This window comes from Cricetulus griseus, chromosome 4, assembly GCF_003668045.3.
Source record: "Cricetulus griseus strain 17A/GY chromosome 4, alternate assembly CriGri-PICRH-1.0, whole genome shotgun sequence".
In the NCBI taxonomy this organism is placed as follows: Eukaryota; Metazoa; Chordata; class Mammalia; order Rodentia; family Cricetidae; genus Cricetulus; species Cricetulus griseus.
In genome coordinates, this window is record NC_048597.1 from 54932058 (window position 1) to 55004146 (window position 72089).

The following is a 72089-nucleotide window of genomic DNA, read 5'->3' on the forward strand; positions in this document are numbered from 1 at the left end:
AATGCATGCAGAGGTCAGAAGAGGGCACTGGATCCTGTTGGGGGCACGGAGGTCCTTGTACTCACAGAGAAGTAATAGGAGAAACAGGAATGTTTATCATGCCGCAATGTCTTCTCAATGGAGGAGATAAAGATCAAATACCTGCATTTCCATCCAGAAAGCTGAGAATGGAATTTGTTAATGACCTGGTGACCTTTTGCTATGGAGGCAGATCTCACCCAAATCGCCCAGAATGATGGTCTCAGACTCTTCCCTCCCTAGACCATTACCCATTCTTAGGAGAGATGTCACAAGTACTTTATGGCCTGCTGACCTCTATGCTGTGGTCAGAGACCACACTAGATTCTAGGTCTCTTAGCTAAAGAACCCACCTCACGGTCATATGGACTTTGTACAGGAGTCCCCATGTAGTCACACCTTGAGCTTCACTGTGCACCTAGAATTGGACTTTTCCCAAATTGTACTGTGTTTTAAGTATGCTGACAATGAACCACCTGGCATTAGACTCCCCGAAGTCTGATCTAGGTCCACAAAGTCAATCTGCACCAGATTTTCAGTCTCATCTCCCATATGACATCTGCAGGGAACCCCTCAGGATCCCCTGGAGCTGGATGTTCAGGTGTTTGTGCACCTCTAGATGTCGGTGTTGGTTACTGAACTCAGTTCTTCTGAAAGAGCAGGAAATGATCTTAATCACTATGGCATCTCTCCAGATTTTTTTAATTTGATTTTTTAAAATCATTGTTTTCCTAATTTGTACATACTTACTTTTTAAATATATGTAAGAAGAGAAAAGAAAGAAAGGTCACCTATAGTCCATGCCACTCTTGTGGTACATTTCTTTCCAGACTTTTTCTACTTGAATATTTATCTATAAATACACTTTGGATATGTATTAGCATTTTCTCTTAGTAGCTCATGTGCTACTAAGAGAATTTCCTATTCCATTTTCCTATTCATATACAATTACAAAATGGCTGTGTGGGATTCCATTATCCTTTCCTTTTGCTTTTTCTATTTTGGGTTTGTTACTTGATATGTTTTTTTAAAGCAGTAGGGGAGATGTCAAAGTGAATTTGGAGAGAGGAGAGGAATATTGTTTTTCTTTCAGGTTTCACGTTTGGATTTAAATTTTTTATTCCTCAAGAATTTCAAAGCTGTGTACAATGTATTTGATCACATCTATCTGCCACTTCTCCTTCATCTCTCCCAGGACTCCCTCCAAACACATCCCAACTTCATGTCATATACTGATATAGATATGTAGATATCCCAGAATCCATTAGTGCTGTCTCCATGCACATAGAAGTAGAGGCATCCATCAGAGCACAGGCAACCTCCCAGTGACCACATCCCCCCAAAGAAGAGTCTCCCTCCCCAGCAGCCATCAACTCTTAATTCCTCCTCAGCTAGAGGTGGGGCCTTTGTGAGCCCATCTTTTATCAAAAGTGGAATTTTGACTGGTTGGTCTTGTTCAGCTGTTGTGAGTTCCTGTCATGTCCAATATACATTCTTTATTCCTCCTTTTCCTTGATATTTCCTGGGCCTGGGGAGTACTGGAGAGGGGCTGATATAGATGCCCCATTTAGGGCATACTGTGCCCATCTCAGTGTCCATCTATGAGCAAAGTCATTTATTCCAAACACTTGGAGCAGTTCTGCCCACTGTGGAAAGAAGCTTCTCTGATCAAGGTTGAGAACATCACAGATCTACAGGGATAAACATAAACATTCAGAAGGATTTAACAATATAATCATTTAGCAAAATAGCAATAGTAGATCCACACCCCACCCCACCCTACCCCATGCCACGCCATGGTCTATGAGCTTCCGGGCCATAGGCTTTTCCACCGGTTTACAGTACCAAGCTTTAGTACTGTACCTGTGCAGCAGGCCTCAAATCCAGTTAGGAAGTGGTTGGCTATCCGCATTACAGTCATGACACTATTTTGCCATCAAAAGAGAGAGGTATTCAATTCGTACAGATAGCATAATGTTGAGTGGGACTAGACAAGGCCCTGGATATATACATGGAGAATGAAGATGTGTTTAAGGGTCAGACTGATGGGGGAAGTGTTTCTGTGTATGTGTTTGTCTTATTGAATGATAAATAAAGTAGTAGTGTTTGGCCAATGAGGCAGCAAGTTAGGTGGGACCAGGAGTCAAGGAGGATCCTGGGAAATGTAGTAGAGATCCAGGCAGGAAGTGACATAGCAGGCAGACTCATATATAAGCAAGGACAAGAAGGAAGTTCGTTCCTTTTCTCTTGCTCTTCCTCCTGGTCTCTGCTCTGGAGTTGCCTTGTGATCCGGCTGCAAGAAAGGGCGCCAGCAGAAGGCGTCCTTGATAAGATAAGTCTTATAAAATATATAGATTTATGATATAGTAGTATATAGCTAGTAGATGAGAAATCCTAGTCATTGGCCAAGCAGCATTTGTACCTAATATAAGTGTGTGTGTGTTACTTGGGACCTTAACATGGTGGCGGGTGGAACTTGGGCGGCTTGGTGGAAAGACTTATTGTTACAACAGACTGAAGTCCTCATAGGTTAAGGATTCAGTTTACTATTCCAAAGGCAAAGATGACGTTTAAAGATTTCTGCAGGGTACTGTGAATTGGATGAAGTTCACCTAGATGGCAGTTGCAATGTTATACAGGAGTTTTCAGGGCACCCAGCCAAATCCTGTCACTTGCTGGGTTTTTGCTTGTTTGTTGTTTGTTTGTTTATTTTGGGGGTGAGGTTGAAAGGCACAATCCCAAAGATCAAAATACTGAGTGTTAAAATTCTGAAATCCCAAGTGGGAATTCCAACTGGGAGAGGGGGAAAGGCTATTTTAAAAGAGGGATGCAAATTTGGGGAAGTGGATGAGTCTGTGGTTGTTTGTGGGATAATGACATCATTTCGGGTGAAATAAGTAATGGGAAACTTGCAAAGCCTCACTTTGGGTATCAGTGAGGAGGTCCCAGAGCAGCTCAGTGTGTGTGTCTGAGTGGAGAGGGCAGGAAAGGCCCCCTCTCAATGCTGTGAGCATCACTCAGCATGGAACGGTCAAGATCAACCTTCTGATCACCCACAGTAGATAAAGTGAGTACTGAGACCCCATGTCCTTCAAAGCTTAAACGATTCCCTGCTGCAGTCTTTATGTGTACGAGTGTTTCCAGGGAAGGGCAAACAGCTGTTAGTTCTTCCCCCGACCCCATTTCTGCCCTACCTGTCTCAGGGACTGACCTGTGAGGATGATGTCTCTCAGGCTTGTCTTCCAGCTTCAGGCCTTGTTTAGTCCACAGGAATAACCAGGCGAAGACAGGACAGGAGGAGTGAAATTGAGGTGTTTCTCCACTCAGTACCATCTGGCTGGTGCACTGGATTTCCACACGAGCAGATCCTTCTGAGCTCATGGGCTCCAGGTCTCTCCAGCCTTCAATAAATACTGTCTCCCTTTGTCTCTTCAGCTTTAAGGGTGATGGTGGTGTGTCAGTCCCTGAGATCCTTAACATTCCTTTACGGTCCCATTGTCCATGGCTCTATAAAGCTTCTTTTATTTAAAAACTGGGCTGTCTTCTATTCCTATCTGGACCAGACTGATAGAAAGTCTGTGTTCAATGTGAGGGCATTGAGAGGATGGGGAAAGTACGGAAGGATGAAAAGGACACATTTGAAAGCACATGGAGATAAAATGGACAGACTCAGGGATAGATTTGGGAAAGCAAGAAGTATGTTCCTTGCCCCTGTTTTGAATGTTTTTATGCTGGGACAATCGGCAATGAAGGGGAAAGCATATGGATTAATTTGCCCCCTGACATTGTGTTGTGGGAAATGCCAAATTGGATGTCTCTGGGAGCATGCTGAATTATGGAGAGCCTTGAATCATTCCACAGAGGACTGAGTCAGAGACTTATTGAAGGCTGGTAGGTATCTGAATCTGGAACTTGGTGAAGAAGGTGTGGCCTAAGACACATCTCTTTCATCTGGAAGCTTCTGTGTTGGCTCCCAGATTAGCTCAAAGAAAGCTTTCCTTCCATCTCCAGCCTGCTCCTTAATACTAGATTGTGTGCTCTAGGCTGAGATGGAATATCTTCAATTCTCATCATTAAAATCTTATGGCTAGCTCTGTGTCTGTGTTCTCAAGTAGAATTGAGTATCTGTGAATGCAAAGACTTTACCTTATTCAGTGCAAATCTCTGTTGCCTTAGCACAATGCCTTGCATGTGGTAGGAATTTAAAAATTATTCAAGTAAATAAATTAGCCAATTACCTTTGGGACTGCTGTGGTAAACCAGGGTTGCCAGATACTTGAATGCCCAAGATTCAGGGCCACCCAGTGCTAGTCCTGTGGGCCAGGCTTGGAGTTTTATTTCCTCTGCTAATTTGAGTGCATGGCTCTACTTTCTCTAGTCAGTCTTTTTATAACTCAGCTCATTGGACCAATGACTTTCCAGATGACTCATCTCTGAAGGATGTAAGTCTGTTCATGTTTGACCATATTCCAAGACAACCAAAGTTGCATGCATATGAAGGTCTGAATTTATACCACAGGGTTAAAGCCAGATGTAAGAACCAAAAGCAAGACACTGTGGATAACGACACATGTTGGGTGCATTGTGAGCTCAGTTGGCCTTGGAAAGACTTAAAACTTTTCTGTTGCCTTTCTCTGAGGCATTTGGTACTTTCTGGAACAATTTCCAACCCAAAGGTTTTTGACCTTTACAACTTTGAGACTCACTAAAAGCTTTGTAAGTTTTTTTTTTCTCCTCAGGAAAAAAAAATGCTAATGTGTACATTTCTGCAACACATTTGCAAGGAATATCATCAGAGCTATTCAGGAACTGCTCCAATAATTTCAAGTTAAGATTCTTCTAAACTAATTCAAATTCAAAACCAGCCGTCCAGAGTCAAGAGTCCAGCTCCTCTTGCTTAGCAAGGTGACCCTGTAGGTTGTTGGCTAAATAGGGATGGTAGGGGGAGAATCCCCCGATTGAACATCATCAAGGCGAAGGCAGGGCATGAAATACAGTGAAACGGAATTAAACCATGTTTTTGCATTTTCCACTGAGGCTTTAAATGTATCTGCAGCTTTCACTTTAATCAAAATGGCTTAATTTAGGGGGAAAAGAGCCCACTTCTTTTTTCTTTATAAAATCCTGAGTTTATTGCTTCCTGAATTTTTTTTTTTAAAGGGAGAAACACAGACCATCTGCTCTGAGGAGCTCCGTTTGACAGCTTAACCAGGGTCATGCTAGGATTCAGAAATTGCTGAGTGTGAAAGGGAGGCCCTAGGTGTGGGTCTGACGAGGGCGTGGGCAGCCAGGATCAAGCGTCTCCTCGGAATAATCTCAACATAAGCAGTTTGGGCATAGGGTGGGGTGTCAGCTTTTGGGTTGTCTGTGAATTTTAATGCATCTCCTTGTCAGTCACACCTTGCCCTACAGCCTCCAGGGACTTGCATCAGAGCCATGGAGAAGCAGCAACAGTGATTAAATATTCAACTTCATTTAAGTCTCTGTAAATCCTGGTGTAGATCCTGGTGGCTGCTTATTGCAAATACCTGTGACTTCCTGCCTGAGAACTGTTTTCTGCTGGACAAACAACATGGGAGAGTGAAGCTTTTAGACAATTACAGAGAGGGGTTTGGTGAGGAAGTGCCCTCAACAATGGTGGGCAAAGAGCTTATTCCAGCTCTGGAATGGGACAACAGCATATGTTCTATACTGTCTCCTAAAGGTCCTCAGCAGAGCTGGGATCCAAGGCTAGTAGGCTAGATAATGAATGCACCCTTTATTACTGGCTTTCTTTCCACAATTTTCTTACTCTGTCCTCACCTCATACTTCCTAAGATTGTCTCCCTTATGTAGGGAGCCGTCCCTGCATTCTCCATTACAATGATGGCGCCTGCAGGCACTGAATGTAAATTATTGCGCAGGCGCTGGGTAATTTTCCATTTCCTTGATCTCTGCCTATTCCGTGGCGTCATATGGCCTGAGGAGCTGAAGCCAATCATAGGGTGACACGTCCCAGGCGGCGGCTGCCAGCCTTTATTAGGGGACGGGATTCTTGGCTCGGGGTCTCCGCTCTGGTAAGCTTATGCTCTCCTCTCAAGACGCATTAAAGCTTTCCTGCAGAAGGATCTGAATGTCCTGTGTGGTTCTTGCTGGCGAGGCCATAGCGCGGGACACCCTTATAAATTATCTGCCCTTAAATGCAGGTGTATCTTGGAATCCTTTCTCGAGTCCTGTATGCAGTCAGGCCCTGAGCACTTACGCAAAGCAGCACAGGTTAAGAGTCACAGAGTGACACTGAAAAACCTACTTATCCCAGGAGGTCTCTTCATCTATCAAATGGGATAATGACCCAGATCTCATACTGTTTGATTCAACGAAAACTTTGAGAATGTTCTTACTTAAACGTGTTTCCTATAGCCTTTTGCAAGTGGTAAATACTGAATAAATATTATGGTTGTTGTATTCAAATTTTTATGTCACTGTAACCAGATACTTGAGTAAAGCAACTTGGAGGAGTAAAGATGTATCTTGGCTCCAAGTTTGTCTGTGGTGGAGAGGGTGTGGCAGGGCAGAGCAGCTCCATTATAGAAGACAGGAAGCAGATGAGAGTGCAAGAACGAGAAGAGGCTACACCAAGTTATGCCCACCCATGCCCACCCTCCGTGGTCCACTCCTTCCATCCCTGCCCCGCCTCCCACTTCTTACAATCTCCCAATGATGTTATGTAATGAATCCATCAGGGGATTATTTAAATGCCCCCAGGATCCAATCACTTCCTAAAAACCTGTTAACTGGTAACCAAGGCCCCAGTTATATGAGCTGAGCCTGTGGTTACCATTTCATAGTCAACCCATACCAGTCATTAACATAGCACTTAGTTGATATGGTATGAGAGTTTGAACAAGAAATGTTCCCCCATGGGTTGAGATATTTGAAAGTTGGTCCATAGTTGATGGTGGTGTTTGGGGAAGTTTGGGGGGAGGGGTACAACCTTCCTAGAGGGACATCAGTTGGGACCAGCTTTCTAAAGTTGCTTTTTTTTTTTTTTTTTTTGGTTTTTAGAGACAGGGTCTCTCTGTGGCTTTGAGCCTATCCTGGAACTAGCTCTTGTAGACCAGGCCTCAAACTCACAGAGATACGCCTGCTGGGATTAAAGGCGTGCACCACCAACGCCCGGCCTAAAGTTGCTTTTGGTTGTGGCATTTTATTACAGCATCAGAAAAGTGACTAATACACATGGCATAGCACTGGAGGCCATGAGTGATTCGGCACATTTGCTGGAGGACATGATTCTGGTACGTACTGTTGATTTAGCAAAATCAATAGCATAGAGAATAGGAGGAAAATGGTAGACACCACATGTTATCTCAGAAATTGAACAACAGCGTGGGGTTAAGGAGATGGCTCAGTGGGTAAACCATCTGCCACACAAGGGTGAGGACTTGGATATGGATATCCAGAATCCATGTACAGCTAGATGCGGCTGCCGAGTCTGTGTGCTTGTTTGCAAGGGTTTGAGATTTCTCTGCTGTTACCCATTGCGCTTAAGATTTTTCCTGTCTTTTAATGAACTGGCAGAGAAAGCAAACAGATCAAGACCCTAGTCTGTAACAAAAGCAAATGGAAGGCAGAACTGACACAGTATTTTCCCCTAACTTCCCACATTCAAAAACCTGAGTACACACACACACACACACACACACACACACACACACACACCAACGAATTTTTTTTTTTAAAGATCAACAATGCAACAATGGTGTTGCCAATTGCTTTGTCTCAACTGATGACTACAGTGTTACCATCAGTAACTTCTTATCTTTATGCTAATATACACACACACACACACACACACACACACACACACACACACACACACACACACACACTTCCCCCCCCTCCCATCCCAGAGATAGGGTTTCTATGTGTAACATGTGCCTTAGCAGTCCTGGAAAACTCTGGAGACCAGGCTGGCCTTGAACTTGAGTGTTGGGATTAAAGTTTTAAACCACTACCCTGCCTTAGTCCACACACTTGAGTGGGTGAAATCCCAGTCTTATCCTAGCGTCACAGCCACACTCTCTTGCCTCTTACTCCTCTCTTGCTTCTCTGTCTTTCTTGTCTCTTGCCTCTTCCCTGTTTGTCTGTCTGCCTGGTGCTCTCATGTCCCCACTTCTACATGACTTTTTGCTCTTTTTCTCCTCCTCCCCCAATAAGCCTCTTGCACTAACTCTGTTGCATGTGGCTTGTTTGCTTAGTGGTATACCTTGGCAGAGCCCTCAAAAGGTACCCACTTTGCCTTCCTATTTTTAAATCCTTACACTCCTTGCAGGTATACAAAGCAATTCTGCTCTGGAAGAAACTATGGATCCGTAATGATTTTGCACCACAATCTCTGTTCCCTTAGACACTAACAGATACATTTCTCCCTAGTTTATGTAGAGACATAAAAGGGTGTAAGTTGATGTGGCTCACTTGACCTTGAGAAAAATAATCAAAAGGCAAAGGAACTGAGTGGGTGACATGCCTGCCATGTGAGCACGAGAATCTGAGTTCAGATCCTCAGAATCCCAGCAGCAGCTGCACAATTTGTACTCTGGTTTATTAAAGCAAGCAAACAAAGGACACAAAATGGGGGTGGGTAAGGAGATTGGAGGTGAATCTGAAAGGAACAGAGGTAAATATGATCAAAACACACTGTATGAAGTTCTCTAATAAAAATATTCTATTTTTTAAAAGCTGGTCAAGGTTGCTGCAAAAGAGGGAATGGGGGTTGGGCAAAAACAGGTGGGAACAGGCAAAAGCACCTTGTCCCAAATGCTGCCATTTTGACTTCAGACTTCATTTTACCTGTCTGGGGAAACCAAGTCCAGGTTCCCAAGCCCTAGGAGAGCTGGGAACCTTCCAATAGCTGATGTGCCTCCTCCTTACACTATACAAATAGTCGTTATGCATCTTTGGTTCTCTAGAAACATAATGGCTGTTTTTTGTTGTTTGTTTGTTTGTTTGTTTGTTTGTTTTCCCGAGACAGGGTTTCTCTGTGTAGCTTTGGAGCCTATCCTGGCACCAGGCTGGCCTCGAACTCACAGAGATCCTACTGCCTCTGCCTCTGCCTCCCTAGTGCTGGGATTAAAGGCGTGTGCCACCAACGCCCAGCCATAATGGCTGTTCTTAACAGAAAGAACAAATGAATCTGTTTGGACTGAAAAGCTTGCGTTGTATGTCAAGAGATAAAGATTAAATATTCAAGTAAAGACCCTAATCTCTAAATCCTGTTTGGTGAAAATTGTAATTGTAACTTGGCAACAAATGTTTGAGATTTTTGTGCTAAAATACTTGCTTCAACTGACACTCAGGGTTGCAGTCTGTTCTGTGGCCCTAATCGATTGGCCCCCTCCTCTTTTTCCCTTCTTTTTCTGCCCTGCATTAAATCTTGCCTTATGGTAGCTTCTTGTGTCTTCTTGGGTTGATTTGGAGCCTAGGACCACAACACAGATGCTTGGACCTCATTGGCCATAAACGGATGCTTGAAACTCACTGGCCACCCAGTCTAGCCAATCAGTGAGTCCTGCCTTCCAGTGAGAGACCCTGTCTCAGAAAAAAATGCCAGGTGAGGTGGGACCCACCTTTAATCTGTAAAGTAAAGCTGGGTGCTTTGCTTGCCAGCCTAATACCTCAATAAAAATTGATAATAAATGAATGGATGTATGACCAGCATAGAATGAATGGAGCTGTGGATGAGAAAAGCTGATGACCAGTATCCTTGCACAAATGACACCCAGCAATCACAAAGCATCATAATTGTGTCCATCAGCCTTCTGCCTTTAAAAATCCATGCTGCTGTTGTCCTGAGATGTGTTCTGTAACCAAGCTTTGGCAGCCACCTTTACACCATATGCAAGAGTCTTGTCCCAACAACTTTACATCTGAATTCCACACGTTTCTGGCTAATTGTTTATTAGTTGTGCCAGCTTTAAAAGAAAATTGACTTTGGGTGGTGTATGAAGTACACCTTTGTATGTTCCTTTAAAACCACCAGAATTGTGATTTTATTCCAGGCGAACCCTAGGGTTTTGAGTAAAGTCATTCACCTTGATTAAGCCATCAGGACCAATTCTGTTTGGAAAAAACAGATATCCAGAATTAGTTTTAGCAATCAATTTTAAAAGCATATTATATATATATTTATATATGTATACATCACCCCAAATTAATTTCACTGGGGCTGCCTGTAGCAGGAAAAATAAAAGACCCAGAGACTGATATTGGAGTTCAAGCTTCAAGCTGAAGGTCAGAAAAGCAAAGCAGCCGGTCACTAGCTCCCACTCTACTTCAGACGGAAAGGTGATCCTGGCTCCACCAAACCTCAGACTGAAGCCTCTCCTCAGCATGGCTGGAGAATCCTGAGACTTCAATGTCTTCCTATCAATGTGGCTGGAGAATGAATGCCTGATTCTGACTACTAAAGACCCTGCTCCTATCTTTTATACCCCTCTAGTGCTGGGATTAAAGGCATGTGATCCCAGGTGCTGAGCTCATCTTTGTGTGAGCTGTTTCTCATTAGGACAGGATTTTTTTTTTTTTTTTTTTTTTTTTTTTTTACATTCCAATCTCAGTCCCCCCTCCCTCCTCTCCTCCCTCTTCTTCCACTCCATGCCCCCCATCACATCCCATTTGCTCCTTGGAGAGGGCAAGGTCTCCCCTAGGAGGTCTACTAATACTAAGTCTGTCCCATCATCTCTTTGAGGCAGAACCAAGGCACCTCCTCACCCCCACACTCCTGTGTCTAGGCTGAGCAAGGTATCTCTCCATGTAGAATGGGCTCCACTAACTCAGTTTGTGAATTCAAGTTAGATCTTGGACCCACTGCCAGTAGCCTAATATATTGTCCCATTCACACCATTGTCACCTATATTAAGGGAGTCTTGTTCCGTCTTATGCAGGTTCTATTTGTCAGACCTGAGTCAGTGATCTCTCACTAGCTCGGGTCAGCTGATTCTGTGGGTTTCCCCATCATGGTCTTGACTCCTTTGTTCATATCATTGCTCATCCCTCACTTCTATTGTACTCCAGGAGCTTGGCTCATTGGTTAGTTGTGGATTTCTGCATCTGCTTTCATCTGTTTCTGGAAGAGGGTTCTAGCTTCTCTAGGATTGTGGATTGTAGGCTGGGTATCTTTTGCTTTATGTCTGGGATCCACTTATGAGTGAGTACATGCTTTATTTGTCTTTCTGGCTTTGGTTTACCTCACTCAGGATTGCGATCTTGTGTAGATCTTGATGGCCTTGGACACAGAGATCCATCTATCTCTGAATCGTAGGATTAAAGATGAGTACCACCACCTCCTAGCTTCTGACTGTTGGGATTAAAGGTGTGTCACCGCTGCCTGATCTCTATAGCTTGAGGCTGACTTTGCTGTTCTGAATCCTCAGGCAAGCTCTTAATTCTTTTCTTTTTTAATTAAAAATGCTATTATGGTATGTGTGGAGGTCAGTGGAGTCTGCATTTTTAACATGCTCCGGTGAGTGCCGCTTCTAACTAACTTCCGAAGCCCTCCATGGGTCTCTCTCCTGCACTGTTCCTTCCTTTCTCAAATCAGTATTTCATGTTACTCAGAACGGAAAAGTGTGCTGAAGTCCCCTGACTTACAATGGGGAGCAAGTCTTTGACTCCCTGTTTTAAGTGGAAAATAGCCCTGGATCCGTGCCACACCCCGGTACATGATCCCTCTCCCTTGCTGACGGTTGACTCACACTTCCTGTTCAATGTAGTTGAGCATCCTGCTGACGTGGGATGAGGAGATCTCCCCATCCACTTCAGCGATATACGTGTAGAGAAACTGGAAGGTGCTGAAGGGGATCCGGGGTGGCCCTCCATCGTGGTCACCGGATAACACTTCACACACTATCTTGAGAGTTTTGGCAATGGTCTAGAAAGCCACAACACAGAAGGAGGAGAAAAATCACTTTCCAGGCTAGATCCCCGAGATCAGTTTAGACTCAAGAAAGGAAACAAAACCAATGCTCAGGTAAGATGGAGTGAGGATGACCCAAGAGTCCAGACAGCTTAACATGTGCCAATCAATCCATTCTAAACATACTGACTTCCAAATCACTTCTCATTCTTTGTTGAAGAAAATTCAATTTATAAGCTGATAAACACTTCAAGATATTTGTTAAGTTCAATTAGAATAACCTCTTTAAAGGATAACAGGCTTTCATCCTATAAAATTAACACTGTCTTGGGCCAGTGAGATGCCTCGGTGAGAAAATGTGCTGGGCATAAGCCTGACGACCTGAGTTTGAATCTCAGGACTATGTTAGAAGTGTTACAGAATTGACATGCCTTCCAATGGGGAGTCACACCGAGGGCATAGAGATTAATAAAGGAAGAATTTTAATCACAGTACAGCAGTAGTTGTGGCTACTGTATAGAAAGGGGCTAGGCTTGAACAGAAATCCCCATCGGTTTATGCAGTTTCACAGTCCCAAGTTACGTTTAGTATGGTCCAAGGTTTGGTTGTTTGGGCAAATGGGGAGATTTACAGAGTAAAATATTATTGTAGATATCTCAAGCCAGCCCAGGCTGCTTCTCCCAGGCAGCTGTTAACCAGGGGCATCCTGCCTGCTTGGCAGAATCATTATATCCCCGATAAGTGAACTGGAGTGCTCCTTTAGCTAAAGTCTGTTTTGTGTAACTTAGTGTTTCCTAAGCAAGTTTAGTAGAACCTTTCTATTTCTTTCGGTTTTGTTTGTTTGTTTGTTTGTTTTTCGAGACAGGGTTTCTCTGTGTAGCTTTGGAGCCTATCCTGGCACTTGCTCTGGAGACCAGGCTGGCCTTGAACTCACAGAGATTCACCTGCCTCTGCCTCCCGAGTGCTGGGATTAAAGGTGTGCGCCACCAACGCCCGGCAAACCTTTCTAACATCTACTTATTATTGCCAGTTTTCCTAGAAGAGAACCAACTCCTGCAGGCTGGCCTCTGACCCTGTGCACATGCATACTAAGTAAATGAAAAACAAAAGATAATCAGAAATATTTCTTATTGCCTTCCTACCTTATCTCCCAAAGCTTAGAGATATCCATCCATCCATCCATCCATCCATCCATCCATCCACTTACCTACCTACCTAATTATATATAATAAGTATTACATACACACAGACACACAGACACACACAGACACACACACACACACACACACACACACACACAAAGATAAAGATACCTGGGTCAAAGTCATAATAGGGAAGGAAAGTTAGGAGAAGTGTATTGTTTCTAGGGAGACAGGGGTCCCACACAATAAATACCACTTAAGTAAAATCATCTAATACATATCACTGTCCTGGTTCATTCTTATTGTCCACTTGATACAACCTACAGCTACCTGGAAGAGGGAACTTCAATAGAAAAATTGATATGACCAGATTGGCTTGTGGGCATGTGACTTTATGACTAATTGATGTAGGTGGGCACAGCCCACTGTGAGTGGCACCATCCTTAGGTAGGAGGGCCTGGACTGTGTTAAGAAAGCTATTGACATAAGCTTGAGAATAGAAATCCTGGACTGTGTAAGAAAGCTATTGACATAATCTTGAGAATAGAAATCCAGTAAGCAGCGTTCTTCCATGGTTTCTGCTGAAAATGATGTGAATAAATTTAGCTCATCTTCCTAGAGGCAGTTTTACTGAATAGCAGTGATTTTTAAACGTCTTTTGCTCTAATTAATTACTATTCATTTTGAGTTAATATTTAAAATTTATTTCCATTTAACTAATGTTGTATAAAATAGGATCTTCAACATACAACAGTTGAAAAACTATAAGCCACAGATGTCAAAAAAAAAAAAAAAAACTATTGAGGTTTGTAGCTTTTTAACAGGTCAGTCACCTGGAGTCCCAGGAAAACACTCATTCTGGGCATTTGCATTAACATGGGGTGGGTCTGCATCAGATGGCAAGGTGTGTGTGTTGTGTGTGAGAGGCTGTCCATGGGTGGGGAAGCCTAAGTGTGAGATGAGGGCAACAGGAGAGCGGTTTGGAGTGTATTTGCAAGTATGAGTGTGTGTGCTAAGCTGCATAGTTCTGCTCACAGTATTTCCTGCTTCTAAAACAGTTCTGTCCCCCTATTTCATTATGCCGTCCTCTTTTGAGGGTACTGTTAGAGGCTGAACTATCCTCCCCTCAAGTTCTGATGTTGAAGTCCTAAGTGCCAGCATCTGAGACTTTAGAGTTAGTGAGAACGGAATGAAATGGTGCATGCCTGTAGCACTCAGGGGGCTAAGGCAGGAGGATGGACAATTCAAGGCCATCTGGAGCTACATAATGACCTCCTATCCAAAAGCATAACACTAAACCAAAATGCCACCCACCATAAAAGTTAAAAAGCGAATTAAATTGCAATGAAATGATGAGGACAGACTTTAGTTTGGCATGACTGGTGTGTAGAGACTGACACAGGAGGAAGCTCTCATAGACCAGCAAAGGAGGCTTCCGAAGAAACAACCCTCTAACACCACAACCTTTGACCTGTCTGGCCTCCAGATCTTAAGACAAAACTTTTCTGTTGTGTAAACCACCCAGCCTGTGGTAAGTTGTTCTCGCAACCCCTGCAAGCAACTAGATGCTTTGGACCTTAACTGTTTGTTGATTATCCGTACAAGCCTTTACATTCTAATGTCCCCATACTTATGAAATATTTTATTTTTAGTTGTGTGGTGTCTGTGTGAGCGTGTGCACATTAGTACATGAATGCACATGCTTCAAAGTCTAGAATAGGGTGTTGGTTCACTTGGAGTTACAGGTGTTTGTGAATGACCCGAAGTGGTTGCTGGGAACTGAACTCAGGTCCTCTGTACAAGTTCAAAGTGCTCTTAACCACCAAGCCATCTCTCCAGCTCCCTTAGAACTATAAAATATTTTGAATTAAAAAAAAGATTATGGCTAAATAACTTCTTGGAGTGGAACTTTAAAAAAATCAATTTAAATGTAAAAATCTTCACATTCTCTCTCACCAGAGTCATGTGGGGGGGCGTGGGGGGGGGATACTTCATCATGGCAGCCTCCAACATCATGTAAAACTTTGTTTTAAACTCAGACATGAATACACTTCTTCCATACATGATCTCTTCCTTTTTATGTGCAGCCTTGGTGGAACAGCAGGTGGCATTATGGCAGCCAAGAGGAAGGAATGCTGGACAGGAAGAGGACACAGTCTGCCAGATGTCACATGTGGAGCCATGCATGTTACATCCAGAGAGCTCAAGACTGGAGTCACTACTGTCTCTGTTGCCTACTGGAGTAAAAGTTCCAGCCATCAGACACTTCTAATAGGAGCAAAATCTGCTTTCCTGGATGGTAAAAGACCATAGCTTGCTTGCAAGAGAAGGGAAAATTCCTAGTTGACTTGTCTCCAAGGACATAAGAATAGATGGAACTCAAGCCCTCTGCTAAGTGATGATGCCTTGACTCTCTCAGTCGCCTGGGGCTTCTATAATGATGTATCTTAAATGTAGAAATTTAATACAAATCAGAATCTGATGCTTATAGTTCTGAAGGCCAAGAAGTTCAAGATCAAGGGCTGACAATGACCTATTTTTTGTAGGTGGTGATTTCTCGCTGTAGTCTCCCATGGTGCAAGGGGCAAACAGCCACCTCCGATCCCCATTTATAGACTTAGTTCCTCTTCCTGAGGGCTGTACTCTTGTGACCTAAGGCTCTATTCATAATATCATCTCCTTGGGACTTAAGATTTCCCTACATGAGCACTGACCAGCCCCACAATTAAGCTCCAGCATGACATAAGTGGGTGTAAGAATTATTCCTAGATTCTCAGGCATCTTTGGTACACAGACTATGCACTGCCAGGATGACTTTACCTCTGGGTGTTCTCTGATGGGAATGATGAAGGACATCAGGCTGTTTTGGTGGAAGCAGGTAAGTGGGACAGAATGACAGCTTGTTAGAGGTGAAAGGACCTTACAGAACACTTGATCCAACATCCTTGTTTTGGAACGATGGAGAAAGACACAGCTTACCGTATGGCTTCCTCCCAGTTGTGAGGCAGGCACATCAGAGAAAGCCTGCCAGGTACATGATGTGCAAAACAAAAAAGGAGTTGGAATGTGGCTTTCCAAAGTCACCCTCAGGCTACTGTGAGATATGGGGACAAGAAGATGACTCAGTCATCTCACACAGTGTTGAGAGGCTTAGACCAAAGCCAAAGAGCAGATGAGAAGAATGTACAGCAAACACTGGTGGGGGGGCACACAAGGGAGACCTGAGATGGGCCAATGGAGACCATTTGATGCTTTGACCAAACCAAGAGATGCAAAAGCCTAAGCTACAAGTGGCAAGTGGCCAATCAGCAGCATTGCAATGAAGACCAGAGGGTCTAAAGAGGCCACACCCCTTCATGCTAGATCAGCCGTTTCTAAAACACTCAGTTGGAGAAGAGCAAGGAGAAACCCCTACAGGCAGTGGTTACCTGGAGGTGGTTTCATTTGCTGCACCTATCTAAGTGCTAAGATTGGCTCAAACCTATTTAGTTCCTACTGTATCCTTTGAAGGTGAGGTAGATCAGGGTCAGAGGTCAAGGTCAGAATTAACGGAGAGAGAGTCACAGAGCATCCTATTAATAATTTGGAGCCTCATGAGACTTTATAAAATGTGAGCACTTTAAAATAGTTTTCTTCTGTGATATCTTTCAATCCTTGAACCCCAGCCCCCAAACAAACATGAGCTTAGTCCTGGTTGACAGCTCATTTGTCCTGCTATGTTTGCCTCCTCTCCTGGGAGAATAGTCATTTATTCATTATATAATGTTTCTATGAAAGACAATGAAGAACAAAAAAACAATCACAAACATTCCTCTTTTTTTTGTCTCTCTGGAGAAATGATTATGATGACGGTTTCAGGGGAAACCCACAAGAAAAGTTGGATTACAATATTTCTGCTAAATTTACACAGAAACAAAAATGCCAAGTACATGTTTGGAGCACATTTGTAAAGGAAGACCAAGATCGTGCTTGGCTGTGCTGTGAGATTCAAGTTCCTGTCTCATCTTTGTTGGCCTGAGTGGAGGCAATGAGTTCCTTATTGACCTTGACATATATCTCGGGGCTTCAGAAACTAGTAGTGGCTCACTTTCAAAAACAGCATTTCTCATTCATTCTTGTTCATTATCAGTAACTAACAAGACTGCGCCCACCTAGACCAGACCTCATTTTAAAGGTACATAAAAGCTGGTTTCATCATTTTTTTTCTTTTCAAACCAGGAAATGGCTTTTCCGACTTTCAAACTAATTTAGAAAAGGCCTGAATTGGTATGAACTTCCTTTCTCCGTGATTATGATTCTAGAAATCAAAATCTCTTTTTTCCTGTTCATTTAAAAATGTTTAATACACTCTTTGCTTTCTCTTTTTCTGTCTATCTTATGTCATCTTGTGTTTACCAACAGTTTTCTATAAGGCTGAATATCCCTTTAAGGTCTCTACCAGAATGGTTTCTAGGTATCTAAACCCCACAAGTAAAGAAGAGTTATTATACAGCTAGAAGTTGTGAACAAAGTGGGCAGAACAGACTGAGGGCAATGGTTGAAAGTCACAAATAACCCAAAGCCAAACTTGGTCAGCTCTCTGCAGAGTCTGGTGATAGCTATCCCCCTTCTCCTGCCTCTTGCTTCTGATCAGTGAGCCTGGGAGTGACCTTAATTCAGAGAGCAGAAGAAGGCATAAAAGGCAGGTTTTCTTTTGTTACCATCTCTGGAGAGCTGGAAGGGGGTAGATGGATTGTTCTTCCAGGCCCAGAGAAAAGTTATGGGTCATTTCAAGTTTTTTTTTTTTTTTTTTTTTTTTTTTTTTTTTTTTTTTTTTTTTTTTTTTTTTTTTTTTCTGAGAACTGAGCCTAGGGCTTTACCTGTATGAAACCAATGCACTACCATTGAGTCATTCCAGCCCTCCACCCTATGAGACAACCCAAACAAAAATGTAACTTACAACCCCAAGAGAGCTACAAGCAAGGGCTAAAAACTTCAGCCACTCGATCTCCTCTGTGAAGCGACCCACATTCATCACACTGTTAAACAGATCTGTTGGGAGATTCAGCACCTTCCACATCTGGGCCAGCTCATCTGCATGGATGATCAGCCTGCCAGCAACCTTCAGGATAGAGAACACACAAAACACACATGAGGATGGCAAGCAAGATGCTCTGAGTTCTTCCAGCACTAGGAGGGGAACAGAAAGGCCAGGGGATTCCCTTTGACAGTTTTGTTTGTGAGGCCGTGATATGGCTTTAATATTTTAAAACTCCAGATGCCAGAAATATGCTAAAGAGATCCATTTATAGTATATTCTACTTTTTATGATGCCTTTATGGTCTCTAGTTTTGTTCTTAGGTTGTCCCTCTAAGGCAGATGGGACATCAGATGCACTGAGTCTCATGCATATCCCTCCTGTCTCCAAGACAGTGATATGTGGTACCCTATGGCCTATAGGGTTTAGAATGGCTATGTAGCATTGTTTGGTCCCAGGAACTTGAGAGCTCTGCCATATTCTCTCCACAGAAAACTTGGCGGTTAGAAGTAGAGGGATAAGGATGAATGGCGGTTAGCTAATGACACAGTGAGGGTGCAGATGCTCCATTAACTGTCCCAACACTTTCCCAGGACCTCTGAGGCCAGTTAAATTCTGAGCCTCTAGAACCCAAGCCCCAGACACCCAAGCCTGCCCTATCCTGTACCCTAATGTGGGGTGTCATGCTGCTCAACTGTATCCTGGGAACTGGCCAAACAAGGGGTTTTCTCAAGCCACTCCCTCCTTTTCCATTCACAGGCTAACTCCTAGGGAAATGCACGGGGATTGGCAGCATTTGCCACGAAGGCTGGGCTGTGTCTGCACCTGCTTTAGTGGTGAAAGTAGAGTATACACTTCCTGTGCAGACTGTGGTAGACCTCTTATGGTCTGGATCCATCAAGGAGATGCTGACGAGCCCGGGGAGTCACACTCTCTAGGACAGGCAACATTCATTACACTGAAACCCCTGAATATCCTTCCAGATCTGGGAAATCTATGATGACCCCAGGAGACAGCCCATCATTCAGTTTCTTCCATACTGGTTTCTGTTTCTCTGAAGAAAGATCCATGTTCAGACCAGGATTTAGTAAACTTTGGGGTAGTGTTAATGGCCAGCTGCCTGGTGGAAGCACCAGTGGCCCTTACTTAACCCATTCAGTATCCACACCACCCCTGAAGGCTCCATACCCGAGAATGCAGGACTTTCAACAGCTCAGGTGTCAGCTCAGCCCAGTTGGACAAAGTGACTTGCTCAGACCTCTCTCTCACTGGAGGAATCTCCCCACGGGACATGGCCCCAAAATACCTGCAAGAAAAGAGACAGGGTCCCAGGCTCCAATGACCTCTGGATACTTTATTTACTTTCCTTTCTTTTTCCTTTTGACAGAATTGAGCAGATAATAAAACAGTATTTTGCCATGTCTAGATGGTTTGCATATAGGTAAAGTCTGATGGTGTTATTTCCACTTTTAAAAACTAAGAATGCTTAGGGAATTAAATTTTTTTCTTTCCTCTAAGAATAATGAGGAACAGCCAACAAAACTCTGGCATGCAATCACCTGGGGCATTTTCAATCACCCTCCCATCCCTTCTTAGTGTTTTATTCACATAGACAAACAGAGATCCTGGGACATTTATAGGTTATCTGTATGTGTTTTTGGTAGGTGGGGATATGGAGCTTATAGGAAAATGAGAGCAAATAGAATGTTCCAGAGGTGAGTGAGAAAGGGCTTCTGGCCTGAGGGAGTGAGGCCTGCATGGGACTTCAGCAAGGGGGAGAAGGCTGGCAAGGCGCGTCAAGGAAGGGGCATAACAGCCTATATGGTGCAGGTGAAGCAGCCCCCGTCTTTGTTTCCTCAGAACTTACAGTTAAATGTGTCACTGTGTGCCACTGCTTTGTGGGATGGACTTGGTTTGGGGGTGATATGAAAGACAGGCTAAGTCGCATTTCAGGATTGCATGATATGGAAATAAGCAGCCTGCCTCAGGGAATGGATGTGAGCAGCTAGATGCCAGGGTCTGTCCCCATCAAAAGCCTTATTATCCCTGAATCACAAACTTCTGCCCCTTCCTACTCCCTTTGCCCACTACTTTCTCCATAACCAAGCAGTATAAAATACAGAGGGTGTTTCATAAAAGGCCATTTTAGAGTCAATATACATGATGGAGCTAACTATTGCCCATCTCTGAGACACAAAAACAGCTGAACTAAAGACACATGGGTCAAAACAGTAACTTCTCTCCCCTGGCTGGAGGTCCTTGGCAGGACAGGCTGTAGAAATGTTTTGATGCTTTTGAGCCTATACATACTAACTCTCTGGAGGCAGACAGATACAATGGGACACCCAGAGTGGGATTGTGGCCTCTGACTTTACTACCAGATGAGGGAGAGGTAAATGGCAGGGATAGAAATACCACAGCACCCATTATACAGACTGCGAGCAGTTACACTTGGCACTCTCCAAACAGCATTGGAATTATGAGTGTAACTGGTTAGAGAACCCAGGGCTTCATTTGCAAGTGAATAACTCCAGTTTTGGAGATTTAAGCTGTCCCACAAACCTGCTGCAGGACAAATTGTTATATGCCCTGCTGAAGGGGGGGGGGATGGACTCGAATGACTTCTACATTTTCTACATTGTGGGAATGTAGGGAAGGAAACTCCTGCATGTGACAAATCAAATACCTATTTTATCTAGGAGATACTTGATGGAGTTCCATCTGCTAAAACGCTACAAGTTTGTAAGCCACAGAAAATGAGCCAGTGAGAGCTTTTGATGTCTAAATGTGACAGAGAATGTTCTTAAGTCATGCTCTTTTTTTTTTCATTGCAGTTGAATTACAAACTGATCTTGCATGGATGTCTAAAATTATATAAATTATATATATATATATATATATAATTATATATATATGGAGCAAGAAGGCTACAGTGGTAGAAAGTTTTCATCCATAAATGTCAGGGACAATATCAGGAAATGTCATTTTTCTTAGGATAACGCAGGAGCACAAGGACAATAAAATGGAGTTTTAAGCAATCATATGGCATAAAACAAAATCTGTCTGACTGCCAAAAGAAATTAGTCTTCTGACATTAAAATGTAATCTTAGAGGTAATACATACAATTCAAAATAGAAAACGACACAGGAGTCATGACTAGGCAAAGCAACTCCCTTTAGGCCATTTAAAAGCACCAAGGCTTACTTCCCTTCTATTCTAAAAACCGTTCTCCTGGCTCAGCTTGGGAGCAGGAGAGCTTATGCCTTCCGAAAGGGCTCCACAGCTTGGCTCCACCACCTGCTGGATACACCCACTCACACCTCAGGCTGTCTTTCCCCAGCCCCCTCCCCATCCACAGACTGAGCTATCTTCCCACAGAAGCACCGCTAAGGAAGTAATCATCCAGCGAGAAAAACAGCGAGAAAAGGACCCGGGAGGGTCTTGTACCAAGGCTGCCCAGTTTCCAGCAGGCACGTGTAAGAAGCAATTTCATAGTTGAGAGGCTTTCTATGTGAAGCGGCCACGGTGAGGTCAGCCCCTGTTGTGGAAGTTCACCCACTGAGCAGCCTCCAGGGCCCCTTCAAGGAGCCAGTGTGCTAGAGACACACCATGGAGCCCGACTTGACCTCCTCACCCAGCTCTGCCTCCTTTTCCAGAAAGCCATGTGACTACTGACATCTTCATGCCGAGAGAAAGATCAGGTTGTTTTTCTTTTTAAATCGATAAAGAAAATAACAGCCCCCACTCCCACCCCGAGACATGATGCAAAGTGTCTTTAGTTTGGCATAGGTTTGAGTTTCCACAGCCATGAGGGAAGGTGTTTCATTAATCAGAGGGAACCAGCTTGGAGAGAGCCCACCTCCTCCTCCCAGCGGGATCGCGCGACTCTCCACTAGATGTACTTCTGCCATCTAGCGGTGAGAAGGAGAACAAACTGAGGCGTAAACCAAGGAAAAAGTGAGTTGAGCTGCTAGCCAGATTCCCAGGCCTCTTCCAACCAGGACAGGTGGATGGGATGCCGCCATGGGCTGGGTGGGCGTGTGCTAAGGGTGACATGGTAAACTAACTGGTCCTCTTTGCCCCAGGACACTTGGCCTACTGTCCTCCTACGCTACGAGTTTAAGGAAGGCATCCCTTACTGGCCCTGTTAGATGCATTTATGCCTGGATTTTAAAGACCCTGCTTCTCCTTTACAGACCGCACTGCCTGGCCTCTTCAGTTTCCCGCAAACCCTCTTTCCTCGCCCGTGCCCTGTGAGAGGAACAACTTACTCGGCTGCCCACTGGATGAGATCCGGAGGCTGGGTCCGAATGGCAGCTTTGGTGAACTGCTTTAGCAGTTCTGGCAGCTCCGGTGGGATGCATACTTGCTTGTCTGTCTGAGGCATTGATCCCTTGACCTACGTGCACGACAAAAAAAGAGCACAGGGATTTTATTTGAGTCATCAGCAAGCATGAATTGTAAGATAGCACCCTGGAACAAGAGATCCCCCAGACCCTACATAACACTTGTTTTGGAAGGTCGGCTAGCCCACAAGACAGATGCGGTCTAGAAAGTAGACTGCTGATCTTTACATTGTGCTGTAAGGAATGATGTCCTTTACATGAAAAAAAAAGTGCTTAAAAAATAGAGGCCAGCAGAAGTAAACAAAAACTATATATATATATATATATATATATATATATATATATATAGTGTAGTGTGTGTGTGTGTGTGTGTGTGTGTGTGTGTGTGTGTGTGTGTGTGTTCTTGTTTTCTCTAACATTTTTCATGTGCAAAGTTCCAGGATATATTGAAAGAAAACATGAAAATCTGCAGGTGGAATACACTTCTTTCTACAAATCAACAAATGTCTCTGAAAGAGGCATACTCGAGAGATTAAAATGTCCCAGCTTCAAAACACCGAGAAGGTGGACAGAGCTCGGTGAGCACCTTTTATATTGCCTTGCTTGAGCTTGCAGTAAACTGAAAGAAATCTTCAGGTGCCCAATCAAGTAAGTGACACAGAATCCAGAATGAGGAACATAGGAAGAATCTGAGCTGCCCTGGAGGCAAACGTGGCTGGAAAGAACTCAAATATAGGATATGAGTGGCAGCACAAGGAGGAGAGAGACCAGGGTTTGGCTCACCAGTGAGACATGACTGAACTAAAGGACCCTCTCCCTTTCTGGCCTGCACTGAGATCCCACAAAGAACATGGTCTTTGGTATGGACACAAAGGAACGTCTTTTGTGTAAGAACGCAGACTGGAAACTGTGTGTGAGGATACACAGAGCTGTCTCCACAGATTTTTCTGGGGAGAGAAACAGCCCCAAGAGTGTGAAGTCGAAAGGAAGATCTAAGTTTAGATCTATGCCAACAATGCCTAGTTGGGAAACCCCAAAACAATAAATGACTGTGGCAGCATCCCACTACTTTTCAGTTATTCTTTTATTTGGAAGAGGACGATAAAGATAATATTTAATTTTAGACTTCAAAAAAAAGCCAACTATCCATACATTTTACTAAAACTTTTCACAAGTTAATATAGAAGTAAGAATATAAAAGTCATACAAGTAAATACTAGATATGTAAAAAGGAGAAACTGAATTTAAGTAAACCCATAGCTTCTTTCCACAAAAAAAAGAAAAAAGAAAAAAAAAACCCAACCAACCAACCAACCAAGCAAACAAACAAACAAAAAACCCCAAAACATCTTGGACAATTCAAAACAAGACAAAATATGAGGTGGGGAGGAAACGTGGATTGATAAGACGGTTGAAAAGAATCCACGGTTATCTATAACCACAATGAAAGGGAATAGCTTTAAATGTGCCAGTTAAATACAGAAATCTGATGATTTTTAAAGATTTTTAAACTCTAGGGACACTCATACCCGAAAAAGCCCACAAAGATACATACCTATATTTATATTACACACTTTATTTTTGTGTATAAGCTATGTTTTCCAAAGCTACTGTTGCAAGCTGTTTTTATTTTGTTTTGAGTCAGGGTCTCGTGTAGCTCAGGCTGGATCTGAACACACTTTGTAATGAGAATGACTTTAAACACGTGGTAATCCTGTTTCCAATCCCAAATTGCTGGGGTTACAGATATTAGCCCCCAAGTGCAGCATTGTAGATTACTTCTGATGACTTTTCAACCTATTTTAGTTAGCAAACAACAGTGCCTTAGATTGTTCACTTGTGTGTGTCTTAGTTTATTCTGGTAAAATATGTAGCATTAGATTTGCCATTTTATTCATTTTCAGCGTACAGTTCAGAGGCATTACATATGTCCACATTGCTGTGTAATCAGCACCACCACCCATTTCCAGAGCTGTCTCACAATCACCACTGGAAACTCTGAACAGAAAACTCTGCCTTCCTTTACCTCTGCCACTGACGACAACTCTACCTTCTCATCCCGTGAATTTTACTTCCTTTAGGTGCCTTATGTATGTGAGTAATACACATTTGTCCTTCTAATTTTGTTTATTTCATTCAGTACAATGTCATTCAGCTTCAGACATACCGTAGCATGTGCCAAAATCTCTGTCCTTTTCAGGTTTGCATAACATTCCATAAACACACAGCTCTTTTTGGTTATTTTGTGCATGCATTCATCTGTCAATGGGCATTTATAATTGGCTGTTGGCATCTTTTGGCTATTTTAATAATACTGCTGTGAGCATGTGTGTACAAATATCTAGATGGTGCCTGCTTTCAATTTTTGGGAATATAACCAGAAGTAGAATTACTGGATCACATGGTAAGTTCAACCAAGAGGAACCAAGAGGCTGTTTTCCATAGCAGTTGCACCATTTACTGTCTTCACATATTTTGACAGGATCCTAAGGGAACAAGTGTGTGTGTGTGTGTGTGTGTGTGTGTGTGTGTGTGTGTGTGTGTGTGTGTGCGCGCGCGCGTGCATGTGGAGTGTGGAATCCAGGGTAGCATGCATGATGGCAAGCACTCCACTGTTGAGCTACTTCCACATAACACTAAACTTATCCAATACAATAGTACTCATCATCTTCAGTCATGTGGCCTTAAGGCCCTGGAGTCAGGTGTTCTCTCCAGGCTGTTGAATCTCACTCAGTTCCACTGATAGTCCCTTTGATACCCAGGTCATCCCTCCCTATCTCCACCCCTTTCTCTCTGGCCCCACCCTCCTTCCTCACCCACTGTGCTGCCTCCTAATTGGTGTTCTCATTTTAGGTCATTCTCTGGTCGATACTACCCAGGTAACACCCATCCTCTTGACTGCTTTTCGTAGACCAGAAAGCCCTGCTCACAAAAACAGCAATCAGACCCAGACTGTCAAGGTTCGCCATGATTTGTGCATGTTCTAAACTACATATTTCCTGCCATTATTGCTAACACTGTCTACTGTGCCTATTTTCTAAGGAATTACATTTCCAAAGGGTAACACCTTCGTTTCTCCTATTCCCTTGGGAAGTTACTGCCGCTTGAATGACCTCCCTTTCTTTCTTCTGTTCCTATCCTAGGCAACCCCAGAGTTCATCTTGAGACCATACTGAGCTTTCCTAGAAAACCTGGGTAGCAGCAAATATTGTTGACAGTACACATTTTGCATCAAGTGTTGCTCTGCCTCTTTTGTTCACTGAAGCACAGCTCCTTACAGTGACTGTGGAGATGGATAACAGGTGTAGAGCGAGAGAGTAATGGCTGTAAACAGTTTATAGTGATACAAACTTTACACCATTTACAAGCCATACAGTAGTTGAAATTATATTTGGATGCTGTTTGGCACAGTCAGTAAACTTCCAGATTTCAGTACTTCTTGTTTTTCTGTGCTTAAACTTTTACGCATAACACCTGCCACCAGGCACGCATAGAGGGCTTTCCTTGTTGTACATGACAATAAAACTGTCCCTGTAAATCTGATTTTTGCTTTAACTGTGATATATTTATTATTGGTGTCACTTTGTGCATATGTGTTTCAAAGTATTTTTAAATTTGCTCTTAAATTTCACATTATTTCTTTGCAACGAAGTATATGCTTCCATAAACCTTCATTATTTGTCTCTAATAATTTACATTTGTTCATTTATGACTAAGTCACACAACTTTATTCTAGGCTTTTAGGCTTTTTGTGCTGGAGAATCAAATGCAGGGTCTAGCCCGGGGCAGGCCAGGGCTCCACCCCCCACACCCCCTGCCAAGCTTCATCCCTGACCTTGGGTTTTGAGACAAGATCTTATGGAATAGTCTAGGTTAGCCATGTACTCAAGATTCTTCTACTTCCCAAGAGCAGAGATTACAGAGCCACCAGGCCTAACTGTTTTGGCTTTTGATGTTAATCTCAAATTAGACATTTAATGGATTTTTTTTAAAAAAATGACTCATTGTTTATAGGCATTACAAATGTCTCCTTTCAAAATGGAAAATAATATCAAAATGGAAAATAATATAATCAATTCAATAAAATCTAACTTTAACATCAAAAACTTGAAAATATTTTAATTACACAGTTCTTAAAATAAATACTTATACTGAAATATTACCATTTTAATTATTACACTCTGTATTTACTGAATTCCCCCTTACTTAAGTGCTCAAATTTCCAAATGCTTCAGCTTGGCTTTCTTTGAAAATTGATTTGCTGCAGCCAGACCACAGGCTCCTTGAACACCTTACGTACACTATTCCCTGCTGTGAAGAATAGTTTTGGCTTGGGTTTCAGTTCAGCAGGAGGGTACTTGCCTAGCAGGCAAGGCTCTGTGTTGATCTTCTGTTCCAGAAAAAGAGAATATTCTTAAGTAGTATAATTTTTATTAATTAGCTCAGCATTTTTTAAAAGACTTACAAATCATTCAGTAATTGAAATATAATTCACTTAAGACTATACAGAGAGAACTCTTTAATTTTTACTCCTCTATTCAATTTTCTAAGCCTAATGATAGTTGGGAAAACCAGCAAAAGAATAAAACTGTTCCAGGTAAATTATGCCAAGGCCTTCATAGAAACATTCTAATAGTAAGATGTCTCTTGTGAACGAAATGTGTTTATTTATTGGGGTGGGGGGAGCGTGTACCACAGGGCACCTGTAGTGTCAGAGGCCAACTTGCAGGAGTTGGTTCTCTTCTTCCACCAGGTGGGTCCCAAGGATTGAACTCTGGTCCTCAGGCTTGGCAGCAAGTGCCTTTTGTTGGCTGAACCATCTTGCCAATCCCCAAAAGATCAAGATTCTGTTTTTTAAAATTATCTTTTATGTGCAATTTTTAATTGTTTGACAATTTCATAATGTGTTTTGATCAAATCTACTCCTGTTCTCTCTCCTCTTACCCCCCACCCACTGTTCCCTCCCAACTGCTTTTTTTAATGGCTTAAGTCTATCAGCATTTTTCTATTTTAGAAATCAAAACTGAGAAAGTTAGTTATATTTAAAATAGAAATAGTTCTCTTAGATGTTATTATAAATAGCATAATTTTTAATGAAAAATAGCTGCGGCTTTGTGGAGGAAGCTTGAGAAGAATGACACTGTTTGCTTTGTCTCCCCCAAATACCTTCATGTCTGGCTTAATAAAGATAGTTAAGTTTTCATATCCTATTGGTATTCTGTCATGTTTAGACTCTCTGCTGAGCACTTTTAGAGTGAAGAAGGCACAAAAACAGCTTTGACCACACAGATACCTCCCTCTCCAAAGTCAGGGCCTGTTAGAAGTTTCCAAAACCACATCAGGAAAACCACTGTGTTAGAAAACAGTAAAAGCATTTGTGATGACCAGACAACTGTAATTTACATCAGCTAGAGGTCAAATAATGAATAGTCACATAAATGACGAAATAAAGCCAAAAACGTCCCCCACAGAGTTGCTATCATACCAACCTGTCTGACCAGGAATGGGACAAATGGAACAAAGGAATAGGAAGAGGATAGCTCTGGAATGGCCCTTTTGGAAGATGCAGTGGTGACACACCCATCATGTAACGAATGGCGAAGTTCCCTTATAGAATGATGAATATGTAGAGCTAACAGTGTTTGGTTAATACACTAGTTAGAATCCCCGGGGAGGCATGTTTGGAGGATGCCAACTATTCTGCCAAAAAAGTACTAAAATGGACTACACACAATGCAAGTTTTGAAATAGAGATATAACAAGCCAAGGAAGACTTTCATGTCTTCCAAACACAAGGCTCAAGCAGACAGAAAGCTGTGTGATAAAAGTTAGGGCTTTTCTCATGCTGTTTGTTCATTGCTCACTGAACCCCACGAAGTATGTCGATGCCTTAGGTTGTTCCTATAGGCATTCTGGTCTGCCCCTTCACCTGTGGATGCAAATTCCACTTTAAAGGGATGTCAATAATAAAGTCCAGGCTACCCTGGTTCCATCTGTATGTATGTGACTGTGCATGATGAAGCCCTTTGCTGAGTTCCTACAAGCTACCCACCCTAAAGGAGTTTGCTAGCTTCATTCCTTTTTATGGAGATTAGATGACACACACTAGTGATCATCTGGTTTCAAAAATGGTTTGACAATTTTAATCACTAGTATGATAAAATTCTCTTATAAAAATCAAAATGAGTGTATGAAAATACAAAACAGCTACTAACACAGTTAAGGGCTTTTAAGGAGGATTAGAGGTTGGTTCAGTGGAAGGGTAACTAACTGGTATTTTTATGCCAAGGACTAGTAAAAAGCATCTCAGGGACACAGTACTTGGAAAACCTTTAACTTTTTAAATTTCCATTTTTATTTATTTTGTACACATGTCATGGTGCAAGGGTGGAGGTCAAAGGGCATCTTGTAGGAATCAGTTCTTTCCTTCCACTATTCCAGTCTTAGGGACCAGGTACCCTACAGCTTCCCCTAGTGTGCTTTTGAGTATTTTTTGTGTGCTGTGACTTTAAAGGGGGAGCAGTGTTGGGAGAGAAATTTCTCCTAATTCACAAAGAACTTAAACATTTGTGCCTTAGTTAGTGTTTCTGCTACTGTGAAGAGACACCATGACCATGGCAATTCTTACAAGGAAAACATTTAATTGGGGTGGCTTGCTTACAGTTTCAGAGGTTTAGGCCATTATCACGACAAGACATGGAAGCATGCAGGCCGATATGTGCTGGAGAAGAAGCTGAGAATCCTACATCTTGCTGGCAGCAGGAAGTCAACTGAGACACTAGGCCTTATCCTGAGCATAGAAAACCTCAAATCCCACCCCCCAACAGTGACACACTTCCACCAACAAGGCCATACCCACTCCACCAAAGCCACACCTCCTAATAGTTCCACTCCCTATGAGATTATAGAAGCCAAATACATTCAACTACCACAACTTGCCTCAGTGTTTTATAGGATGCTGTGTGATAAAAGATTTACTGGTAGTTGTTGAAATCAATTTCTTGTAAAAGCTGAGCTTTTATATAGTGTTAAAAATAATATTCAAAGCCGGGCAGTGGCAGCACACACTTTTAATTCTAGCACTCAGGAGGCAGAGGCAGGCAGATCGCTGTGAGTTCCCGGGCAGACTGATCTACAGAGCGAGTTCCAAGGCAGGCTCCAAAGCCACAGAAAAACCTACACACACACACACACACACACACACACACACACACACACACACACACACACACACCAAAGCAAACTGTAAGAATGCTGGTTTTAACGGAACAAGTAGCTTTTGATTTTTATGACTTAACAAGAATATTGATCAGAAGCTAGAAGGAACGAGGAGACAGATTGAAAATGTGAACAAACTTCTCTTGATTGCAAAGAAAAAGTTTCCAGATAGTCACAAAGGACACCTGGCACTGTCTAAACAAGTGGGAGTAAAGAGGAACAAATGTGGAAAATCCAAGTGTCCCGGGGAAGATACAGGGCAGCACTCATGAGGGGCTACAGCTTCCAATTCGTTTAAATAGACTGAAGTTGTTTGTCAAGGTTGATTGGGTGATGGGACCTTTTAATGCTTCTGATTACCTGTTAGATTTATAAGAACAACAAAAATAAAGACATTTTGAGATGGTCATGTGATTCTAAGATTGTGCAAGCTGGGTGAGGCACTATAGAGAAGCCTATATGGTATAAGCTTAGCTACCATGTTAGTGGGATGTGCTGACTCTTCACACTGCAGAGTTTAGGCTTGTGTCAAGTTAGGCTTCATATAATTGGCAGTCACATTTGACCCAGGTTATTCTTGAAACCTTGCTTCATGTTGATTCCATAAAACATGTTTTACAATGGCATCCATTGCAATGAACCCCCACTTTATATCACACCTACTAAGTACTTCTGTTTTAGTATCTGCTCCTCAGCAACACTAACTCAGTTTCTTAATTCATCCCTCGCCTGCTTCCCACTCAATAACTGTCCTCACTATGCAGTGTGTCTCCAGGTTTCCTGTTCCTCCTCCAGCATTCAGACACTTAATTCTTATCTTTCACAAAGCCCAGTGAACAAGACTATGACATTTATCCCTTTGCAGTCTCTGGAAAATGCCACCCGTGTCACCTCCGTTCACAGCTTCCATTAAGTAAGTCACAATCTGCACTCCTTTTTAAAAATTGTTTTTTTGATCTCATTACTTCTGGAATGATCTCATTTTCTTCCTGCCAGACTTCTCAGGCTGCCCCCAGATTGACTCCCCTCCCTCTGTAGAGTGTCTCCTTGGCTTCTTCTAGAAAATCTCCCATCCGATGACTGCCTTGCCACTAATTCTGCAGATGTAAGTGAGCAGTCTCCCTCATTTCTAAACCTAATGGCTCTTCCAGTGACTTATTTTCTTCCACAATTCTCTATTGCATTTTAAATAATGGATTGCTCCCTCAAGAAACACTTCAGTCCACTGGAAACGGTCATGACAACTTGTTTGTCCCTACTGCGTTTAGTTTCTAAGTGCACTTTAGTTTATGTTGCGCCTGTGTCTCTTTCATCACTTTAAAGATACATTTTCTAAGGCTCTACCACCCTTGTCTGTGTTCTCATTTAGATTGTTCTGGAGATATTCCGTGTGTACTTGAAAAGAGAGTTGAGTCTATAGTTGCTGAGTGTCATGTTCTGCATACATCCAGAGGGTTAGTTATGTAGTTTTGATCTTTGATATCAGATTTCCTTTTCTGTTGGCTACTCTATGAGTAACCAAAAAAGATTTAAGATCTCCATATGAACTAGGAAGAGTGGAACACACCTGTGACACCAGCACTTGGGAGATAAAGGCTGGAAGGCTGGGAGTTTGGGTTATGTAGCAAAATCGAATCTTAAGAAAAAAGGAAAAATGTGGGAGAGAAAAAGTGTCTATATGGTAATTTTTTTATATCTTTTAGCTATGCCCATTTTTATTGGCTCAATTTGATGCTATTATAAAGCACATTATATATTATATATTATTATATAGTTATATATAATTATTATATAATATCACATATTTGTAGTTTTATACATAGTTACATATACTATATATAATATTATATAGTTTTAATACTTGCTTTAAAGTCAACTTGTCTTATCAACTTTATTTTGTTAATTATTTTCATGATACATGTATTCCAAAACTTTTCCTTTCAAAGCATAAAACTTTTAAAAATACTGAAAATTTCTCAATTGAATCACTTATTTTTTAAAATATAATTATTCCTATACTTTTCAACATATTGCTTTTTCTTTTATATTCATATCATATATTTTTGAGTTTTGAAATTGATCAAATATTTTCAGTGATTTAATTTACTCTCATTTGTTAGATTTTTGAGATATGCATTATTTATTTCTCTACAGGTTGCCTTAAAGATTAGGATATGCATCCTAAACTTATAAAGTCTACCCCTCCTTGTACTTCTTGGATAGTGAAAGTACTTGTGAGAATTTAACTCAATCTTCTTTTTCTATCCCTTGTACTAATGTTAGCTTTTATTTTATTTCTATATTTATTTTTAATCACTGTTGACAGGTGACATCATCACTTCTTAGACCATCAATATTAAGTATTTTTCCCCAGGTAATTACCTTATGTTCTCCTTTCCTGCTGGCCAGTCCTACTTTCTGGGATCATTTTCCTTCAACCTAAGCCTCTCTACAAGAGGTTGGAAAGATGGCTCAGTGGTCAAGAATACATACTGCTCTTGAATCCCGGTTCACTTACTATGAGCACACTGGGCAGCAAATGTCACCAGGCAAGAACCAACTTAAGCTCTTGGATGTCTTTACACGGCTTTTAGAAAAACTAACTGCCTGTAATTCTCACTCCACTGGAGCTGATGCCCTCTTCTGGCCTTCAGGGGTACACACACACACACACACACACACACACACACACACACACACACACAGCATACTCATACACGTCCACACGCAACACACTTACATGTACACACACATACACACAAAACAATCTAGTTTTTAAAATTTTTTTTTCACTTGAGACTTGAACTCCTAGAGTTTAGCATATACTAGCTGGAGGAAAGATGACACTTTGTGACTAAATTGAGCTTTATGCTGACTATTCTCAAATAATTGTAAATTCTCCATCTACCAGTTTACCTGTGGTGGAATTCTCTTACCCCCTAAGAGCATCCCTAACAGACTTCTTACCCTCTCAATTGTCCTGCTGCCATACATCACAACCATTTTAGATTCATCTTTTTCTTTCAGTCTCCATCTCAATCTAGTGTATTTAACTTTTTTCCAATCAGAAGAATAAAAACAAGCATCTTTTCAAATAACAACAAAGAAACTTAAATTCTAACATAGTTCAGTGTCTTCAGAATTGATGTATAAAGGGGATAAATGGTGCACACAAGAGTAATGGGCTGTGTTGTGTTGAGTTGAGTCAAGACTTAGTCTATTTCATTGCTGTCCACACTGTACTGTACTATCTCTCCATGAAGGAGGCGATTAAACATTAAGGATTTTTCTCCAGGACAATCCCAAGTTTAAATAAATATTATGTTTTCCTGTTCTCACACATGACTAAGGTATCCTGGATAATCTTACTTGCAACGTATAAAGTTCATTCTTCGAACCTTAGTGTAGAACAAAAGTCAATGGTCACAATAGGGCCTAATTTTGTGCCCAGATTTTTGTTTGTCATTGTCTTTTTCAGCAATTTCTAAGAGCTGACACACATGAAGAGATGCTCAGAATAGGGCATCTTGCTTAGTTCTGCAAGAACCAATGCATAGGTACGTTCTAGTATCAAGAATTCTCCAATGCCAGGAAAATAAGGCATTTTCTTAGTTTGTCAGACCAACATTCTTAACCACCCAAGACACCCTCAAAATCCTTCAATGGATCTTCGTTTCTTTTCTACTTTTTCTTTTCACTATCTCCACAAATTAAAGCCTGCTGGCACATGCCTGCAGTCTCATCACTGGGGAGGCAGAGAGAGGAGGATTGCCCAGGAGTTTGAGGCTAGCCAGGGTTACATAGTGGGCCCCTGTCTTAAAAAAAAATTGTTTTAAAACTCCACAACTTATCTTATTGATATGTATATCTGGCATGCTAGTACCACCTGCTAGAAGCCGTAGATTCCATATTATTTAACAGTTTGACAGGTACTTCTTTCAATCTATCCAAACCTAGTCACACCTATATTTCAAAAAGTTCCTCCATGTTACATCATGGTCCCCAAATGCCGGGTGCAAATAGTTTGTGTGTAGACTATCACATGCTTCCTAAAGCTGATTAATGTGACTTCCCGATTTTGGGATCTGGTGTACCTATTTGGGGTCACGTTAGCCTTGCCTTTTCTAAGTATACGATGGAAGTATTTTTATTTTTTATGCATCAACTGTAAAAACACTTCACACCATTCCCCATTATGTGTTCTCTGTACTTCCTGACTTGAAATATAGGAACAAAAACTCTTGGTGAACGCATAGTACTTTATAATATACCACCAGGGCTATGTTCCTCTCCTGTTTCCATTACTATTCTCCGTATTTATAACATCACACCATTCTTTTCTAACACAGCCCCCACACAGCTACCGTCTTTTTTAGCAAGGTGTAGCATTAACACCCCAAATGGCAGATGCACTAGTAAAAGAGCTCTCTTGGCTCTCAAGTCTAGAACAGGATTCTAGCTTGGGCATAAATTTGATTATCAGATCCTGGGATCTGATTTGGGATTATCAACCCAAATCAAACTTTAGGTGTTTTCTTGGAATTGGACTAAACACTGGAATATAGAAATAAATATACCAAACACACTTAATTCATGAAAGGGTGGAAAGGAAGATCAGTGATTAAAAGAGTCTGACATCCAGCAACTTATGGGGGCAGATGCATAGTCCCTCAGGCAAATATTAGGCAGAGCTCAGGGAGTCCTGTGGAGGAGGGGGAGGAAGGATCAGAGGAACCAGAGGAGTCAGGGACACCATGAGAGCACAGCCCAAAGAATCAATTGGCTGGGACTCATGGGGTTTGCAGAGATCAGGGAGCCTGTAGGGGTCTGACCTAGGTCCTCTGCATATATGTTTTGGCTGAGTAGCTTGGTGTCCTTGTAGGATTCCTAACAGTGGGAGCAGGGGCTGTCTCTCTTTTGCCAGCTTGTGGGATCCTTTTCCTCCTACTGGGTGGCCACATCCAACCTTAATGTGATGGTATGTGTCTGGTATTACTGTAGCTTGTTATGCCTTGTTTGGTTGATACCCCTTGGAAGCCTGCTCTTTTCTGAAGGGAGGTGGATCTGGGAGAGAGGGGAGGTGGGAGGGAGACACTGGGGGAGCAGAGGGAGAGGAAACTGCAGCCACGATGTAATATATGAGAGAAGAAAAAGAAGCAAGTATGGTAAATGTCATGGAGCCCATACTAGATAGAACAAAGGAATGGAGATAGGTTAAAATATAGTTTCCAGAGGCTGGTGGTGATATTTGAACTGAAATTTAAGGTGGCCTGAAATGTTTACTGCTATATTTACATCCACCAGAACAGTCTTGAGTAGAGGGAAATTATTCAATAAACATGTTTACTGTTGAGAGAAGAGGGAATTCATGAAGCCAGGAAGACTTAAACAGCTTGGAGGTTTTAGAGCTGGTAAGTCTAGTAACTATAGCCATGGTGCTAGCGGTTGGATCTAAGGCTGACTCTGTTGACTCAAGGTCTGAATATAAAAGCCCTTCTGAGGCTCTCTACCTCAAGGGCAGTGGAGAGCCTCGAGATGATTTATGGGCCAGGGTCACGCAGTCCGATTTTCTGATACACCAACCATCAACCATGGCCTTTCAATGCCAAAGCCATTCTTCACTGTCTCAGCAAAAATCGGAAGTAGGTAGGTCCTTTAGTTGTTTTCCCTCTCCCATTTGCCATCATGTTAAACTTTGTCTGCACAGAGCACTGGAGGGACATGGGAGGGGCAGCCATTTTTCTTGAAGGTTCAGGCTTGTTCTTGCTGGACTCCAGAAACAACTCGGAGGGCAGCACAATCTCTCTGGCATTGGGTTCCTGCTCTATGCCATCCATCTCTCGAGTGCCTCACTGCTATAGTTCATGTCTGTGGTGCCCATACCTGGCATTTTTGTTTGTGCTATGGTTTGGTAAGTAACTCTCAAAGTCTGTGTGTTAGTGATCTGGTTCCTAAGGGGTGGTGCTACTGAAAGGAGCCTGAACTTTTGAGACGTGGGGCATGTTAGATTCTTCCTTTTCTCTTTGCTTTCTGGCTCAGGAGATGAGTGGCTTGATCTGCCTTTATGAGGTGTTGCTGTTGCCAAGGACAACATTAATGGGGCAACTTGATCTTGGATTGGAACCACCAGACTGTGATCCAAAATAAGTCTTGTCTCTCTGTAAGTTAATTTCCTCAGGCATTTCGTTACAGCTATGGAAAGCTGACTGCCAGTGCTGCCAGTAAATCACTGTCTCATGAATAGTTTCTCTGACATCCTAGCGAGTCAATTTTGTCTGGGTGGCATCTCCACTGTTCCTCTGACCTCCAGGGAAATGTGACCCAACCCTCCACAACAAGCCCAGAAAGAGTCTCCCTGGAGTGGTCCAGATCAAGGCTGCTTCATGTATTTGTGATCCCTGCACACTTGAATTCTTCCCTGTCTCTTTTTAGCCATTCCTCCCTGGTCACTTCAAGCCCATTGGTGTTAACTTTTTTTATGATGAACCTTCTTCGTTAAAATTACCCGGTGCTATTTCTCTTTGTTGGACCCTGAAACACACTGGCCAATAGCTTCATGAGCTAAAGTGAGTGGAGTAGGACTTAGGGTAGAGAGCCTGGACAGGATTGCCTGGCAGTTCTTAGGGCACAGCGAGAGCTTCAAGTTTCTGGAAAGTAGGGAGGGACAGGAAACAGGCATTTAAGAGATTGGATATACAGGACTTGATAAAAGGTAGGGGAGGGGCCTGGCGGTGGTGGCACATGCCTTTAATCCCAGCACTCGGAGACAGAGGCAGGCAGATCTCTGTGAGTTCGAGACCAGCCTGGTCTACAAGAGCTAGTTCCAGGACAGCCTCCAAAGCCACAGAGAAACCCTGTCTCGAAAAACCAAATAAATAAATAAATAAATAAATAAATAAATAAATAAATAAATAACTAAAATAAATAAAAGGTAGGGGAGGAGGGGGAGGGGTGGGGGAAAAAGGACAAGGAGCGGGAGGAGAGTAGAGTCTAAACTAACTCTCAGTTTCCAAGCCTGGATGACAAGATGGGGTGGTGGTTTTACCTTTGTAGAAATGTCCAACCCAGCAGAAGTTCAGAGCAAATTCTCCTGTACTGTTACTTACTCTCAGGAGTTCCATGCACTCTTGGATCACAAAGCTTTGGAATCTTAGATTGTTTGTCATCCTTCTCAGCCTTCGATCAATATGACATACCTATTCACATTCTTTCCTTGAAGTAGAGGACTGGTCTGTTCCATCTCATTATTCCACTCTTCCGACATTTTGTTAAATTCTTTTCCATTCTTAAAGCTCTTGGTTTGGGCAAGCTTTCTCCAATTACACATTCCAGGGCTCACCTCCAATTCTTACAACCCAATAAATGCCCAATTAAGTGAAACCTTCTCGACTCCCAGAGAAGAATATTGAGCCAAGGCATACTCACTGAGTGATAAAGAATATAGGTTTATCAAGTATCACCTATGGACTTGTTTCTGGAATTTTATTTGGTTTTATTGGTGTGGTCCAAGGGTTCACTTATAGAAGTTAAGTTATCCAGTTACCGGAATGAAGGCTCCACACACAGGAATTGGAGTTGTTTTCTATGAACAGCTCTCAGAACTCAGGATCAAGCTCCTGTACATAATTGCTCTTATTAGAAATAGGGAGTGGTGGACTTGGGACATACAGTTGCTCTGGCTTGGAATGTGCTTCCTACTTTATGCAGTTGGAGCTCAGTTTAATTCTTCCCTGACCTCCAAGCCAGTTCCATCACACCCATTCAGTGACACATAGCCCAAAGTTAACACGATTTGTGTACTTCTTTAACATATTTCTTCTCCATACACTATAAACCCCCAGGGTAGGCTTTGTCAATATTTTGCTCACTATAGAATTCCAGTGCTAGCCTAATGGCTGGAACTCAGAGTTCAGTAGATATTGGTAAAAATGAACGAGTGGTACCAGCAGTTTATAGTGTATCAGTCATGCCCATTAGTCTCTACAACTGTCTCTCTCCAAATGTGTTTTTATATCCATGTTACAAATGGAAAAGCAGTGGGGGCTCACCAGATTCTATTGTGTTTCCAAGCCACAGTACACAGTATTAAAAGAATAAAATAGTTGGGTAAAAAAAAACACAGTTTGCCCAGAAAGCAATACTCCTCCACTTTAAAGATCTCTGCACGCCTTTCCCCTGTTCTGTGGACAAGGAGGGATTGGGAATCCAGGTGGGTCCCCTGCCGCTGTGGCATAGCCAGGGCTGCCCTCCCCACTCCCCCTCCAGGGTTGCTACCTCGGGTTGGCTCCCAAAGGGGCTGTCCGGCTTCAGGTGACTCCGAGCGCCTGGTCTCAGGGAGGCGGGAGGTGTCGGGGAGCGCCTAGGACCCTTGGCGGTGGGAGAGCAACAGGAAGGGCGGGACCACCACGGACGCAAGCACTACTCCGGGCTTTATTAGCTGCGGAATGCCTCACTGGGCAACCCTGCTGCCTGCCGACCAGAGAGCAGAAACACTATGTGACGTCACAGACTCCCCAGCATCCTGACTTTGAGGGAGGGAGGATGCTAAAAGCCTGTGGAGGGGTGGTGGTGAAGAGGCCATAGGAGGGGTCAGGAATTAAGAACCCTGGGCAGATGTGAAGCACTGGGCTCTGAGAGCAGAAAGTGGCAGGTGAGGGAGTCCCCCTGGGGAACTCAGCAAACCCTGCGGCACTCTTGTTCTTGCGAGGGCATTTTGTGAATACAATGCAGGCATTAACTCAGTTCGTCCTTTCTGACACTTTTACCTCCATATTCTCAGATGAGACGACTTGGGCATTAAGCAACTTGCCCAAGATGAGGATCAGCTAGGGACTGGTCCAAGCTAGCTCCAGATTCCTCCTTTCTAACCACTATCATACCAAGAAAGGGGGTGGAACGAGGGTGTGTAAGAGCAGAGCCCACAACGCTTTGAGACACAGAGCAAGAAGGAAGAGTATGTATGTACTCTCCCTGCAGAGTGTGGTCATATGTGATGGGTGTTTTTACACAACAAAGGCAATGAAGTCTCTTGAGTACCTTCACTGTAGGGAATAGCATCAGGCTCAAAGCACGGGGTAACTTGTCATGGTTAAATCCCTGGCAGTAGCCCCAAACCCAACTCTGGGTCTTTTGATTTGAAGATGTTTATTTTTTTAGAGGCAAGCAAAGACCCACCGTGGTCTGCTGTCTGCTACCACCTTTGTTACTTCAACATCCATTTCTCTGGGTCTGGTCACAACCATCCAGTCTTCCAGCCCGTTTATGCAGTAGTGTGCGTTAGCCAGAATCAATGAGTTCCTTCACTCATGGCCTTCAAAGGTTTCTGTAGCTGTGAGATGAAAGCCGTTGTCTCTCCTTAAAGCAATTTCAAGCCTCAGTGAGCAAGTGGGGTTTTGGTTTATGTATGCAGAGGGCTTCTCACAGCCCACTGCCATCCATTTGCAAAGGGCCTGTCCTACTGTTATTTGTCAAAATCCTGCAGGTACCTACACACCTGGATGATCTGGGGAGCCACTCACCCACAGGCAAGATCTTGGGATGAAAGAAATTAATCACTGGCATCTACTGCCTCCCCCAAGCCTTGGTGGAGGGGGCATTCCGTTGTTGGTATAGGCCCCCGATTAGCAGCATGGGAGGGAGGCACTGGGGGAGGTGGGAGATTGGCAGGTGTGTCTTCCAGGAGAGAAAAAGAAAGGAGCTGGAGGAGCATATTTGATGTCCCCTGGGCTCTGGCCACTGAGGTCTATTGTATATGTGCATATGTGAAGATGTGCTGGTCTCTTCCTCCAGCATGAATAATACAGGCAGAAGTAACGATTTTCATGCAGAAGGGCCTTATCAGACAAAGTTGTAGCCACCTGGTGATGGAATATGATAAAAACTGAATTTTCTCCCATAGCTGTCTAGAGCAGGCTGATGTCTGTCTGTAGGAGGTGAGGTTGATCGGCAGTTCGGTCAATCAATACATGAAACAGAAAACAATGAAGAGGACACCACAAGAACCCAGTGATCACAGAATTCAGGGAAGTCGATTTTCTCTGTGGCAGGTGTAGGGTAGGAAATTCAATTGCTGGTTTAGCCTTGGAGTGGGTGGTGGGTTTGTGGGTGTTCCTGATATTTCAGAATTCATATAGAAGTTTGATGTACCACGTATTAAATCTTGTAAAGTAAACCAGTCAAATAGGTTACACCCTTCCCCTCTGCTTTCCTGGGGGGCTGAGAGCTGATTGTACCTTTCTCATGGCCATTTTATTTTTCCTTCTTCTGCTAGATCATCCTCATCAGACTGCAAACATGGTTTAATTCCCCCTCTCTATCCCCCTCCATCCCTGCCCCGTTTCTTTGGCCCTCTGTATTGCAAAGTTCTTCTAGGCTGCGTTCTCCTAGCCTGTTTTGGCTTTACTTGAATTAGGGTTTCATCTCTATCACTGAATCAAAACTGCACCTGCTGGGTCTCCTGGCTGCCCTGTTAAGTTGAGATCATCTCTAAGCCTTGGCTTTCTATCATTTGACCCTGTCATTCACTCTCTCATCCTTGAGATCCTTTCTCTCTTGGGTTTCCAGGACACACCCTTCTCACTATCTCCTTCCCTGCTGATGGCTTCTTCTTAGCCTTGTCCTGTTGCCTTAATCCCAGGCAACAGGATTTATCTACCTGTTTTCACTCTTTTTTATGCACCCCATCCCCAGTCTCACGTTTTAGATGCCAAATTTAGGTCTCCATCCTGAGCCCCTTCTTAAACTCCTTATCAGAGCATCCAGCTGTCTTCATGAGCCCACTGATGCCTGCGTCCCTTCCCTGACTTAACACGTCAGAGCCCCACGCCCCACATTCCTTTGCAAGCCAGCTCCTTCAATCTTTTCCACACGAGAAATGGCAAGTGTAGCCCTTCTAGTGGTTAAGGCTTGAGGTTGTGGCATTACTCCAGAATGTTATTCTCTTACAGCTTATATTCAATCTGAGCAAATTCTCTTCAATCTGTTTGCAAGAGCCACCCAGCACTTGAACACGCTACCTCCAGTACCCTCGTCAGAGCAAGTCACATTCATCAGTGCCTACTGCAATGGCTTCCTAGTCCACTTACTTCCCTGTTTCCATTCTTGCTCTTCTGTGGCCTCCAGCACCACCATTTGAACACTGAAGACTGATGGCGTCACTCCTCTCCTCAGACCCTTCAGCATTTCCTACTTTACTCAGAGTAAAAGTCAAAGGGATTCTCAGGCCCTTGGACTCCCCAAACTCACCCTGCTCCCTGTTCACTGTTCACTTCCCTCCAGCCATCCTGGCCATGCTGTTCCTCAGGAAGGCCAGACTCACCCCTGCCTTGGAAATACATTTGCATTGTCTCTGCTGGGACCCCAACTTCTTCAGGTTGCCACATGGCTAACTCCTCAGCTCCTCAAGCTTGTATCCAAAAGTTTCCTTCAGAGGGGGACAACTCTGGCCCCTCCATTTAAAGAGCAATACATGATTCCTTTCAAGTTCTCCCTTACTTTACTCTCACCAAATGTTATATGCTTTCAAAAATTCATTTTATATACTTTCTATATTCTCCCGCAAGAATATGTGGAACCATTTAGCTTTGTTTTATTCATATTGTATTTTGGGGCCCTAGACTAAGACTGAATGCAAAACAGGCACTATTAATATTCAGTGACTTAATGAGCTCTCTCTCTCCCTTCTGCCACTATTTTCTCCCTTTTCCTCCCTTCCAAGAGGATGTCCTGGAAAATGATAGTCCAATGTTTGTTCAGCTGGTATCACTAACTTATCTAAGGAACTAAAGCTTTATCTACCCCAGAAATGATTACTGGTCTCTGTGCCATTACCATCACAGCTGTATTGTAACTATCAACCACCCATGCTAGCCATAAGCTCAGAAAGGTTTCCTCCCACCCAACATGGACCACCCACAACTCATTTTCTTCTGGTCCTGCATGTACTATTTCATTGGAAGATATGAGAGGGGTTGTACTACCTGCTGCTTGGGTCACGGTGAGACTGATATAGAGCTGATAATGGCTGTATTGTAGTCAGGACCTTGGCTCAGGTCTAGCCCACTTCTGGGGTTTGGCTGTTGAGTACATTCATCCGTCTCCTTGGAGTTGATGTACCCAGTGTGTTGTTGCTGTAGTTTTCTTGTCCTGCCAGGTCCTGCTGCTTCAACCCCAAATGAACACACAGAGATGCTATATTATATTTGGTTGATGGCTTGGGCTTTTTATTGGCTAGCTCTATCTTAATTATTAACCCATTTCTGTTCATCTATGTATTTCTACATGGCCTTATCTTACCAGAGAATGTCTGATGCTTCCTGTCTTCTTGGTCTCTACATGGCGACTCGCAGGACCTCTCTGCCTACCTTTCCCAGAATTCTCCTTTTCTCCTAGCCCAGCCTATCTTCCTGCCTCTACTGGCTATTGGCCAAATAGTCTTTTAGTCATCAACCAATCAGAGAAACATATACACAGAAGACTATGCCCTATCAGTATGTATTAACTCCAGTTAAGGCACATTCATGTTCTTTATCAAGCTTAGCAGTTTAAAACAACATAGATTATCAGCTCAGTTCCTAAGATACAGGAGTCTAGGGAAAGGCTACGATATTTTGGAAGAGTCTTTCTAGGCTACCATCCAGGACTCAGGCATCTGTGATCTTCACTTGAGGCTCTAGGTCCTCTTGCTTTTCAATGACAATTGGCAGAATTCCATTTCTTGTGGTTTCAGATCAGTTTTCTTGCCAGCTATTAAGGAGTGATTCCTCTTATTTCCAGAAGCCACCCTCAGATCTTAGTGGCATACTCTCCTTTCAGAAGTCACAGCCTAGTTGTTGTTTTCCACTCTGACAGAGGCCTCTTCTATCCCTTCTTGTAGACAGAAGTTTCTGTCCCGCCCGGTCCTGAAGCCATTCAGTCCCAAATAAACACACAGAGGCTTATATAAATTATAAACTATTTGGCCCATTGCTCAGGCTTACTACTAACAAACTCTTACCACTTAAATTAACCCATAACTTTATCTATGTTAAGCCACGTGACTTGGCACATTTTCTCAGTAAGGCATTCTCATCTTGCTTCCTCTGTGTCTGGCTGATGATTCACTCTCTGCCTTCCTCTTCCCAGAATTCTCCTAGTCTGGTAGCCCTGCCTATACTTCCTGCCTGGCTACTGGACAATCAGCATTTTAATAAAACAATATGAATGACAAATCTTTACAATGTACAGGAGCATTAACCCACATCATCTTCTTGTCTTTTTAAAAGGCTCACATGGTTAAGTCAGGTCCATTGGAATGATCCTTCTTTTGGATAACTCAAAGTCAACTGATTAGGGACCTTAATCACATTTGCAATGTCCCCTCTGGCACATAAACTTAATCACAGGAGTGATGTTCCATTGAATTAATGGATGCCACCACACGCAAATGGATGACAATGGAGTTGTGCATGTACCACAGAAGGTAGAATTGTGGCAGGACCTTAGAATTTTGCCTGTCATAGCCTACTTCTCGGTAGAGTGACAAGAAGAGATCCATCATCTTTCTCCAGACAATCAGGAACCTCAAGACGACAAATAGTTACCATGAGTGGTCCCTCATATCTCTTTGGGCAGTCTTTTCTTGAGCTTCTTCTAGAACTATTTAGGGAAAGCAAAGTGATCCTCATAGGTGTGTGTGTGTGTGTGTGTGTGTGTGTGTGTGTGTGTGTGTGTTATGGTTGTGGCTCTTTATGTTGGTTTTTCTTTTCTTCTTTCTTTCTTTCTTTCTTTCTTTCTTTCTTTCTTTCTTTCTTTCTTTTCTTTTTGCAGTTGATTTGACACTCTGAAGAACTTCCCTGACCTATATGGCACCTTTATTTACACAGGACAAGATGGTCCCAAGGCAGACACAGCCCCTCAGCATATGGCTTAGCAAGTGGGGCAGGAGCTGGACTTCAGCCACTACTGTCCTTCCGAAAATTGCCTGCTTTTTCTGCCCCCAGACTTTCTATTCCTACCCCACATTATTCATCTTCTAAATATGTACAACACTCCCTCCCCCACCCCAGGAAAAGAAAAGAAAGAATAGAAGAAAATGAAATGCCCTCTGCAGTATTCTCTACCTTACCTCTGCAAGAGCTCTTATCCCTACTTCATGTAGAAAGAGGTTTTTGCTAGCTGTGTCTGTATAGATTATTCAAATATGTCCATCGGTCTTCAAATCTCAGTCTTGTATCCAGTATCCCAGATTCCCAAGTCCACAGAAGATAAATGATCTTTCCTCAGGCTCACTCCAGACAGTTCCAGTGTGTCAGTGGAGATGTGTTCATTCTGTTACCCCATGACATACTAAAAAGTCAACCTGATGTCCTTCCCTGTCTTTAATCCAGTCTGGTCCATTGTCCTTTCCCTGCCAGTCCCTCTGCTCCTCACTGATTAAGCCTTTATCTTCTCACGTTGTAATCACATTTTATGCCAAAGGCAGCCATTTTCTGACCATGGTCCTTTTCCTTTTCTACTGGTTCTTAGTTAAGGGCAGTTTTGGGTTCCTTAGGGTGAAGTGTGATTGTATTTCTGGTTAACACAGCTGGCTGTGAACTGTTACTCGTGAGTGGTTAGCAGAGAGCAGGGATGGTGATAACCATCCTACAGAGCACAGGCTAGCCTTTCAAATGAAGACTTACCAGCTGTGTCAAGATGGAGAAACCTTGGTATACGACCCTTCCTCCACACCTCTTGATGCTGCAGCCTGATTCTACTTAAGAAAATGTGTTCTGCACACACTTCCCCCTCTCTTTATAAAAAGTCCAATTTCCCATATTTGCAAAAACTACCTCTGCCCTAAGATAGCTTCTGTTTTCCTTTTCATGCCAGTAAATCTTTCCATTCTCTTAAATCCCAGACATAGCAGTATCACCATACTGTGTTTTTGGCTGGTCTTCTTTGTCCCTTCAAGCTCACTTTTGAGTCGTCTCTGTCTTAGGCAGTGTATCAGGATTGCAGCTCCCGGGCTCTGATGGTTTTTAATATCAGGTGGGTTTGGCCTATGGAGGAAAGAGTAGGTGTTGTTCCCAGTTCTGAACCCGAGTCTCCTGCCTAGGATTTCCAGTATCTGCTCCGATCTAGCATCTATTCTTCCATTCACCATTCACCTATCTTTGTTTATTATTTATATACTTTCAGATGGCCTTTTACCACGCAGACTGGGAGAGCTTCACGCTTATGATTCTCTAGCCTCAGTCTTTGGGGTGCTGGGTTTACAGGTAAGGTTCTCCACTCCAATCAGCATGGGATTCTCTTTGTTTGTTTTGTTTTTCATGACAGGGTTTCTCTGTGTAGCCCTGACTATCACTTTATAGACCAGGCTGGCCTTGAACTCAGGGATCCACATGCCTCTGCTTCCCAGGTGTTGGGAATATAAGTGTGCATCACCACATTTGACTTGACATCTTGCAGTTCTTCTGGATCCTCAGAAGCACCATTTCCTCAGGGGTTGCAGTTCACTGTTTTTACTTATTGCTTTCTCTCTCAGATCTAGGGATAGTAACAACTTCCTTGAGTTTATCACTGTGATCAGTTTGGTAAACTATGCCAGTCCTCAGCAAACATTTTCTTAGCTAAACTTTCCTTTAAAAAGATTTTTAAAACGTTTACCTTATGTGTATGTGTGTAAATGTTTTTGTCTGGATGTATTCTGGTGTACTATATGTGTACTTGGTGCCTGCAGAGGCCGGAAGAAGGCATTGGCTCCTCTGGAACTGGAGTTCCAGGTAACTGTAACCCATGCCAAGTGGGTGCTGGGAACTGAACCTGGGACCTCTGGAAGAACAGCCAGTGTTCTTAACCACTGAGCCATCTCTGCAGCCCAGCTAAACTCCTTGAATGCACCATCTGCTTCTTGCTGGATCTTCACTGTCACAGGAGAATTCTCTCTCCTCTTGGCTTCTAATTCAGAGCTGGCTGTGGGGATCACTCCCTTGCCACTCAGTGTACATGTCCTGCAGTGAGGTGGTCTATTTATGTCTACTATTTTCTGTGTTTCTACATTCTCTTGGCATAGTTCCACACTCAGCAAATGTTTACCCATGAAAATTATGAGTTTCCTAAGCAAAGTGAATTTAAATTAATTCTTTTGTACCAGAATTTTTTTTGAGGGGACCTAAACTCAGACACATTTCTTTGGTGACTTAGAACTCCCAGCCTCCGTGATGGGAATTTTGCTCTTCAGATGCTTGGTTCCATTTAAGTTCTGGTGCCAGATGAAGTTCTGTCTATTTGTTGCTGCTGAGTAAGGAATTCTCATTAAAATGGATGGTTTCTGGATTGTCTCCCTGCCTTTAAACCAATATCTCCTTCCTCTAGGACTCTGCCGTACTCTCCTACTGCCAGTCTGCAGGGAGCAAATGTTCCATTCGCCCCTGTGTCTTCAGCCCAGTGCCATGCAGTGCCCCAGCGCGGGCTTAATAAATGCCTCTTTGTCCCATGATTCACTTCAGTGAGTTTTTATTTAAATATTTAATGAAGTAAAATTGGTGTAAGTGCCTCCTTAGGGAATCTTGGGAAAGTACAGGGATGTAATCAAATGGTTTGCAAATTGTATTTACTTATTTATAACTCTAATTTGAAAAGAGGGACTGGAATTTGAAAGGGGACACTCCTATTTCATAGAGTCTCCTATGGAATGAGGGGGAAATCATTCCTAGGAAAGGGGTACATGCCAAGCCACTGTCTGGAGTTATTGCTTCCGATCGGTCTGATGTTGTAATGGTTATTTGTAGGAGTAATTAAAACAGCAATTCTTTCTGACTGTTGCTAAACACAGGCCCATCTGTCTTACTTGTGCAGGGAGGTCTGAGCGCAACCCTGATTCTGGTTATTTTCAAAGCAAAAAAAAAAAAAAATCCCACTCAGGTTTTCAGTGTGCCCAAGAGACGAGGGGAGGGGAGGGGAGCGGAGGGGAGGGGAGGGGAGGGGAGGGAAAGGGAGGGGAGCGATGGAAGGCCTGTGGCCATGCAAACCACCTGAATGAGTTTACAGAAGAGCTTCCAATCTCTGAAGCTGCAAACACACTAAGTGACCAGGCCACATAATGGTTTTTGCACACTTCAGGCACTTTTGCCCTCCTAGGTCTCCCTTCCTTAAGAATATTAAAACTCATCTTTTACTGCTGTGTTGGCATAATGACAAATAAACATTATGTATAGACACATTTTTGTGGACCCCTAAATGCTGTTTGTTCTCTAAGTACCGGTTTTCCTGTGCCTAATGAATGAGCTAGGCCTCTGAGTGAACAGTGGATGGAATCATCCTTTAGATGATTCAGGAAGACTCGGGTCCTAGTCTGTTCTCAGTGACTCCTGAAAAAGGTGGTTATGCTCACTAACAAGATGAATGAATGCTCTTTCTCTGAGAATATCCCAGGTGCGGGCTACTTACTTTGTAACCTGTCCTGAGACAACATACTCATGGTCTTCCATGGTGATGGTTCCCTTCTCACATAGGGAGTGTGAGAAACGGATACCTTACTCTTTTTCAGCCAACTTAGATGCAGCAGCAGAAAGAGACATTTAAAATAGTTTTTCTGATGATGAAAGTGATGCTGTTTTTTTTTTTTCTGCAGTATTGGAAAATGCAAAAAGTTAAAGAGATCTAACAAAACCCTCACACCTCTTAGTCCTACCTCCCAGAACCAAAACTGCTGCTTTCTGCTTCACAGGTGAAGCATAGCCCAGGTAGGGTGGGACAATGCCCACTCCCAGGAGCCAGCCTGAGTGTCAATCGCCGGAGCTCCTGTCTGATGCTTCCTCAACTGGAAAATGTTTGGACTCTACTGCAGTTCCTCCCCCTCGAAGGCTTATAAGTTGCAACAGCCACTGAAAAAGGGCAGGTTATAAAATGTACAGTGCCATCTTAATTATGTTAGAAATGTCCATCAATATGGATACAAGAATCAGGTTCTTACGGCAACAGTGGCATTAGATATCTCAGAACCAGAGAAGCTCTGGGGGGTGGGGATGGAGAGCATTTTGGGGGAATTAACATACAAACTGTCCACCCAAAGCAATTTCCTCATTAATCTAGTAATAATGTCACCCCTGTTTATCTTCTTTAGGGTAAGAGGGACAATGACCTTTCCATGTCTTAACTCCAGATCTTCAGAGACTGTTGTCTTTGCTCATCTCTTCCTGTACCTACTCAGAGTGATTTCTGCAGGCCTCGATTTGTATTCCACAAATTGTATTCCACACTGGCAGTGGGTTTTCCCAGTCATCCTCCTGGGAGCACGATTCTATTCTCTACATAAAAGCAAAGATACAATTAAAGCTACGCATCAGAGAGCAATCAAAGGAACAACTCACATTACCATGGAGAGGATGCTACTGAGCAAGGCAGTTTCTGCAAACAGTCTCTTCTCACTGTTGTCCCAAATGCAGAAGAGATGCTGCTGGTGCCCGCCTCTGCAGCCACCAGTTCTGGCTCATCTCAAAACACCAGGATCTGCACACATAATATGCCGTCTCCCTCAGGGGCCTGGTCCAGGGACTACAGTGTTTCCCTTCCTTCTCCTCTGTGGCTTGTGTATCATCCCATGCCTGCTTTCCTTGAAGACCAGGGGTATTGGCTCCTGTGTTCCTGTCAGACAGCCTTCCTCAGATGGACTCAGGGGCCTACTTTTCTGCAGCTGATTCCAATTCTAATAAAAAAACAAACATTTTGATCCATAATCCATCTCAACAATTTCATAAAAAGGCTGGGGGAACTGTGACTCTCTGAAATTGATACAGGTTAAGTGACCAGAGCCACATTGTGGTTTTTGTGGGCCCTAACTACTTTTGGATTTGTGAGCCTCTCCTCCATTAAAAATAAAAGAGCTTATATTTTATAGTTGTTGGCATAATGACAAACACATCATATTACAGAAACCCAGGTTGATGCTGTTTTTTTTTTCCCCTAAAGTGTTGACATTGAGCCTTGAATATTATAATATTACCAGGTGTATTAGATTTGGTATCTCTGTGACAAAATGCCTGATCGGAAATGTTTATTTTACTTCCTGTTTTCAAAGATTAAGCTATGGTAACTTGGATCTGGCAAGGCTGAACATCACAGCAGGGTGTGTGTGTGTGTGTGCACGCATGCGCGCAAGGAGGCTATTGACCTCATGGTGGACAGGAAGCAAAGAGAAATGGAAGACAAGGCAAGTTTGCATATTTTAAAGACATAGCTCCTTTTATTTCCTCCAACTAAGCCCTACCATCTACAATTTCTAGAACCTTCCGTAATAGTGCTGGGACCAAACATTTAACACATGTACCCATAGGGGACATTTCATATTCATAATGCCTAGTAAAAAATGGTTGATACAGCAGTTTAATTCAACAAGTAATTGTTTGATCACCCTCTATGTGCCACACAGAGAAGAAAACAGTCAAGGGACAGAGGACACAACTAACAGCACATACTGCCTCTGTCACTACTCAAAGGCTTTAAGCCCTCTCTCAGCTTTGAAATGAGCTTTGACATTGGATAAGGTTCATCTGGATCCATTTCTGCCCCCTATTGCTCATATTATAAAGAGAAGTTGTTCACCTGCTCGAGTCCCTGTCTTATGCATACAAAGCAGGCACCAGAATACTCACTACAAAGGTTGACAATGAATAGAATCATCCAGGCAAAAACAAGCTTCGTAAAGTGGAAGGGACTCTGCTCTGCTGTTTCTTCTTTTAGATTGTAGAATTATTTGATGAGGAAAACATTAGACATTTCTGCTGTCGTGTGAACTTAGTTCTTAATTTTAAAAACATGACTTTGCACATGTGGTTCACTTTGTGGATTGACTACAATTCCCACTAGTGGCACACTAACTTAGTTCATGACTTAATTTTTAATATACCAGTATTTGGTATTCATCTGTTCATTCAACAAATATTATTTTTGTCCGTGCATGAGTTGAGACACATGTTGAGGGGGCATACACATAGGTCAGAGACAATTGGTGTTGCTCCTTGGGACTTATCAGCTTTGGTTTTATGAAGCAGCGTCTCTCATCTGTCTAGAACTAACTGAATTGAGGCTAGCTGGCAACCAAGCCCCTGGGTTCAGCCTGGCTTTACCTCTCCAGTGCTGTGATTACAAACACACACCACCACACCTCACTGTTTTCTCTTCTTCTTTTTAAATGCAGGCTCTGAGAGATTGAATTGAGGTTCTCTTCCTTGCAATGTTAGCACTTTACTAAGCTATTATCCATAGCTCCCACAAATATTTGGTAAGAATCTTTTATATGGCCTGGGGAAATGGATCAATGAGTATAACACTTGTCATGCAAGCGTGAGAATGGCAATTTGGATCCCAGCACCCCTGTGAATACTGTCTGTAATACCAGTGCTGGAGGTGGAGGCAGGGTACCCACAGAGCAAGCTGGCTACCTAGACGAGTCAGATCGTTGATTCTGAGTTCAGGTAAGAGACTCTGCCTTGATATGAGAGGTGGAGAGAGACACAGATACCAAACATCAATCTCTGGCCTCCGTGTATATGCACACATGTATGAATGACCCCCCCACACATCCTCTCACACGCATTCACATGTGTATAAATGTACCTGCACACCATATATATATATATATAATATATATATATATATATATATATATATGCAAAAGAAGGCCCTTTAATGGAGCAGTTATAACATCCTTGAGGAATAAAATCTATCTTTAATATAAGCTTGGTCCACACCATATGAAGAAAGAAAATCTGCCAGGAAGAAAACCTCGCACAGGAGGAGTTTCCAGGACCCTGGGAGATAGGCAGAGCTGCCACAGAGATGCTCACTGAAGCCTGGCAGAAAGGATTCTGACAAACACCTGGCTACAGAGTCTCGAGAGCTGGACTTGCCTCTCATTCTTGAATTGCATTTATTCTGGGAACCACACAGAGTGCTGTGTCAATCTGCTACGAGGGAGGCAGAATTATAAATAGAAAACGTGCTGAAAATAGAAAATAAGATGAAAGATGGCATTTGGGGCTTTCACAGCTCCCCTCATTCCCCACCCTTTCAGCAGAGAGTGAAAAGCCACCCAGTTTTGGTGGAGATAACAATTCAGGAGCCACTGTTCCAAGAGAAGCTGGAGGGAGGGAGGAGGTAGAAAGTGGTGAAAAGTGGAGGGGTGGGAGGAACAGAGGATGGGAGGGGCAGATGAAGCCCTGGGCAGATGAGAGGCATGGAGGAGAAACACTAGGACAAAAAGCAAGGATTTCCCCAGCAGGAGGGAAACTAAACTGCTAATAACGAGATATGGTAACATGTAGCAGAAAGAAAGATTGATCAGGAAAAGTAGTAGAGACTCAGGTCCAGGCCCAGAGAGATAGATCAGTCAGTTAAATGCTTGCTTTGCAAGCACAAAGAGCTGAGTTCAAACCCCAGAGCCCCCACACAAAAAAAGACAGGGATAATGGAGGCCAGCCTGCCTAGTGAAAGAGCTGGTGAGTTCTAAGCCAAAGCAATCCTGTGTTATAGGAAGTGGTGAATAGTACCTGAAGAACAACACCTGGCCTCTACATATATACACATGTACACCTGTGCATTCACATACATCCTTTCTCTCTCCTCCCTCCATCACCTCCCCCGTCTCTCTTAAGCTGGAAGGTTGACAGAGCCATGAGACAGAAGACCCAGGAAATCAAGTTGTTCCATTTTCTCCCTTTCCCAGAGCAGCCCTTGGTCCGCCACTCAAGATGAGTATAGCTGAAGGTATTGTTGAATCCCTAAGAAGGATGGCCTTCCAGCAGGCATGGGAAGGGATGTTCCAGCTGGGGCCAACAAGGGTTGTGATAGGAGAATATCTTGGAACCAGCAGAGTGTTCAGGTCTTAGTATTACCATTAACTAGATTTGACCTTGAATATGTTGGCTAGGTCAGGTCTATAAACTAGGTTTGGATATAGACTCTGCCACAAATATCTAGCTTGTCTGCTGTTTTTCTTTCTGCAGGGGTAGGGATTGAACCAAGGGCTCTACCAGGCTCACCCTCTTATCCCTTCTTGTCTGATATTGACCAGTGTACTTCCTTTATACAGATTTTTAGCCACACAGTGTGGAGAAGCTGCCTGCTATAAAATCCACCTCCACAACAGTGTGAATACTTAAGGTGGGCAAAAATAGCGACTCCTAATCTAATCTATCTACAGCACACAACTCTAACAGAGATCAAGCTGCTTAGCTGCTGGCTGTAGATAGCTTTAAGTTCTCTCCTAGCCAGAGCAGCCCTCCTTCCCTTAAAGCAGAGGTATTCAGTTCTCCTACTATCTGTGTTGTAGGGATGCTGAAGCTGAGTCTGTAGAGACTGAGTGCAGGAGCTGCAACATGCTAGATGATTGCTACCCACCCAAAGTAATGTCAAGGAGGCCTACAGATGACATAAATTGGAGACTCCAGAGGAATGCACTTGCACTCTGCTTACGGCATGTGATGTACCCTAGTCATTTTATAAATAGAAAGGATAGGTAGAACTTTAGGTATGGTTCTGTTTGGTTCCAAAGAACTAAAGGCTTATTAAAAATGTAGCTAAGTGTCTTCTTTGAATGATAAATGTCTTCTATACTCTCAGGCATTTGAACACCAGTTGATGGTGATATTTGGGCAGATTAGGAGGTGTGGTCTTACTGGAAGAAGTATGTCACTAGGGGTGGCTTTGAGAATCTAAATCCTTGAGCCACGTCCAGCCTTCTCTGCTTTCTGATTCTGACCCTGTGCCTGCCACCTGTTGTCTGCTTCTGCACCATGAAGCGCTCTTATCCTTCTGGAACCATAAGCCCGAATAAACTCTTTCTTACATAAGATGTCTTGGCCATGGTATTTTATAACACAACAAAAATGTAATTAATAATTCAGGTTGACCTGGAGCTGTTGATACAGCCCAAGCTGGCTATCAGACCCATGACAATACTCTTACCTCAGCCACCCCAGTGCTCATATAACTGGGATGTGCCTCATGCCAAGTGTACCAAATCAGAACCACAAGACTCACTGAGCCCTCAACACTCAATGGCTTTCAACCTAAAGTTCCAAAGTGATAACATGGTTAGGTCTGTCACAGCAATACCCCACTCCTGTTATCAATTTACGTTCTAGTTAGGGTTACTACTGCTGTGATGAAACACCATGACCAAAAAACAAGTTGGGAAGGAGAGGAGAGGGTAATTTGGATTATATTTCCACATCATAGTCCATCAACAAAGGAAGTACAGACAGGAACTCAAGGAGGGCAGGAACCTGGATGTAGAGGCCATAGAGGAGTGCTGCTTACTGACTTGCTCCTTGTGACTTATTCAGCCTACTTTTTTTTTTTTATAGAACCCAGGATCATCAGCCTAGGCTGGGGTCTACTCATATGGGTTGCCTCCAACATTAACCACTAATTTAGAAAATGCCCTGCAATTGGATCTAATGGAAACATTTTCTCAATTAAGATTCCCTCCTCTCTTATGACTCTAGCTTGTATCAAATGGACATAAAACAAGCCGGAACATCTTATCTTCTGAGTGTTTTCATAGCCCAGTCATTTACATTGTGGTACGAAGAAGCAGATCAAATTATCTCCCATTTAGCACATTCCCACTTAGAATGACAATTTTAGCTAACATTGAGGGGATGTCATCAACCCTGGTTTCTGACACTCCTACTTTAACTTTGGTATTCATCACACAGACCTAGCACACAGGATACACAACATGTTTTTAATTTTTTATGGACTTTGTTATACAAATGAGAATAAAGACATCACACATCAAATTAACCAGGCCCAAAGTCTATACCATTTAATGAATTCTATACAGTTAGAAGAGGCATTCAGAACAGAAGCTGTGGAGCTTCACATTGAATTTTACACTTTAAATATCAACTATATTTTATGCACTTATCCACCACCAAAACCAAAAAACCCATGACAGAATTAGAACTAGAAAAACACTTTGCTTTATATCCTCTTTCATAACTCATGTCCATTACTTAAATTCTGTCCTTTCTCACCCCTTTTGTTTAGCGTTCCCTGCTGTCTTTTCTTTATGTTATACCCATACCCACATGTACATGTTTACACAAATACATATATTATTGGCTCGATTCTGCATAGGAGAAAGAACATGTGACTTTGCTTAATAGTATACATCCTCAGTCCACATCTTTTCATTTGCCTGAATGACTGATGAGAGATTTTTAAAAATGCGACTCTGTGTGTTTTTTATGGCCATGTGCTTTGTTTCAGTAAGTAGAACAGTAGACTTTGAAATGCCCATGTTATTGATTTCCAGAAACTATGTGTTTCCTGACATAACGAAGGGGAGTTGAGGTTGCTAGTCAGCCGATTTTAAAATATGGAGATGATCCCGGATTATCCAGGTCAAGTGCAGTGGCTAAGGTTCTGAAAAGTGGAAGAGGAGGCAGAAGAGAAGTTGAGAATCAGAGAAGATGTGAATAAGGCTGGACCTGCCCTGGCTCACTTTGAAGATGCAAGAAGAAGGCAGCAAGCTGAGTGGGCTCTTGGAGGTAGGATGAAAAAAACAAAAAACAAAAAACAAAAACCCAGACACTTCTTTAAGATCATGACAAAAGAATACAGGCTTCTGACCTTTGGGTTTTTCCTAGTAAGATGTATTGTATGCAAGACTATATGATGATGGGTTTATAAGGCTTTAAGTCACCAAGTCTGTGCTAATTTGTTACAGCAGCAATATGGAATGGGTACACCAGGGAACATTAAACCCATTCATTTGGAATTTGAAAAACAGGCAAAATGCAAGAACTATCTCTCATTTCTTTTCTTTCTTTCTTTCTTTTTTTAATAGCTTTTGGAATTCAGGTGTACATGCTTAAAGTAGTAGTCCTGTTCCCCATTTAGCATCATCTGTCTATGGGAGGACCTCTGTGTTTGAAATATCTAAAAATTTATCTTTTTTGGTGGTGGGGGGGGTTTCGAGACAGGGTTACTCTGTGTAGCTTTGGAGCCTATCCTGGCACTCACTCTGAAGACCAGGCTGGCCTCGAACTCACAGAGATCCACCTGCCTCTGCCTCCCGAGTGCTGGGATTAAAGGCGTGTGCCACCAACGCCCGGCAAAATTTATCATTCCCCCTCATCTATCTTTCCAAATCCTACTGCTTCCTCCCCACAAACACGCTAGTTAATGCATTTAATAGGGTTTTCCCAATGCACCTGACCTTATTTAGATGTAAGAGCACCCTTACAAAAATGTACACAGCCGGTTTGTGTGTGGTTTTTGGTAGATGGAATTGTGTTGTGGGACCCCTCTTGACTTTGTTTTCCCCTCTGGGCATCTGCATGCAAATGCAGTTCATTTTCTTGTTTATGTGCCCTGGGTTTACATCACTAGAGATGGAAGCTCAGGTTGCTCCCCATGAGGTGGCAACTAAGCTCCTTAGTGGAATGTCCTCGTGTTCCCTGGGAAGAATTTCAGGGTGGGCTTTATGGTTCTTTAGAACAGCTGCTTCATTAGGGAATGAGGGTCTTCTCTCCTCACTTCTTTGCCAGTATTTGGTAATATCTGACCCCAAAGCAATACAGCTGTAGACTGTACAGAAGGGAGTGTAGATGACTAAGTGGAAGTCATGTTGTGTGTGTGGAAGGGACAGGGATAAATTAGAAAGCAACTCTTGGAGTAAGAGAGTATCACAGATGTACTTTCTCCAAAAGGAGAAAGCCCTTATTGAGGGGAGATGAATGCAGAGATTCCAGGCACTCAGAATACTCAATACTGGAGGTCCCTATGCACAACACGACTTTTCTTCTCACCATAGCTACCCAGTGCCCATTGCAATCTGTTTCTATTCTTCCCCTTCTATGCGTGTAGCTGGGAAAAGGTCTTCACTAACCTGCCCTGGGATATGAGGGTACTCTTGAATTTCAGCTTCCAAATATCTGTCTTCTTTCACCGCCTCCTTGACATTTTGAAATTTGTGCAATTTGACAAGTTTTGAAATGTCCATACCCTCAGGGAATCGCATGGTGTACAATTGCATGAACTCTCAATGTCCCTGCCACACATGCTGTCTCCTCTGTCTCTAGAGTCCTGGAGCTGTTCATCTGCTTTCTGTCAATACAGGGAAGTGTGCATTTTCCAGATTGAAATAAATACAATTATGCTGTGTGCATTTGTCTATGCATGCTTTTTTGCTAAGCATAATTACATCGGGATTCATTTATTTTATTGGCATATTGTAATTTATTTCCTTTATTGATAAATAACACTCCATTATGTAGCATTTTATCTGTTCACTTGTTGAAGGACTTGAGTTGTTTCTTGTTTGGGATTATTATCACTGAAGCTGCTATGAATATTTATGTACAAGCTTTTGCGTAGACATGTGCTTTAATTCTTAATGATAAATGTTGAGAAGTTCAATGGCTGGGTCATATATCAATTGTATATTTAGACATTTTAAGAAACCACTACATTTCTTTTTCAAAGTATCTATACCATTTTAGATACCCTAAAGCATTGTAGGAGAATCCAGCGTCAATTTGCTGTGGTTAGTGTTTTTAATTTCTTGAAATGTTAATGGGTATGTTATGGTATATTTTATTGTGGTTTTAATTTGCATAATGACTAATGCTCATTAGTAACTAATTATGTTGGGTGCTTGGAATGTCTTTATAGGCCATTCATATATCTCCTTTGGTGAATGGGGCTCTTCAAATATTTGCTCATTTCATTTTATTCTTAAAGCTTTTGTTACATTTTTATTTATTTTATCTGTATTTATGTGTTCTTTTGCAAGCATGTGCAGTGACACACATTTGAATGTCATAGGCCAAGCCCCAAGCATAGTAAGTGCATTCTCTCCTTTCATCACATGTGTCCTGGGGATTGAACAGGTTTTTAGGTTTGGAGACAACCGCCTTTACATGCTGAGCCATCTTGCTGGCCTCTTCTGTTTGTTTTAAAATGATATTGTTCAATATATTGAGTTATAAGAGTTCTTTATATATTCTGCACATAAGCCCTTTGCCAGATATGTGTATTACATTGTGTCCCACTCTATAGCTTAACCATTAATTTTTAAAGCAGTTTCTTTCAAAGAACACTTAAATTTTTTTATTAAATCCAATTTGTCAATTTTTAATTTCATCATCTACACTTTCTCATAGTGAAAACTCTTTGTCTACTCTCCCACAAATTTTCCCATATTTTCTTCTAGATGTAGTTATAGATCTGACATCACTCATGACAGTTAGCACTAATTATGACCTTGATGGAAACTCCCCTGAGAGGTGAGCCTCTTGGTATGCCTGAGGATTATGTTGATTGTATTAAGCGATGTGGGAAGGCCCAGGCACAGTGAGTGGCATCTCTGGCTAAGCAGGGAGCTAAGCAGCCAGTCACAGCTCTCTGCTTCTTGACAACAGGTGCCATGTGACCAGATGCTTCAAGTTCCCTCTGCCTTCACTTCACCACGATATATTTTCCCTTGAACCATGAGCTGAAATAAACCTTCCTTCATTAAATTGCTTTTCTCAGGCTATTTTTTATCACAGCAACTGGAAAAGAAACTAAGACAGAAAATTGGTACCAAGAGGCTGAGTCATTGCTGTGATAAGCTTGACCATGTGGTGCTTAGCAATTTGGAACCGGTTTTTTAGGATGAATGTAGAACAATTTGAAACTTTGGGCTAGAAAAATTCCTGAATGCTGTAAGCAGAACTTAGTGGACCATTTTAGTGGGAGCTTGGAAGACAAGCAAACTGGGAGAAATCTGGACAGCAGGTTCTCAGCCCAGGAGGTGCCCAAGGACTCTCTATTAGGAACCAGATAGCGACCATTTGTGTGTTATTTTGGCTAAGAATCTTACATTATTCTGTCAGTGTCCTGACAACTTGAGTGAATCTGAATTTAAAGGTAACAGATTAATTTACTGGGCAGAGGAGATTTCAAGACAAGAGAACATTCAGGTGGTGTCCGAGAAAGCAGATGTCATTGTTGAAGAGATCAGCACCACTGAAGAGAAGCCTTCTGTATTCCCCTGGGACAATAGGAAAGGTGTCCTGAAGGCAAACTCATAATTATTGGAGGCTCCATACAGACCTGGCAGCAGAATCTGGCAGTATTATTCACGTGGGGGTGGTTTTAGAGGCCCGAAAGAAGCAAGATTGAGGAGGCCATGGAGTCTTGTCCTACGGTTTTGGAGACTGGCTGAGGCTAACTGTTGTGTGACAGGGTCAGACTCCCTTCAAGGAAGCCCTGAAAGGACATTTTCTGAAGCTGTTAAAGGTGAAGTCTAAATTACAATGGAGACCATACAATATTGGGGATTCCAGGACTGTGGGATGTCTGCCAAGGAGAGCTATGTACATGGAGTTGCACTGCCTCAAGGGAGAGAGGTGTGTGTTACAGGCCACAGAGATGGAGAGGTGAGGGAGGCTACCCCAGCCCCTTGAAGCCTAGCCAACTTTGTCATGAGCTCCAGATGTCAAATATGAAGTTATAGGACTTAGTGTTTGCCCTGCTGGATTTTAGTCTCGCTTTAGTCCAATCATTTCTCGCTGTGCCTAATTCTTCCTTCCTGGAATAGAAATGTGTATTCTTTTATTACATGCTGGAAGTATGTAACTTGTTTTTTTATTTTATGGGAGCTCACAGTTAAGAGACTTTGGGCTGTTAAGGTGTTGGAATGGTTAATGACTATGGGACTTCTTAAGCTAGTCTGGATGCATCTACATTATAACAGTTAGGACCCTATGGACACAAGGGGTGGAAGGTTGTAATTTAAAGTGATTTGTTTGGGAGTCAAGCTGACAAGGGGTGGAATTGTAAACTGGTGTTAATTGTCAGCTGAGCATGTCTCTAGAATCAACTGGGGGATGAGCCTCTAAGCATGTCTGTGGGGACTGTCTTGATTACACTAATTGAGGAGGATACGCCCACCCACAGTGGGTGGCACCATTCCCTGGCTGAGATCCTGAACTGTGTAAATGGATGAATGAGCTGATCAGCATCACGCATTCATTGCTGCTTACTTACTACAGACACAATGTGAATAGCTGTTTCAAGTTCCTGGTGCCTTGGCTTCTTCACTATGATGAGCTATACATTGAACTGTGAGCTAATCTGCCTTCCCTCTCCCCCATTAAGTTGCTTTTGTCAAGGTATTTTTTAATCATAGCAACAGGCAAAGAAACTAAGACCCTTATGCATATTCTTTACTTTTGATCTCTGGCATCTTTGGGTCCATGGATCCTTTCTAGATTGGTCATTAACATCACTTTTTTACCCACAATAGGAAAAATCTTTAAGACCTGGAAACTTTACATTATCATCCATTTGGCCTGACAATTTCACAGGCATTGCTATGGTTTGAAAGTGCCCTGAAAGTTCATGTGCTAGAAAACAAATCCCCAAATAAGAATATTTGGAGGTGGAGTTTGTGGAAGTAACTAGGATTAGTGAAGGGACCAGCTTCCCTTTCGGCAGCCATAACAGCTGAACACATTCTTGCCATAAACCTGCCTTGGTCACTTAGAGGTCAGATGCCTGTCTCATGACAAGGAACCAACCGGAAGTTAGCTGGTGGCGCTATGCTTTACGACCCTGGGTGTGCTTTACGGACAAGCGCACAGCAATGACGTAGAGAGCATAGCAACCACCCTGGGAGGGCCTATGGGCCATAACAACCAGTTGACCAATCAACACAGGGCAAGCCCTCAAGCCTGGAGGCACACCAATCGTGAGCCTGTGGGTACCCCTAGACACTCCCCTTACGCTGCCCTATAAAGATCTGTGCTCAGAGGCTTCAAACTGTCTTTGCTAGCCATCCGCCATGGCGGGTGGGTGAAAGACCCGAGCTAAAATGGGGTTAGCTCGTTAAATTACAATAAAGCCTCGTGCAGTTTGCAGCAAGCTCTCGAATCCGCCTGGTGATTGGGGTGACCGCGAACGTGGCCTGGGACCCCAGATACTTGAGTTTTCGGGGGTCTAACATTAGGTGAAGTCATAATGGTATTGATATTAGTGGTTTTTTAAAGACAGAGAAACCTGAGTGGGAATGTTTGCTCTGCCTTACCACACCATGCTCTCTGCTAAGTTATTATGTAGCAGGAAGTCCCTTACCACATGCCAGCACCATGCTCTTTGACTTCCCCCCAGCCTCTAGAGCAGTATGCTAATAAACTTCTGAGCTGCCCAGCATGTGGTACTCTCTTACAGCAATGGAAAATGGATTAACATAAACATATGGAAGAAAATGGAAAATTCTCTCTTACTTAGGAATTACAATACGGATGTACTGGCTTCCTTTCTTTTGGAATGATAAATACCATTGGCAAAAGCCACTTGGGGAGGAAAGGATTTATTTGCCTTACAGGTTCAGATCACAGTACACTGAGGGAGGTCAAGGCAGGAACTCAAGGCAGGGACCTGGAGGCAGGAACTGAAGCAGAGACCACAGAGGAGTGCTGCTTACTGGCTTACCTTCCTCAGGGTAGCACCACGCACAATGGGCTAGGCCCTTCCACATCAGTTATTAATCGAGAAACTGCCCCACAGTTTGTGTATAAGTCAATCTTATGGATACATTTTATCAACTGAGATTCCTTCTTCTCACATGACTCTATCTTGTATCAAGCTGACAAAACAAACAAACAAAAAAAACCTAACCAACACAGTGACTATGACTGTTGTCCCATTTAGAGCCTAAAGGGAAGGCACTACTATACTCTACTCTGCCACCTCTGAGGAAAAATGGGCAGGAATCCAGAAGTTGATTTGGTTAATGGGAAGGGGAAAGTGTTTCTGGTGAAGTACCTGGTGAGAAAGGGAGAGTCAGGAAGGCGACAGTTATTATCCTGGATGCTTAAAATGAACCATGTTCTAGGGAATCAAGCAAACAATTCAGGATAGGATTGAAGGGACCAGCTCCCCTTTCGGCAGTCATAACGGCCGAACACGTGGTTGTCTGACCTTGTCTTAGACACTAGAAAGTCAAATGCCTGCCTCGTGACAAGGAACCAATCAGAAGTTAGCTGGTGGCGCTATGCTTTATGACCCCTGGGTGTACTTTTACGAACAAGCACACAGCAATGATGCAGAGCATAGCAACCACCCTGGGAGGGCCTATAGGCCATAACAACCAGTTGACCAATCAACACAGGGCAAGCCCTCCAAGGCTGGAGGCACACCAATCGTGAGCCTGTGGGTACCCCTAGACACTCCCCTTACGCTGCCCAACAAGATCTGTACGCAGCGGGTTCGAGCTGTCTTTGCTAGCTATCCGCCATGGCGGGTGGGTGAAAGACCCAAGCTAACATGGGGTTAGCTCGTTAAATTACAATAAAGCCTCATGCAGTTTGCAGCAAGCTCTCGAATCCGCCTGGTGATTGGGGTGACTGCAGTCATGGCCTGGGACCCCGGATACCTGAGTTTTCCGGGGGTCTAACAGGATTAGATAACTGTTATGTGGCAAAGGAAAGAACGAGAGCAGAGAGCGTCATTCAGGGGACCATTGTTTCAGCGTGACATCACCCAAGAGATCCTGTGCAGCTACACTTCTACAATTCTTTCACAGGAGTTCACTGCACCAAGAACCACCAGTCTTGGCATAGATGTCAGTGTAATCACACACACACACACACACACACACACACACACACACACACACACACACAGAGAGTTTCAAAATGAGTTTCTTCCTTTAGTGCTCGACAGACTCTCCGTAAGAATGATCAGAAATACAGAAGCGGCTGGATGTGATGGGATACACCTCGAATCCCATCACTCTGGAGACTGAAGCAGGAGGATTGGGGCTAAGAGAGAAGGGAGAGGGGAGATGGAGAAAGAAGGGAGGAGAAAGAAGGAGAGGGAGGAGAAAGATGAAGAAGAGGGAAGGAGGGGGAGGGAAAGGAAGAAAAGAATACAAGAAATGAAAAAAAGACTCAAACTTAATCTTGGCTCTCGTGAGTAACCACAGGAAATGAAGCCTGAGTACCCAGTGTAGTTGCAATGGAAATGACTGGTCCAAGTGTATGCTCCTGGTCACTAAGAGCTATTGAGGAGGTAGATGGCCCATGGTCGTATAATTGGGCATTCTCTATCATTCAGTTACTGTGAATAATGTTGCTATAAACGTGTATACAAAGAGCATTCGGGTTCCTGCTTTAAATTCTGTTGGGTCTATATCCAGAAGCAGACAGTTGGGCAATGCGGTGGTTCTAGGTTTAATTATTTGAGGACGGGGCTGGAGAGATGGCTCAGGGGTTAAGAGCACTGCCTGTTCTTCCAGAGGTCCTGAGTTCAATTCCCAGCAACCACATGGTGGTTCCCAACCATCTGTAATGTAGTCTGGTGCCCTCTTCTGGAGTGCAGGGATACATGCAGGCAGAACACTGTATACATAATAAATAAATAAATAAATAAATCTGTAAAAAAAAGTATCTCTAATTATTTGAGGAATAGCTGTACTATTTTCTGTAGCAGTTAAACCATTTTACTGTCTCATCAGCAAGGCACAAGGGTTCTAACCTCTCCATACCCTCACCAACATGTATTATTTTCTATTATTTTCCTTTTTATTGATGAAGTCCATCCCAATGGATATGATCTCTTTGATATTTGCATATTTTCTTTGGAGAACTGTTCATTCAAGTCCTATGCCCATAATTTAATATAATTTTGTTGCTATCATGGAATTGTCAGAATTCTTTATATATTCTCATCAGATATATGACTTGCAAATATTTTCTCCCAGTGTACAGTTTGCCTTTTCTCTGTATTGTGTTCTGTAGTGCATTCATGCTTTCAATTTTGATGTGGTGCAATTTACCATTTTTTTAAACAAGTACTAAATTATATGGCTTATATTATATTGCTACATTTCTGAGATAGAAGCTTCATTACATTCAGGTGAACCTCTTTTGTCAAGAACACACCATGGGCCCCACTGTGTGCTTCCTAAGGTATTTGTTAGACCCCTGGAAAACTCAGGTATCCGGGGTCCCAGCCCACGACTGTGGTCGTCACCCTAATAACCAGGCAGATTTGAGAGCTTGATGCAAACTGCATGAGGCTTTATTGTTTTTTAACGAGCTAAACCCATGTTAGCTCGGGTCTTTCACCCACCCGCCATGGTGGATGGCTAGAAAGACACCTTGAACCGGCTGCTGAGCGATCTTGTAGGGCAGCATAAGGGGAGTGTCTAGGGGTACGCACAGGCTCACGATTGGTGTGCCTCTAGACTTGGAGGGCTTGCCCTGTGTTGACTGGCCAACTGGTTGTTATGGCCCATAGGCCCTCCCAGGGTGGTTGCTATGCTCTGCGTGTCATTGCTGTGCACTTGTCGTAAAGCACACCCAGGGTCATAAAGCATAGCGCCACCAGCTAACTTCTGATTGGTTCCTTGTCACGAAACAGGCACCTAACCCCTAGTGACTAAGGCAAGGTCATAGCGAGCACGTGTTACTGTCATGGCTGGCGAAATGGGGGGCTGGTCCCTTCATATTAAGCACAAAGTGTACAATATCAGACTTCTTGATGCTATTGGGGCTGTGCTTGGTTACCTAGCTAAACAGGTGGGTTGTTAGATATCTAAGTTACAAAGAACATTTTCTCATTGTGATTTGTAAATAATCTGTGAAATTATACTTTGGCATAAGAATAACTTTTAGTTTTATTATTAGTGTTATTATTGGGATTTTTTTAAGACAGGTCTCACTATACATGCAGGCTGGCCTTGAGTGTGTGTGTGTGTGTGTGTGTGTGTGTGTGTGTGTGTGTGTGTGTGTGTGAGTGCATAGCCAGCCACAGGGGTAATGGAGAAGGCAGTAAAGAGGCATATCAGAAGGTAGTACAATGATACGGTGTATGAAAATGTCATATGAAACCCTTTATTTCATAAGCCAACTCAAAACTAACAATAATTTTAAATGAGGAGCAAAACTGTAAAAGGAGAGAACAAAATAAAAATAAAATAAGAAGCCATTTCTTTAAAGAAACCATCTACTTCCGGATATAGAATGTAAAGCAAAGAACCCAAATGCTCTTTGTGCACACATACTTTTAGCACCATTATTCACAATAGCTGAACGATGGGGGATGATCAAATAGCATCCATGGACTGGAGAAGCAAAACATGCTTTCTGCATAGATCATTTAGTCTTGACTAGGAGGGAAATTCTGACGCCTGTTACCAGTTCAGATAAACAATGAGATATCATGCTAAGGGAAATAAGCTCGTCACAAGGGGACAAGCTTCTGACTCTACTTCTGTGAGGACCCGGAGTTGTTAAATTTATAGAGATGGCTTCAGGGCCTGTGGGGAAGAAGGATGTGGAGTTGATTTTTAATGCTGCAAAGTTTCAAATGAAGGAGGTGGAAAAATTATGGAGATGAACTTTGACAATGTGAATGTACCCAACACCACTGAACTGTATTCTTTAAAAAGGCTAAAATGGCCAATTTTGTTTTATTTATGTTTTACCGCCATGAAAACAGCTATGAATGACATTCTCAGAACAATTAGGGAAACTTGATGTTCCATAATTATTACATTTCTTAGGAATAATAATAATAGTAATAATAATAATTAGCTTATGTAAGAACAGGACAATGCTCTTATTCTTAGAAGCACGACAATGTTTTTATTCTTAGAAATACATTCTGAACTATTGATGATAAAATGCCATGACATGCATGACTTACTTTGAAGTGGTTCATAGCAATTAAAAATGAAGAAACCTGACACACACACTGCACACACCTGTCACACTTACAGATGAAGCAAAATGTAGTAAATTATTCATATTGGTGAATGAGGAAGAACAACTACAGGTGTTTTTGTTCTTAGAATTTTTCTCTATGCTTGAAATGTTTAAAGTATTCTGTGTCAGGTGGGAAAAGACAGTCAGCAGGCCTCAGGAAATGCCCACGGCCTGCCCCAAGCAGAGTACATGACCTTTTCTCTTCCTTATGACATTCCTCAGGACAATATATAACCAAGAATCAATAACAAAAGCAAGCAATGCTCTATGGGCTTGTGTTCAAAAGACTGAGCATTTGTTAGGCATCCTGGGAGCACATGGCCTCCCCCAGAGGACTTCCTGTGCGTCTGCTTTCCTCAAAGCATGAACCTTTGCTGGGGACTTTCTTAATGGGACGAGACTCTACAGAAAGAAAAGAGCTTACTTCAGTAAACACGGGTGATAAGACCTGAATATCAGTTCTTTTTCCTTTCCTTTTATTGAAGATAAATTATTTTCTCATATGGTATATCCTGATTATAATTTCTCCTTCCTCTACACCTCCCAGTTGCTCCCAACCTTCCCTCTACTCCAAATCCATTCCCTTTTTGTCTCTCATTAGAAAATAACAGGTTTCTAAGAGATAACAGCCTAATATGACAAAATACAATACAGTAAGATAAAGTCAAACCATCATATCGAGGTTAGACAAGGCAACCCAACAGAAAGAAAAGAGTCCTAAGAGAAGACACAAGAATCAGAGAACCACTTGTTCTCACACTCAAGAGTCCCATAAAATTATTATAGCTGTATTATATAGAGAGGACCTGGTGCAGACTTGTGTAGTCCCTGTGATTGCTGCTTTAGTCTTTTTGAGTTTATATGCACCTTGTTTAATTTATCCAGAGGTCCTCGTTCTCCTGGTGTTTTCCTTTTCCTCTGGCTCTTACACTCTTTCTGCCGTATCTTCTACAGGATTCCCTGAGCTCTGAGGGGAGGAATTTGATGAAGACATCCCTTTTAGACTCTCTCTCCACATAATGTCTGGTGGTGGGTCTCTGTATCTGCTCCCATCTGTATCTGCTGGAGGAAGCCTCTCTGATAATGACTGGATATAGTACTCATCTATGAATATAGCACAATATCATTAGGAGTCATGTTTTTTTGACCCCTCTGGCCCAATTTTAGACCAGTAGTGTTTGACTTCACCCAAGATCTCAAGCTATCTAGTCTCTGGTTCTTGGTTACCCAAGTAGTGTCAGTTACAGGTTCTGTCTCATGGAGTAGGCCTTAAGTCAAATTACGCATTGGCTGTCTACTCCCACAAATTCTGTGTCACCATTGCCCTGTTATATCTTTCAGGCAGGACAGATTGTTGGTCAAAGGTTTTTTTTAACTGGGTTGGTGTTTACATCTCTCTTTTGATAGCCTGTAGAGTACCTCCCCACACCAAAGACACCAGAACATAAGGGCGAAGGTTCTGTGTAAGCACCAAATGGACTTCTCCATATTCAATGAGTCCTGTGGGTGTGTCCCCAGCAATGGGGTCACACTGTTAGTTTGCAGAGAGCAGCCCATTGCCTTAGCAACAGCTTGGGTTGGTCGGGGATCGTCATATGACCACCTTGGCCAATAAGACAATTGAACGCAACCTAGTACCAAGACTGAAACTCTTGTTTGGTAACAAGAGATAGCCAGTTGAAACTTTGTATCCCCCATCATTAGGCAATCTCTTTAGGATCACTGCCATATATTTTAGGAAGTTTCCACTGCATTAACTTTCTGTACCATTCCTAAAGTGTCCCTCAGTTCCCCTTGTCTCTCCCTGCATTCTCTCCCTCTACACATGCTCCCAGCCCACCCATAAAATCTATTATATTTTTCCCTCCCAATGAAATATATGTGTCCACCCTAAACCCTTTTGCTGTACCTCACCTCTATGGGTCTACAGACTGTAACTTGGCTGTTTACCTAATGGCCAATATCTACATATAAGCAAATACATACCATATTTATATTTCTGGATCTGGGTTTCCTTACTCAGAATGACTTTTTCTAGTTCCATACATTTGCCTGAAAAAATTCATGATGTCATTTTTTTAAAAACAGCTGAGTAATAATCTATTGTGTAAATGTACTGCATTTTCTTTATCCATTCTTCTGTTGAGGGACATCTAGGCTGTTTCAAATATATGGCTATTATGAATAAAGCAAAAATGAACATGGTTGAGCAACCATTCTTGTGGTGGGATTGAACATACTTTGGGTATATGCTCAAGAGTGGTATAGCTGGATCTTGAAGTCGATTGATTCCCAGCCTTATGGGGAAATGCCACACCAATTTCCATAGTGGCTGTACAAGTATTCACTCTCATGAGCAATGTATGAGTGTTCTCCTTATTCCACATCCTCTCCAGCATGTGCTGTCACTTGTGTTATTGATCTTAGCTCTTCTGACAGTGTAAGATGAAATCTCAAAACAGTTTTGATTTGCTTTTCCCTAGCTAATGATGTTGAACACTTCTTTAAGTGTTTCTCAGCCATTTGAGTTTCCTCTACTGAGAATTCTCTCTTTAGACCTGTGCCCCATTTTTAAATTTAATTATTTGGGTTTTTGATATCTAGTTTCTTGAGTTCTTTATATATTTTGAAGAACAGTCCTCTATTGGATGCAGAGTTGGTAAAAATCTTTTTCTATTCTGTAGGCTGCTGTTTTGTTCCTTTGACAGCGTTCTTTGCCTTACAGAAGCTTTTCAGTTTCATGAGGACCCATTTGTTAATAATTGATCTTAATGCATACACTATTGGTGTTCTGTTCAGAGAGTCTTCTCCTGTGCCAATACATTTAAGGCTATTCTCCACTTTCTCCTCTATCAGGTTCAGTGCATTTGGTTTTATGTTGAGGTCTTTGATCCACCCAGACTTGAGTTTTGTGCAGGTGGAAAGTATGGTTCTATTTGGATTCTTCTACATGTGGACATCTAGTTTGACCAGCACTGTTTGTTGAAGACGCTTTTTTTCCTAGTAGGTATTTCCGGCTTTATAAAAAATCAGGTATCCATAGGTGTACGAGTTTTATGTTTGGGTCTTCGATTTGAGCACATTGATCAAAGTGTCTGTTTTTATCCAATACCATGTGGTTTTTATTACTATAGCTCTGTAGTACAATTTGAAATCAGGAATGGTGAGACCTCCAGCAATTCTTTTATTGTTCAGAATTGTTTTAGCTACTCTGGCTCTTTTGTTTTTCCATGTGAAGTTGAGAATCATTTTGTCAAGGCCTGTGAAAAATTGTGTTGGAAATTTGATGGGGATTGCATTGAATCTGTATATCACTTTTGGTAGGCTGGTCATTTTTATTATATTAATCCTACTGATCCATGAGCATCGAAGATCTTTCCATCTTCTGGTGTCTCTCCAATTTCTTTGCTCAAAGACTTAAAGTTTTTATCATGCAAGTTTCACTTGGTTGGTTAGCATTACCCCCGAGATATTTTACATTATTGAAGGCTATTATGAAAAGTGACATATCCCTGATTTCTTCTTCAATCAATTTGTCATTTGTATACAGGAGGGTTACTGATTTTTGTGAGTTAATTTTGTATCCAGCTACTTTGCAGAAAGTGTTTATTAGTTATAGGAGTTCCCTGGTGGAATTTTTAAGGATCATTTATTTTTATTACTATAGCGTCTGCAAATGATGATACTTTGACTTCTTCCTTTCCGTTTTGTATCCCCTTGGTCTCCTTCAGTTGTCTTATTGCTCTAGCTAAGACTTCAAGTACTATATTGAATAGCTATGGAGAGAGTAGAAAACCTTGTCTTGCCCCTGATTTTAGTGGAATTGCTTTGAGTTTCTCTCTGTTTAATTTGATGTTGGCTATGGGCTTGCTATAGACTGCCTTTATCATGTTTAGGTATGTCCCTTGTACCCATAATCTCTCCAAGATGTTTTTTTTGTTGTTGTTGTTGTTTTTAATCATGAAGAGGTATTGGATCTTGTTGATGGTTTTTCTGTATCCAATGAGATTGAGATGGTCATGTTTTTTTTTCTTTTAGTTTGTTTATATGGTTGATTATATTCATTGATTTTCATATTTTGAACCATCCCTGTATTTCTAGGATGGAGCCTACTAGATCATGATGGATGCTCTTGTCATATATTCTTGGATTAGGTTTGCAAGTATTTTATTGAGTATTTTGACATCTACGTCCATATGTTTGTAAGGGAACTTGGTCTGTAATTCTCTCTCTCTCTCTCTCTTTTTTTTTGGTTGGGTCTTTATGTGGTTTGGGTATCAAGGTACCTGTGGCCCTATAAAATGAATTGGACAATGTTCCTTCTGTTTCTATTTTGTGGAAGAAATTTGAGGCATGTTGGCATTAATTCTTTGAAAGTCTGGTAGAATTCTGCTCTAAAACCATCTGGTCCTGGACTTTTCTTGGTTAGGAGACTTTTAATGACAGATTCCATTTCACTAAGGGATACAGGGGTCTATTTAAATTGTTTATCTGATATTTACTTAACTTTGGTAAGTGGTACCTATCAAGAAAATTATCCATTTCTTTTAGATTATCCAATTATGTGGAGATAAATATGTCCTTATGATTCGATTTCTTTGGTATCTGTTGTTATGTTCCCTTTTTTATTTCTGATTTTTGTTAATTTGGATATTCCCTCTTTGCCTTTTAGATAGTTTGGATAAGGGCTTGTCTTTTTGATTTTCTCAAAGAACCAACTCTTTTTTGATTTGTTGTATTGTTCTCTTTGTTTCTATTTTATTGATTTCAGCACTGAGTTTGATTATTTCTCACCCTTTACTCCTCTTAGGTGTGCTTACTTCTTTTAGTTCTAGAGCTTCAGGTGTGCTGTTAAGTTGCTAGTATGAGATTTCTCCAATTTCTTTACGTAAGTACTTAATGCTATGAACTTTCCTCTTAGCACCACAGTGTTCCATAAGTTTGGGCATGCTGTATATTCATTTTCACTGAATTCTAGAAAATCTTTAATTTCTTTCTTTATTTCTGTATCAACCTATTTTTCATTCATCAGGAAGTAGTTCAGTACCCATGAGTTTATAAGCTTTCTGTTGTTTCTGTTATCGATACCCAACTTTAATACATGGTGATCTGATGGGATGTAGGGAGTTATTTCAATTTTCTTGTGTCTGTTGAGACTCGCTTCATGTCTAAGTATGTGGACAACTTTGGAGAAAGTTTCATGAGGTTCAGAGAAAAAGGTATATCCTTTTGTGTTAGGTGCAATGTTCTTTAAATATCTCTTGGGTCCATTTGCTTTATAATATCAATTAGTTCAGTATTTCTCTGTTTAGCAGTTGTCTGGATTACCTGACCATTGGTGAAAGTTGGGTATTAGAGACTCCCTTTATCAGTGTGTGAGGATCAATATGTAATTAAGCTGTAGTAGTGTTTCTTTTACACACTTGGGTGCTCTCATGTTTGGGGCATAGATGTTACGAATTGAAATGTCATCTTGGTGGATTTTTTCCTTTGATGAGTGTGTATTGGCCTCCCCTATATCTTTGGATTAGTTTTGGTTTGAATTCTATTTTGTTAGATATTAAAATAGGTTCACCTGCTTGTTTCTTGGGTCCATTTGCTTGGAATATTTCTCCAACCTTTTACCCTGAAGTAACGTCTATCCTTGATGCTCATGTCTGTTTCTTAGATGCAGCAGAAGGATGGGTCCTATTTTAGCATCCATTATCTTAGTTTATATTTTTTATCAGGGAATTGAACTCATCAATATTGAGAGATATCAATGACCAATGGTTGTTAATTCTATTATTTTGTTGTTTTGGTGGTAGTGGTATGGGTGTGTGTGTGTGTGTGTGTGTGTGTGTGTGTGTGTGTGTGTTTACTTTCTGAGATTATTTATTCCCTGTGTTTTCATGGATATAATTAACCTCCTTAGGTTGGAGTTTTCCTTCTAGCATCTTCTATAGGACTGGATTTGTAGCTAGATATTGTTTAATTTTGGCTTTATCATGAAATATCTTATTTTCTCCATCTACAGCACATATATCCAGGCTCTTGTGACTTTTAGAGTCTCCACTGAGAAGTCAGGTAGAATTCTAATAGGTCTGCCTTTATATGTTTCTTTGTCTTTTCCCTCTGCAGCTCTTAATATTCTGTGTTCTATATCTTTAGTGTTTTGATTATTATGTGTCAAGGGGAAATTTTATTCTAGTCCAGTCTATTTGCTGTTCTGTAAGTGTCTTGTATGTTTTTAGGTATTTCCTTCCTTAGGTTAGGAAAATTTTCATCTGTGATTTTGTTAAAAATTTTTTCTGAGCATTTGAACTGGGATTCTTCTCCTTTCTCTATTCCTATTATTCTTAGTTTTTTTTTTCAGTGTCCAGATTTCCTGGATGTTTCTGTCAGGAGTTTTTTAGATATAACATTTTCTTTGACCAGTGTATTCATTTATTCTATCATATCTTTAACTCCTGAGATTCTCTCTTCCATCTCTTGTATTCTGTTGGTGAAACTTATCTCTGGGGTTCCTGTTCAAATTCCTAAAATTTTCATTTCCAGAATTCCCTCAATCTGTTTTCTTTATTACTTCTATTTCCATTTTCAGGTCTTGAACAGTTTTATTTGTTTCCTTCCATTGTTTGTGGTCTTTTGGGATTTCTTTAAGGATTTATTCATTTCCTCCAATTGTTTGTTTGTGTTTTCCTGGATTCCCTTGAGAGATTTATTTGTTTCTTCTTTAAGGACCTATATAATCTTCATATAGTCTGTTTTAAGGTCTTTTTCTTGTTCTATTGGAGTATTCAAGGCCTACTATGGTAGGACAGCTGGGCTCTAGTGGAGACATTGCCCTGGCTGTTATTGGTTGTGTTTTTGTGCTGGTGTCTAGGCATCTGGATTTCAGATGATCATAGGTTTAGGTACTGCTTTCTGGATTTGTCTTTGTTGGGTGGGTGTTTTATTCTTGGTTTCTGTTTCCTTTCTGGATTTTCAGAGAGTGTGATGGCTGTGTGTTGCCTATTTCCCTGTTCATTCAGCTGCTGTGTTTACAGGAAATGCCTCCTGGTGTTGGAGGCTGGATATTGGGATGAGTTTCCGGAAAGAAGATTAGACAAGAAGGTGTTTGTGATCCATTGGGGATGGGGTGAGAGAAGAAAGGAAGACCACAGCATGTTTTCTGTTATAGAAATGGGCATGATACTGGGGGATTGGAACTGGAGGAGCCAAAGGAAAGTTGTGGGTCTGCCTTCAGCCTACTTGTTGCCCTGGGAGGAGAGGACCTTGGGTTAGCAGGGGGTGCCTGTTGGATTTGGGGGCTAGGATAAAACAATGAGTAGGGGGAGGGAAGTCAGAAGATCTGTGGGGTTCACAGGAGATGGGGGCAGAGAACCCCACAGGGGTTCTGTTGCAGAGCTGGGCTGAAACTGGGGGATTGGATCTGTGGGAACAGAAGGAGAAGACAAGATCTTCAGGCAGGCTACCTGATTTTCTGGCAGAGGCGGCTTGTGGGTTAACTGGGGTTGCCTTCTGGAGTAGGGAGTGGAATGAAGTGACTTGTGTGTGGTGGAAGATTAGGAGGAGAAGATCTGTGGGATCCACAGGAGAGGGGGCGTGGCCGTCGGTGATCTGTTGCAGTGCTAGGGATGAGACTGGGGGATTGGATTTGGAGGTGAGGAGGGAGTGGTCAATGTTTTCAGTTGGCTTACCTCTTTCCGTCTCCTGCTCAACTGGTGTGTACC

General features: G+C 42.3%; 1 protein-coding gene across 1 annotated transcript; it reads right to left on the bottom strand.

Moving 5' to 3' along the window:
* Positions 1-10049: 10049 nt before the first annotated feature.
* Ropn1 (rhophilin associated tail protein 1) lies at positions 10050-22461 on the bottom strand. Its single transcript, XM_035444682.1, has 5 exons — positions 22346-22461; positions 19262-19379; positions 17996-18157; positions 11754-11929; positions 10050-10116 (listed from the first exon to the last, which is right to left on the bottom strand). Exons 1-5 carry the CDS (start codon positions 22459-22461, stop codon positions 10050-10052), a joined length of 639 nt encoding a protein of 212 aa, XP_035300573.1.
* Positions 22462-72089: the final 49628 nt, after the last annotated feature.

Excerpts from the sequence above, each read along its gene's own strand:
- Ropn1 (XM_035444682.1), bottom strand. The coding sequence starts at position 22,461 with ATGCCTCAGACAGACAAGCAAGTATGCATCCCACCGGAGCTGCCAGAA. Across the intron at positions 18,158-19,261 it reads TGAAAGTCCTGCATTCTCGG|GTTGCTGGCAGGCTGATCAT; the intron begins GTATGGAGCCTT and ends TCTATCCTGAAG. Across the intron at positions 11,930-17,995 it reads CTTGTAGCTCTCTTGGGGTT|ACCATTGCCAAAACTCTCAA; the intron begins GTAAGTTACATT and ends GTGGCTTTCTAG.